General features: G+C 46.4%; 1 protein-coding gene and 1 long non-coding RNA gene across 2 annotated transcripts; one reads left to right on the forward strand and one right to left on the reverse strand.

The window, feature by feature from the left end:
• Window positions 1-28297: 28297 nt before the first annotated feature.
• LOC122900271 lies at window positions 28298-32275 on the reverse strand. Its single transcript, XR_006383207.1, has 3 exons — window positions 32110-32275; window positions 29506-29907; window positions 28298-28587 (listed from the first exon to the last, which is right to left on the reverse strand). It is a non-coding gene; the product is annotated as an uncharacterized LOC122900271 (long non-coding RNA).
• Window positions 32276-40818: 8543 nt separating this feature from the next.
• Window positions 40819-50929, forward strand: LOC122899174 (neuroblastoma breakpoint family member 6-like). The gene is made up of 10 exons (XM_044236782.1): window positions 40819-40996; window positions 42941-43037; window positions 43959-44173; window positions 45210-45296; window positions 45789-45840; window positions 46627-46793; window positions 47834-47885; window positions 48660-48895; window positions 49873-49924; window positions 50719-50929. The coding sequence occupies exons 1-10, from the start codon at window positions 40819-40821 to the stop codon at window positions 50927-50929; spliced, it is 1347 nt and encodes a 448-aa protein (XP_044092717.1).
• The last annotated feature ends 21160 nt before the right edge of the window (window positions 50930-72089 follow it).

Raw genomic sequence — 72089 nt, forward strand, 5'->3', positions numbered from 1 at the left:
GGGAGCTGCTTTTCCCTCTGCCTGATGCTCCCCCCACCCAGCTTGTGCATGTTCTCTCTCTCTCTCTCTGAAAAATAAATAAAATATTTTAAAAACTTTTTAAATAATAAATTCTACCCATCAGGAACTATATGGTTACTGATCTTTGGTATTTGGTGTATGGTATTGATCTTTCTCCAATTTCTTTCACTTAGCATTATATTCTCTAGCTCCATCCATGCTGTGCACATGGCAAGGTTTCATTCTTTTTATGGATGAATAATAATCCATTGTGTGTAGTATGTACACACACACACACACACACACACACAGCTTTTTTTTTTTTAATCTATTCATCTATCTGTGGACACTGGATGCTTCCATAACTTGGCTATTGTAAATAATGCTACAATAAACATAGGAGTGCATGTATCCTTTTGATTTAGTGTTTTTGTATTCTGGAGGTAAATACCCAATAGTGTGATTACTAGATCATAAGGTAGTTTTGTCTTTAACTTTGTAAGGAAATTTCATCCTCTTTTCCACAGTGGCTGCAGTACTTCACGTTCCTGCCAATAGTGCACCAAGTTTCCTATTCTTCCATATTGTGAGCAGCGCATGTTGTTCCTTGGTTTTTGTTTTTAGTCCTTTTAACAGGGGTGAGGTGACATCTCATTGTGGTTTTGATATGAATTTTCCTGTTCATGAGTGACGTTGAGCATATTTTCATAGGTCTGTTGGCCATCTAGCTGTCTTCTTTGGAAAAATGTTCATGTGTTCTGCCCATTTTTTAGCTGGATTGTTTGCTTTTGGATGTTGAGTTGTAGAACTTTTCTTTAAGCATATGTATGTTGTATATTAACCTTTTATCAGATATGTCACTTGCAAATATCTTCTCCCATTCAATAGGTTATCATAATTTGTTGATTATTTCCTGTGCAGAAGCTTTTTGTTTGATGTATTCCCAACAGTTTATTTTTGCTTTAATTTCCCTTGCTGCAGGAGGCATATCTAGAAAAACTTTGCTACAGCCAATGTCAGAGATCACTGTCTGTACTCCCTTCCAGGATTTTTATATTCTCAGGTCTTACACCTAGTTCTTAATTCATTTTGAGTTTATTTTTGTGTGCACTGAAACAAAGTGGTCCAGTTTCACTATTGGGCATGTTGCTGGCCAGTTTTCCCAACACATTTGTTGAGGAGACTGTTTTGCTGCCAGTTAGATATTCATTCCTCCTTTAGAAGATTAATTGACCATATAATTGTGGGTTTATTTCTGGGCTTTCTGTTCTGTTCTCTTTGATCTATGTGCCTGTTTTTGGGCTACTATCATATTCTTGATTATTATAGTTTTGTAACATAATGTAAAGTCTGAAATTGTGAGACCTCCAATTTTTATCTTTTTCAAAATTACTTTGGCTATTTAGGGTCTTTGTTTTTTGGTTACATATAAATTTTAGGATCGTGAGTTCTATTTCTGTGAGAAAATTTGCTGTTGCTATTTTGATAGGGATTACATTAAGTCTGAAGATTGCTTTTGGTGGTATAGACCTTTTAACCATATTTGTTCTTCTGGAACCCCTGTGTGGCTCAGTCTGTGAAGCATCTGCCTTCAGCTCAGGTCAGGATGCTGGGGTCCTGGGATCCAGCCAGGCATCCAGCTCCCTGCCCAGGAGCCTGCTTCTCCCTCTCCCTCTGCCACTCCCCCTGCTTGTGCACACTCTCTTTCTCTCTCTGTCAAATAAATAAATAAAATATTTAGGAAAATAAAAAAACAATACTTGTTCTTCCAATTGAAGAGCATGGAGTGTTTTCCCATTTCTTAGTGTTATCTTCAATATTTTTCATTAGTGTTGTATAATTTTCAGAGTACAGTTCTTTTACCTCTATGGTTAAGTTTATTCCTATATATGTTATTGGTTTCAGTGTACATTTTCCTATTAAGTTTCTGGGTTCTGTTTCTCCTTTATGGGCTGTCTTTTTTTTTCCATATCATTTTTTAAAAAATTCTTTTATAATCATTTTCTTAAATTTATTTTCAGCATAACAGTATTCATTGTTTTTGTACCACACCCAGTGCTCCATGCAATCCATGGCCTCTATAATATCCACCACCTGGATCCCCCAACCTCCCACCCTGCCACCACTTCATACCCCTCAGATTTTTTTCAGAGTCCATAGTCTCTCATGGTTTACCTCCCCTTCCAATTTCCCCCAACTCCCTTCTCCTAACTCCCCATGTCCTCCATGCTATTTGTTATGCTCCACAAATAAGTGAAACCATATGATAATTGACTCTCTCTGCTTGCCTTATTTCACTCAGCATAATCTCTTCCAGTCCCATCCATGTTGCTACAAAAGTTGGGTATTCATCCTTTCTGATGGAGGCATAATACTACATACTGTATATGGACCACATCTTCCTTATCCATTCATCGGTTGAAGGGCATCTTGGTTCTCTCCACAGTTTGGCGACCGTGGCCATTGCTGCTATAAACATTGGGGGTACAGATGGCCCTTCTTTTCATGACATCTGTATCTTTGGGGTAAAGACCCAGGAGTGCAATTGCAGGGTCATAGGGAAGTTCTATTTCTAATTTCTTGAGGAATCTCCACACTGTTCTCCAAAGAGGCTGCACCAACTTGCATTCCCACCAACAGTGGAAGAGGGTTCCCTTTTCTCCACATCCTCTCCAACACATGTTGTTTCCTGTTTTGTTAATTTTGGCCATTCTAACTGGTGTAAGATGATATCTCAATGTGGTTTTAATTTGAATCTCCCTGATGGCTAGTGATGATGAGCATTTTTTCATGTGTCTGATAGCCATTTGTATGTCTTGATTGGAGAAGTGTCTGTTCATATCTACTGCCCATTTTTTGATATGATTGTCTGTTTTGTGTTTGTTGAGTTTAAGGAGTTCTTTATAGATCCTGGATATCAACCTTTTGTCTGTACTGTCATTTGCAGATATCTTCTCCCATTCCAAAGAGGGTTGCCTCTTTGTTTTGTTGACTTTTTCCTTTGCTGTGCAGAAGCTTTTGATCCTGATGAAGTCCCAAAAGTTTATTTTTGCTTTTGTTTCCTTTGCCTTTGGAGACATATCTTGAAAGAAGTTGCTGTGGCTGATATCGAAGAGATTACTGCCTATGTTCTCCTCTAGGATTCTGATGGATTCCTGTCTCACGTTGAGGTCTTTTATCCATTTTGAGTTTATCTTTGTGTATGGTGTAAGAGAATGTTTGAGTTTCATTCTTCTACATACAGCTGTCCAGTTTTCCCAGTACCATTTATTGAAGAGACTGTCTTTTTCCCATTGTTTATTTTTTCCTGTTTTGTCAGGTAGGATTCATCCCTGGGCTACAAGGATGGTTCAGCATTCACAAATCAATCAATGTGATAGAACAAATTAATATGAGAAGAGAGAAGAACCACATAGTCCTCTCAATTGATGCAGAAAAAGCATTTGACAAAATCCAGCATCCGTTCCTGATTAAAACGCTTCAATGTATAGGGATAGAGGGAATATTCCTGAACTTCATCATATCTATCTATGAAAGACCCACAGCAAATATCATCCTCAATGGGAAAAAGCTTGCGGCCTTCCTGTTGAGATCAGGAACACGGCAAGGATGCCCACTCTCACCATTCTTGTTCAACATAGTATTAGAAGTCCTAGCAACACCAATCAGACAACAAAGAGAAATAAAAGATATCTAAATTGGCAATGAAGAAGTCAAACTCTCTCTCTTCGCAGATGACATGATTCCTTATATGGAAAACCCAAAAGACTCCACCCCCAAACTACTAGAACTCATACAGCAATTCAGCAACGTGGCAGGATACAAAGTCAATGTACAGAAATCAGTGATTTTCTTATACATTAACAATGAAAATAGAGAACAGGAAATTAGAGAATCGATTTCATTTACTATAGCACCAAGAACCATAAGATACCTGGGAATAAACCTAACCAAGGAAGTAAAGGATCTGTACTCATGGAACTACAGAACACTCATGAAAGAAATTGAAGAAGACACAAAAAGATGGAAGACCATTCCATCCTCTTGGATCGGAAGAATAAACATTGTTAAAATGTCTATTCTGCCTAGAGCAATCTATACTTTTAATGCCATTCCGAACAAAATTCCACCAGTATTCTTCAAAGAGCTGGAGCAAGTAATCCAAAAATTTGTATGGAATCAGAAGAGACCCCGAATCGCTAAGGAAATGTTGAAAAACAAAAATAAAACTGGGGGCATCACGTTTCCTGATTTCAAGCTTTATTACAAGGCTGTGATCACCAAGAAAGCATGGTACAGGCATAAAAACAGACACATAGACCAGTGGAACAGAGTAGAGAGCCCAGATATAGACCCTCAACTCGGTGGTCAATAAATAAAAATTTTTTTAAAAAACCAACAACAATGAACTTTTGGGACTTCAACAAGATCAAAAGATTCTGCACAGCAAAGGAAACAGTCAACAAAACAAAGAGGCAACCCACAAAATGGGAGACGATATTTGCAAATGACAGTCAGACAAAAGGTTGATATCCAGGATTTATAAAGAACTCCTGAAACTCAACACACACAAAACAGACAATCATATCAACAAATGGGCAGAAGATCTGAACAGACACTTCTCCAATGAAGACATACAAATGGATATCAGACACATGAAAAAATGAGGAACATTTTTTCATGTGTCTAATAGCCACCAGGGAGATTCAAATTAAAACCACATTGAGATATCACCTTACACCAGTTAGAATGGCCAAAATTAGCAAGACAGGAAACAACATGTGTTGTAGGGGATGTGGAGAAAGGGGAACCCTCTTCCACTATTGGTGGGAATGCAAGTTGGTGCAGCCTCTTTGGAGAACAGTGTGGAGATTCCTCAAGAAATTAGAAATAGAACTTCCCTATGACCCTGCAATTGCACTCCTGGGTCTTTACCCCAAAGATACAGATGTCATGAAAAGAAGGGCCATCTGTACCCCAATGTTTATAGCAGCAATGGTCATAGTCGCCAAACTGTGGAAAGAACCAAGATGCTCTTCAACGGATGAATGGATAAGGAAGACATGGTCCATATACAGTATGGAGTATTATGCCTCCATCAGAAAGGACGAATACCCAACTTTTGTAGCAACATGGATGGGACTGGAAGAGATTATGCTGAGTGAAATAAGGCAAGCAGAGAGAGTCAATTATCATATGGTTTCACTTACTTGTGGAGCATAACAAATAGAATGGAGGACATGGGGAGTTAGAGAGGAGAAGGGAGTTGGGGGAAATTGGATGGGGAAGTGAACCATGAGAGACTATGGACTCTGAAAAACAATCTGAGGGTTTTGAAGGGGTGGGGGGTGGGAGGTTGGCATACCACGTGGTGGGTACTATAGAGGGCACAGATTGCATGGAACACTGGGTATGGTGCAAAAATAATGAATACTGTTAAGCTGAAAATAAATTAAAAATTAAAAAAAAAAAAGCTAGTCTTGAAAACAGAGAAGGGGTGCCCTCTCTGTAAGAGGCCTGGCCCTGGCTGGTTACTTTGATTCTTGATGCTTGGCATGAAATAAAGCTTTGTTTGACCTTCAAAAAAAAAAAAAAAAAACCAACAACAATGCAATTGTCCTCTCTGGAATCAACCAACTTAAGGGCCTACTTTCCTGTTCCTGTTGCCTAGTCCACCCTCCATTTCTCTTCACTACCTACATGACCTACATTCTTCCCCAGGAATGGAGACAGCTCAGAGGCACTGCTGACCCTGGAGGTGGGGCCAGAGAGAAGACTACACATGGTACAATGGGCTGCATTTGGAGTCAGCCATAACGTAGCTACAGGCACTTAGAAATGGGCCCAGTGTACCATTAGGAATGAGCACTGTGACATTCGGGGGTATAGAATTTATGTATGGTATTGACATCATCTTCCTTGCACAAATATGTGTACACTCAAGCAGGAGACCATGGGATCACATTGAAAGAAAATTGTTGCAATGGAAAGATACTAAGTTACCAAAGTTATTCTGACCTGTAGAGCTGTTTTGTGTGTTAGCCCTTATCTCCACTACAGAAGCCAGAAAATGTTAAACAGGGTCTCCACTTGCCTTCAGATTCAATCTCAGAATACAGTAATTTAAACTGTGAACCCAAACCTTCCATTTTTTTTCCTAACCTGTGTTGACTACCAGGGATTTCAATTGCCCTTTCCCATTTCCAGTGAGACTGCAGTGAGGGCAGACAATAATGTGGTGCATCCAGGGAACATTCTGTTTCTTGGTCTCCTTCTCTTCGTAGAGTGCCAACTTAAGTCGGCCAGTGCACTTCTGAGTGCACATGGGAAACCCAAAAAATACTAAAAGGGTAGGGTCTCTGGGTTTCTCTTGGGAACTGTAGAGCAACAGTTAGGATTCTCCAAGGGCTCAGAATGGCTCTTGATCTGCAAGGACCAAGTTGCCCCATCCTTTCTTTTCTTTCCTTTCTTTCTTTCTTTCTTTCTTTCTTTCTTTCTTTCTTTCTTTCTTTCTGTATGTCTTCCTTCCTTCCTTTCTTTCTTTTATTTTTTAAAAGGTTTTATTTACCTTTTTGGCAGAGAGACAGACAGCATAAGTAAGCAGAGTGGCATGCAGAGGGAGAGGGGAAGCAGGCTCTGTGCAAAGCAAGGTCTCCATGTGAGGCTTGATCCCAGGACTCTACAATCATGACCTGATCTAAAGGCAGCCACTTCAGTAATTGAGCCGCCCATCACCCTGACCACATCCTTTACTTGGTGGGGGTGCGGGGGTATTTCCAGATTCCTGGCGAACACACCTATTTATTTATTTTGTTTGTTTTGTTTTTTCTGTGTGTGTCTTTGTTTTTGTTTTTTAGCTAGTCTCCATCACCAACGTGAGGCCCCTGAGGTGAGAGTTGAGCCCGCCATGTGTTCTTTCATGCACATTTGATATCCAGGCACATATCATGATTTTCATGTTGGCAAAAATAGATCAAACTCTGGGAATTGCCTTCCATCTTCCCTACTCCCTCTGGGCATGTTTCCCGAGTTGCTGGTATGTGGGAGTCCTATTTCCCACCCCACTGATGGAAATCCTGTAGAAAACCATACCACATCCCCTGGGATCTCTTTTATACTTTCCATGTAATCCTCTCTGGCTCTCAATGTGTCTGTGCTCCTAAAGACACCTCTGACTAGGACTGCACTGGGCTCCTTGAGCTACTTTGTACCCAGTTACCCAGTCTGAGAGAATGAGGAGTAAGTGCTGTATATGACCACTAGTCCCATTAAACTTCCTCCTCAAAGGCATTCAGACGCCTGTAAGAGGTACAGGAGAGTGAAATCCCCTTTCCGGCCTGGGAGAGACTAACTCAGAAACACAAGTTACCTCTCGGTTCTCTTGCCCCTGTCAGGACAACCCCTCCCCACAGTGGTTGCTGAAAACCACCCGTTTTGCAGCCATGAACTCAAAATGGTCACAGACTTAAGGAGAAGAGCCATAGCAATCATTCAAGATGATTACCCAATAGAAAATGGTCAAGAGTTTGCATTGAGGAGTTCTGTCACTGTAGCAAGAGTAAAATATGTAACAAGAAAACTTAAGATGAACAACCTTGTTGCATCCGACGTTAACACTGAGAAAAGGAACAGAGAAGACACTGATAAAGAGACAATATTTGCAGATTAAATATCCAATGAGGACTCCCATATGCAAGACATAAGGGTACTTTGAACTCACTGAATGGGCAGAAGGAACACACTGTTAATAAAAAGCCAGCAAAAGACTCAGATACACATGTTACCAAAGAAGACACATGCATGGTTTCGTAAGCTTATAAAACGGTCTTCAATGTGAGTCCTCTGCAGGGCAGTGTATGCCAAATGAGAGACCATTTTCCACAAATGAGTGTGATTCTGTACAAAAGACAATGCCAGATGTTGCTGAGAAGCATTTCTATTCTTTTGTTCTTTTTTTTTTTTTAGATCTTATTTATTTATGCAGCAGAGTGAGAGAGCACAAACAGTGTAGAAGCACTTGGAAAGGGAGGAACAGCCTCCCTGCTGAACAAGGAGCCCAACACAGGGCTGGATCCCAGACCCCAGAATCATGTCCTGAGCCAAAGGCAGACACTTCACCAACTGAAACACCCAAGAGGCCCTGGCCATTGATTTCTTAGATATGATACCAAAATTCTCACTAATGAAAGAACATGTTGATAAACTGGACTGCATAACAATTTAAAACGTTGGTGTTTCAGAAGACATTGGTGAGAGAACGCAAAGTCATGTCACACATAGAAACTAGGTGTAATTTTCATACCTGCTGAAGGTCTCCTAAGAGATAATTGAAAGAACGCTCAAAAGTCAATAGGAAGAAGACAATCCAATTTTCAGTGGGTCAAATAAAAGTGCCTGGGTGGCTCAGTTGGTTGCCTCTGGTTCACATCACCATCTCAGGGTCGTGGGGTCTAACACCCGCCCCCTCCATCACTCTTCCTGCTGAGCAGGGAGTGTGCTTTTCCTCTCCCTCTGGCCTCCTCACCCCACCCCACAGCCCCGCTCTTGCTCTCCTTCCCTCTCTTGAAAATAAATAAAACGTTTCAAAAAGGAAATAAAATAAAATGGATTCAAAGATTTGTAAAAACACTTTAGCAAAGAATACACATGGAAGGCATGGAAGAACAGCGCATGACCTACATCACTAGTTATTAGGAAAATGGAAATTTAAACCACTATCTGCCAATGAAAATGGGAAAAATGAATGGAACCTCCATTCTGAGTAGTAGCAAGGAGGTGAGGGAGCTGGATTTCTCATATACTGTGTATGGGAATATTAAATTCTACAACCACTGCAGAAAATAGTTTGGAAATTCTTTTTTTATAATGTATGATTGACTAGACAGAGTAAAAGTGAGTGGAGGGAGGGGCAGAGGGAGAGGGAGAGGCACAGAAGCTCCAGCTCCCCGCTGAACACTGAGCCCTACCTGGGGCTCTGTCTCACCACCAATGAGGTCATGACTTGAGCCAGAATCAAGGTCAGACGCTTAACTGACTCAGTCACCCAGGTACCCTAACAGTCCAGAAATTCTTCAAAACATTAAACCTATACCTACCATAGACAATCCCATTCCGCGCAAATGAAAAAAGAAAATGTACCTTCCAAAAAAGCTACTGTCTATTTCTAATTGTCATTCAACTCCATCCACAGAGGAATGACCACCACAAATTGTGACATATCCAGCTCATGGATATGTCCATGCAGTTTCGCAGAGTAATCTCTCCGCTTACATAACACTATGGGAAGACATTTTCTTTTGCTCTGATAATACCTCAGAGGCAGAAAACATCAAAACAAAATAATTTACATAGCATCCGATGGTGTTAAGAGAAAACCTTAGAAATTGCAAATAATTCTACTGTAACAGAAAGCCAATCAATGCTTTCCTGAAGTGCAAATGGGAGGGAGGAATTGCTAGAAGGACAAGGAAACTTGTGGGGGCGATAGATACCTCCACTACTGGGGTGATGCATACATATGTTCAAACATAATAGATGTAAGACTTTAATTACATACACTTTACTGCATGGAAATTATATCTCAACGTCCCTGTAGAAAGGCTTTAAAATAAAAAAAGACCTTTCATACCCTGAAAGTCAATAAATGGTTTTGATATTTTCCCAAAAAATCAACGATACGATTTCCAAGCTCAAAGGGGGCAATGCATCATTTCTTAGGATACGAAAATGAATTTATCTATCTTCATCTCAACCTCAAGAGAACATAAATGGAAGGCACAGTATAGAAGCATGTTTCTCTCTGACAAAGGACTTTTCTCCAGAATTGGATATCATCTAGTCTAAGATCATCAAAAGAATAAAAGAAATGGCCGAAAGACTCAAAATGAAACTTCACAAAGAAAGACATATCATTGGTTCTAATACTAGCACACAAAGAGACACAACTCTTTAGTCATGAGGGAAAGAAATCAGTATACCATGAGATACCAAAGCATATGGTAATTGCTTCATAAGCATAAGAAAACACAATGGGATACCTGCTACATTGGTTTCTTTTTTCTTTCTTTTTTTTTTTTTCTTTTTCTTTTTTTTTTTTTTAAGCCAGGAACCAACATGGGGTTCCAGTTCAGGACCCTGAGATCTAGATCTGAACTTGGATTAAGACTTGCATGCTGGGGCGCCTGGGTGGCTCAGTGGTTTAAGCCTCTGCCTTCGGTTCAGGTCATGATCTCAGGGTCCTGGGATCAAGCCCCATGTCGGGCTCTCTGCTCAGCAGGGAGCCTCCTTCCCCCTTCTCTCTGACTGCCTCTCTGCCTACTTGTGATCTCTCTCTATCAAATAAATAATCTATAAAAAAAATCAGACGGCCTCCTAACCCCCGGAGCAGCTGCCGCTTGGCCACTACCTGCCGAACTGAAACCCATTTGAATGAACGGTTGGGAAAGCCGCCATGCTGGGACTCTGTACGTAGTGAGTCATGGCTGGACGGCACAGAGATCATTGAGTCTCTTCACAAGTTTGGTGGCTTGTATAACAAGCACTTATTGTCCTTCCTATCTGCTACCCCTGTGACAAACACACCTTGTCACACAAACACAAGATTTCTTTCTCTCTCTCATAGCTCAACCTCTCTGCTTCCCGGACCACTCCCTTCTGCTTTCTGTCAAAGCCAGCCAGGACATTGCATTCAGATCCCTCTGAGGTTAATGTTCAGTTTTCCCCACCCTGCAGGCTCACCACACAGCTGCTAGAGCAGGACACCTCTCGGGACACTCCGGATGAACGCTACCTGACATACTCAGTGCTTCCCGACCTGTCTGACTCCTACTGGCCTTACAGGAGCTCCGCCATCTTCTCACCGGAGGACCCACAAGTCTCTTCCTCTCTGCAAGTGGCCAGTGAGTACTCCATTGTCAAGGTGATAAAGCTCCAACTGGACACGACACCCACACAGATCACCTATTCTTTATACCCCGGACCTCTGCTGTGCCCAGAGAGGTCATCCCTGTGGGCAGGCCCAGGACAGACATACTGACCTCAGGTGGGCTCTAAAACTGAGTTTTAAGCCCAGACATCAGGTGTGTCAGGGGGCATTGCTCTCTTCCTACTCCCAGGGCATGCCCATGTCTCCCTGGCTTCTCCATCGGGTCCCAGGGCCCACGACACACTCAACTCACCTCAGCAAGAGGACAAGAGAAGGTATCTGTCAGACCTCATTTGGATTTAATTTCTTTTCTCACCTTTAATAACCTGTCCATTTCATCTCTGAGCCAGGTCCTTGAGGAACCCAAGCCTGAAGCAGTCAATTGCCATTCTGGTCCAAGGTTACCTAGTTTTGCTCTTCTCAGCCCCATTCTCTAGCTCCTTTAGGATGGCTTGCCTTCCAAAATGGTTCTCTGAAAACCCACCACAAGCACTTCCACTGACCTTGTTCGTGTGTTACCAGAAGCACAGCTGAGCCTTAGCATTCCCCCCAACCCCACATGAACTAGGGCAACATTCTGTGCAGCACCAAAGACTCACATGAAGTTGAGGGTTTGTAGTTGCCTTCCATCTCTTCAGGTTCAGTGTATAAGTGCCACGTAGGCTTCCACAACTCGGCATCTGATGAGAGAGGCCGAATGCTGCAGTAATCCTTGTAGGACAGAGGGAGGCTTACTTCCCAGAATCTGGGAGGACAGAGAAGTTAAAGTGTGTAAACCGACTTCCGACAGGGGAAACTGTGATGATGATCTCATACACAATGGCTCAGTTGCCAAACTCCAGGCAGTAACCACAAGGGAATATGGGAGGCACCTTCCAATATTATTTTCACTAAATCTGTCCCCACATTATGCATATCTGAGTACCTGGATTGCATCAGACACGGGATTACTAATCGACAGAGAGGGATCTTCTTACTCACTGGTGCTGACTGGATTTCTTTACAGAATATCAATTGAATGATGAGGAGGAAGAAGGCCAAGACCCGCTATGCCCCAGGTAACTCTCAATAACCTTGGCTTCTTTCAGCGGTGAATTGGAAAACTGTATTTCAAGGAACCAACAGAAACAGAAAAACCTATCTCTTTCATTCCTTCTCCAAACACAAACCCTCTCCTTGAACCATGATGTGTGTCTTCCCTGTGTTACCCGTCTCCGTTCCTTTAAAGGACTCCTCCATTTCAGTCATCTGCAGTCACTTGACCTGCGTGAATTGACTAGTCAGTGGGATTCTCAGCATTGCCCTCTTCTCTTCTTTTACTAAATCCACAGAGAGAGGCAGAGCTGTGTCGCCCTCCTTGGTCTTACCACATTGAGGATACACTCTAGAAAAGGAATACCTAGGAAACATGTCACATCACATCACGTCACCTCACGTCACGGTAGTTAGAGGGGGCACTGAGGACATGAGATCGCTCCAGGCTGAGGATGCCTTTGACAAAGCATCCTGTGTTCACTGAGTCCCTGAAGGTAACAGCCACAGAATTTATGCAAAAGTGTCGAAGCCACCTTTCAAACACTCGATGCATACTCTGAGCCACGACTTCTATTCTACCATCCTTCAGTTTTTTACTCAGAAGTGTAGATCTGTAGCCTCTACCCCGAGACTCTTCTGTTGTCTGGCTATCTGTACATCCCCCTAGCAGACATCCCCTGCCCCTGAAACAGGAGGGTAGTTTCTGCGGTGAGTAATGGCTGTGTTCCTTTATTACGACTCTACTACTCGGCCTCCCATTAACAGCGGTAGGATGCTGGGGTGTCTCCTTTCCTTGTTTCATGGTCATATCTCCCCACACTCCCAGGCCCAGCACAAAGCTTCCGGAGGTGGAAGAGCAGGACGCACAAGGAGACTCACTGGATGAATGCTATCTGACTTACTTGGCCCTTCCTGACCTGGCTGACCTGCAAGGGACCTCTACGAGGGCTGGCATAAACTCATTCGACGACATGGACAACTCTTCTGCTCTGGCAGTAGCTAGTGAGTCCTCCATGGTCCAGCTGACAAAGCTCCAACTCGACCCCCAGGCCAACACACTAGGTTTGCTATCCCAGCCTCTGCTTATGCTGAGGTGTCACCGCTGTGTAGGAGCCCCATAGACATGGGGATCAGAATCAGGTTCTGGGATACCCTTTTCAGCACAGACCTCAGCTGAGACGTGCACCTGCCCTTTGTTCCTCATCCCAGCCCTGCTTAGGGCTTCTGACAGAAGTTAGGACATTGCAATCAATTCTACTGCATAGGCTGAGGTGTCTGTCTGTGTTCCTCATTTCCACTAAATGTCTCTCCTCATCTGTCGCACTCTCCTTTTCATTCCCATACAATGTCCCTTGAATTGTCGTGCCCGTCCAATGATGCCGTCAGCCTTGCCTAGATCTTGGGATTTGTCCTTTCCCTGGTTTGACTGCTCTCATCCCCACTGTCTGTGTGCTCTGTGTTGGCTGTCTTCACGGAGTCATCGTCGCTGTATGAGGCCATGAACACCTCTGCCATCAGCTGGCTTAGATGCTTCCCGGAAGTAAAGCGGAGCCTGGGCTTTGCCTCTCCCCATGCTCGGCTCCTATGTCTGTGGAGCGCAAAGGATTGTACACAAAAGATTCCATATGGCTGTTGGGTTTACAGATTTGATCCGTCAGTCTGGTCTCTGTCTAAATGACCTGAAACCATCAGACCTAGAGTATCTCATGGGCTGAGGTAATGAGAGAAGTTTGCAGTAAGCTTTCAGAATCGAGGGAAGCGGTTCCCCAATACCTGTCGTAAAACACTAGTGGCACTCTGTACGGAGACCCTTTGTCTGTGGCCTGACCACAACGGGGAGCTCGGGCCAGAAGGCTGCGGAAAGCACACTGTGGCAAATTCCCAAGACACTCCCTGAGGCCTCCTGGAGGAATTCTTCCACACTTTCCTCTGCCCCACTAAGGATTATTCTCCCCACATGGTAGTTGTAGTAGACCGTTGGTTTTAATGTAGAAGTGGTGATCTGTGCAAAGTGACTGGCCCTGTCTCTCTGCATTTCTAGGAAGTCCTAATCTTTTTGAAGAAGAGGACCAAGAACCCCTAGACCCCAGGTAATTCTGAAGAACCTTGGCTTCTTTCAGGGGTGAATTGAAGGACTGTATTTTAAGGAACCAATAGACATTGACAAACCTATCACTTTCATCCCTTCTCCAAACACAAACCCTCTCCTTGAACCACGATGCGTGTCTTCCCTGTGTTACACATCTCGGTTCCTTTAATGGACTCCTCCATTTCAGTCACCTGCAGTCACTTGACCTGCGTGAATTGACTAGTCAGTGGGATTCTCAGCATTACCCTCTTCTCTTCTTTTACTAAGTCCACAGAGAAAGGCAGAGCTGTGTCTCCCTCCTCGGTCTTACCACACTGAGGATACACTGTAGCAAAAGAAAACCTAGGAAAAAGGTCAAACCTCATTCGTCACGGTAGTTAGAGAAAGAGGCACTGAGGACACGAGATCTCTTCAGGCTGAGGATGCCTTGTGCATCCTGTGTTCACTAGGTCCCTGAAGGTTACAGCCACAGAATTTATGCAAAAGTGTCGAAACCACCTTTCAAACGCTCGATGCATTCTCTGAGATTCGACTTCTATTCCACCATGGTTCAGAGTTTGATGCCCAGAAGCTTAGATCGGTCGCCTCTACTCCGAGACCCTTCTGTTGTCTGGCTATCTCTACATCCCTCTAGCAGCCATACACTGCGCCTGAAACAGGAGTGTAGTTTCTGCGGTGAGTAATGGCTGTGCTCCTTTCTTATGACTCTACTTCTCGACGTCCCATCTGAAAGAGCACTTTTATGGGGTATCTCCTTTTCTTGTTTTTTGTTCTGATCTCACCACTTTCCCAGGCCCAGTCCGTGTCTGCCAGAGATGGAAGAGCAGGATCCCCCATGGGACTCCCTGGATCAATGCTATTTGACTCACTCAGCCTTTCCTGACCTGGCTGACCTGCATGAGACCTCTACGAGGGCTGACAGAAACTCCTTCGATGATATGGACAATTCTTCTGCGCTGAAAGTAGCTAGTGAGTCCTATGTTGTCAAGTTGAGAAGGCTCCAACTCGACTCCCTCGCTGACCCCTTATGTTTGCAATTCAAAACCCTGCTTATGCTGAAATGTGTCATTGCTGTGTAGGAGTTGTGTAGATATAGGGATCGCAGTCAGGCTCTAGGCCAGTCTTTTTTTTTTTTTTAAGATTTTATTTATTTATTTGACAGAGAGAGATTACCAGTAGGCAGAGAGGCAGGCAGAGAGAGAGAGAGGAGGAAGCAGGCACCCTGCTGAATAGAGAGCCTGATGCAGGACTCGATCCCAGGACCCTGAGATAATTACCCGAGTCGAAGGCAGCGGCTTAACACACTGAGCCACCCAGGCGCCCCTCTAGGCCAGTCTTTACAGCACAGATGTCACGTGAGGCATGGACCCACCCTTTATTCCTCATCCCAGGCTCTGCTTATGTCTTCTGATATATGTTAGGACATTGGAGTCAAGGTAGATGTGACAACCCACCCTCTTTTGTGATGCAACGCTGGAGGTGTCTCTGCTCCTGATTTCCATTACATGTCTCTCCTCATCTCCAGGGCTCTCATTTTTATACCCATACAATGCACCTTGATTTTTTTGTCCCTTTTCAAAGATGCTGTCAGCTTTACCTGCATCTTTGGCTTTGTCGTTTCCCTGGTTTGACTGCTCTGATTCAGTGAGTTATCACAGCCATATCAGGACATCCACACCTCTGCCATCAGCTTGCTTGAATGGTTCCCTGAGCAAGGCTGAGCCCGGCCATTCCCCCACCCCGCCCCATGCATGGCTGCCACGTCTGTGTACTTGAAAGAATTGTACACAAAGGATTCCTCTTGATTTGAGGCTTTGCAGATTCAATCCATCAGTCTGGTCTCTGTGTCTAAATGCCTTTCAAACGTCACACTAGAGCATCTCATGAGATAAGGTAAGGTGAGAAGGCTGCAGTACGTTTTTAAAACTCAGACAAGCTCTCCCCCAGAATCCATGGTAAAACACACGCTTCACTCTACACAGACTCTCTCTACATGGCCCCAGCACATCAGGGAGCTCGTGCCCGAAGCCTAAGGAAAGATAACCGTGACACATTCCCAAGACACTCCCGGAGGCCTCCTGGAGGGTTTCTCTCACTCTACCCTCTGCCCCATTAAGGAAAATTATGCCCGAGTGTTAGCTGCAGCGGATATTGCATTTTAACGTACCGATGCCATTCCGTTTAATGTGACTGGCCCTGTCTCTCTTTAGTTGTAGAAAATCACAATGATCTTTTGGAGGTAGAAGACCAAGACCCGATATACCCCAGGTAACTCTGAAGATTCATGGGCTTTAATTCAATGGTGACATCTGGTGATCTAGGGAAATCTAGAAATTGCTAAATATGCCTCTCTCACCCATTCTGACATGCACAAAAAGGGACATTAGCAATGCTTTCTGCTTATCTGGGGCACTACAATAAGCCCCTTTCTCAATCCTTCCCAAACCTGGAGTCTGCAGTCCCCTGATGCAAGTATACTAAGCACACAGGACTTCTTGCCTTCTCACGGTCACGCTTTGATCCAAATCCAGCCAAAGATGCCATCTATCTCTGCTGCTTTTGCATTATGACTCGGGTAGGAATTCATGGCAAGACAACTGTTTAGGAAAAAAAAAAATTCGTGGGACACACAAGCATTCTAGGAATCTCCCATGCTGCCATAGCCTGGGGTGGCCTTGCTCCTTTCTGCAAATTTCAACAAGATGTAGGCCAAAGTGCTGGTGCTGCTTTTCTTGTTTTCTGAGTATGCTGTTTGTTGGGACGGTGGTGCACTGGGGAGGTTCAGACTCTCTTCCTTTAAACTCCCATTTTGGCCATGCTCTGACCACCTTTTGCTCTAGTTCCCTCTCTCCTTCCCTGATCTATCTCTGCTTCATCCACACCCTTCCCTGGAGGGAGGCAGAATGGCTCGTCTCCCTTGATGGGGACTTCCCATTTGTTCGCTGTGACCACACCCTCCTCCCCCGCTGCCCTAACCCACTGGGACTCCATGTTGACTCAGTCTTCCTGTTGCATCTCCAGTCCTCCCTGTAACTCGAGGCTCTGCACGGAGCTCCCGGTGGTAGAAGAGAATGATGTCCCACAGGACTCCCTGGATGAATGTCATTTGACTTCTTCAATTGGCCATCACCTGCCAGACACCTGGAGGCCTTGTACAAGTGCCTCATCCACACGGGACAAGGAAGAAACCTTTGAGGGGCTGGATGTAGTTGGTAAGTAACCCCATTGGGGGGGGCACAAACTTCATGGTAAGGGAGGGTACCAGGAAGACTGCCTCCTCTGTATCCAACAACATAAATAGGCTGCGAGATGCAGCCCTGCCAACAGGCCCTGTAGACCCATACTGGTTTGAATATGCTCTTGGATTTTATTTTCAAAACACTGGGACACCCGGGGGTTAAGCCTCCAGCTCATGATCTGTGCTCAGGTCCACATCCCAGGGTTCTGAGTTCAAGCCCCACGTTCTGATCCACACTGGATATGGAACCTACTTCAAAAGAAAAGGCATCATGTGGGTCAGACAAGTTTCCTTTCCTTCTGTCCCACACTATCCTGTGTCACCTGTCCCCTCATAAGCAGCAGGCTGTTGGGACCAAGTAAGGTCAGAGAGGAGAAAGGGACAAAACCTCAGCCACCGCTATCTCACCTGGAGGCATCTTGGTAACAGGCCTCTTTGTTTCCAAGAAGAGACTTTTTCGACCCAAGAAATTCTATGCCCACTTGTACGTCTTGTGCATCTTTTTGCAAGCTCTCTGGTCTCCACACTGCTGTGCGGCTGCTCCCTATGGGCAGCGTCTTTGCTCTTTCTTCTGAGCTCAAAGTTCATCCTCCGCGGGTTTCGGCTTTCCTCTGGAGCATTTACATGGAAGATCCTGAGCACCCAGTACTGTCTGTCCCCTGTCCCATGGATTCAGTGAAGCCAAGGCTCTAGTCCCGCTTTTCCTCCCCCATGGATGGTGGGCTTTTCACCCTCTGTGCAGCATCAGTGATGTTTTCCCAGCATGGATACGGTTTCAGTCACGTGTCCACTCTCGGTAGCATAATGCCCTCTAAATGAGCAGAAGCCTGTGCACTTTACATGGCTATTGGCATCATTCAGGAGCAAAGCAGAGTTGTTTCCCTCTCCAGGATCTTCAGAAACTTGGAGCCTGCTGAGTGTGACCCCCTTCTGGCCACGCTCACACAGGTGCGCAGGCCAAAATCCACTTCCCGTCTCTTCCTGCTCAGGCTATTTTCTGGACTTCCCTTCTGGGAGAAAAACTGGCCCAGTTAGGAGACTTTCTTTGCTGAACAAAACACGTGCTAGGGCCAGCAAGGAGTCCATGATGTTCCTTATTGTATCAATCTGGTACAGTGAAACTGCCTAAGAAATGTTTTGTCCCTCAACCTTACCTGGACAGTAACAACCTTTCCGCCCTAGGACTACCTTCTCCCGAGTTTCCCCATCCTCCCCGAGGGCCAAAGAAACCAGGCATCCTCAGCATTACAGCAATTTGGGAGGCACAAATGAAACACATGGTTATTTAGCATTCTCCAAGGGGCAATAGAATCCAGATGAGTGGACGGACGAAAGGGCAGACAGAAATTGCAGATGAGAAGCTTCTAAAGGCTTCAGAGCTGGGAAAAGGCCCCATAAGTTGGCCCATGCTACCTTTCCGCAAGTCCATCTTCTAGGGGTACCTGAAGCCTCGAGGCTGAACTTCTTCCCCCGTTCTGTGTTTCCACTACACTCGGACAACTCCTTCTCCCAAGCCCTGAGAACTCTCCAGGACCTTCTCTCTAGGCTCTCAGACCAAGGTTACTATGAACAGAATGATGGGCATGAGCTACTGGGCCCATCCGAAGGCCCTGCGGAGTCAGGGGGGTGATTTTCAACTCAGGGACTCTGCAGCCTGGTCACCTGCCAACCCAGCATCCACAGGCTCAGAGACAATGGGGGACATCTCCTTCATAGCCATGATGCCTGCCTTTGTACCTGCTCCCAGGGTGGTCTCAGATAGGGGTGGGAGCCTCAGACATGGGTGTTCTGAGAGCACTCAGCTAAGGAGCCCTGGGATGGATCCCATTGAAATCTCTTCTTCAGCTCCGATGCAGTCTCCCTGTCACCAAGGGCCATCCAGTGGAAACTTGACTTTCCCAAGAGCACAGGTGCAAAGTTCCGGGGCACAGACACAGCCAAGCACCCCGGGGGCTGATTCCCTGCAACTGCAGCTGCACCAGCATTTGGACTGTGGTGACAACAGAGCCAGGATCAGCCTCTCCTCTGCCATCGGGAGCTTGGGCACCAACATGGGTTCTGGGGACCCACCGCCACTGCTCCGAGGTGAGAGGGAAGGTGACTAGGAAGCTCTAGGCCCTGGGTTGGTCATCACAGACTTGTGGCTACAGGTAGCCACATGGGATGAGGTTGAGCCCCCACGATGCTGCAATACAGCAAGGTGAGCAAGAGCCTGGTGTTCAGTATCAGCTCTGAACCAGGTGCTGGCCTTGTCACTTCCTGGCCGTGTAACTAGCCAACTTCAGCCTCTTCTCATGCATTTTCCCTTTAGTCTGCTTACTGAAAACCACAAAAAATGGGGTCTCTGTCTCATTTTTCTTGGGAACGTGAAATACAATTCATAGGGGCCCTGATGCAACAAAATTGCCTGACAATATGTATGAATTTGTCACATCTAATCCTCAGATGCCTGTGGTGTTTCAACTCTTGGAAATGGTGTCAGGGCATTGTTTCATGTGGGGAAGAGCAGTTTTAGGCAGATGTACTATCGCCGGATCCCATCCTGCCTGCCTTTCTCAGAAAGGCTCATGCGCCCAGTTTTTTCTCCTTCAGCATTGTCAAGCCAATGTGCCCTGTTCGGTGCTCACAGACACTGTAGACATACTGGCCTCACAACACCGCGTACTACTGATTTTTGGTTTTTCCTTTTCTAAGCTGATAAGGGTCCAATTTACCCCATGAAGTATACATGTCACACTCTCTTCTGGTCCTCCATCTAGTCCATCTGCTCCCTTCATCTCCGGGGCCTCATGCCCAGCCTCTTGCTCATCAGGATCCACCTCTGCTCAGATGTCCTGAAGACTGAGCGTTTCCACCCTCCTCTGCATCCTGTCTTCCTTCCCCACCAGCACTCAGAGTCCCTTTTCGGAGCCTGGGGTGCCTTGGGGCTCCTCGGGCAGAAGCTGACCTCCCTGAGATTTGAGGAGATGCAGTTCCCAGGGGGAGGCCACATCAGTAGCAGCACTGTGGCACCAGGGAGGGCCCTGGAGAATGAGCTCAGTGAGTGCTCGGGGAAGCCCAGCCCGGACCAGGGCCTTAGAACTCACCCTCCTTACTGTCTTCTCCCTGAGGCCTGTCACGTCTCCTTGGCACCCACCGTCCTGCCCCGACCCGCTGGCCCCCTCCCTCTCTCTGTGACTTGCCTCCCACAAAGCCCGAGCAAGAAACAAAGCTCCATGCCAGCTCCTTGGTCAGCTCTGCTTATTATAACAAAAATGCCTCAGACAGGCTGACTTCTTAACAACAGAAAACGGTATCCCACCGTTCCGGAGGCGCGCCAGAACCACAATCAAACAGGGACACATTCGGGGCCTGCTGACACTGCCTTCCTGGCTCAGAGTTGGCTGGCCTCTGGCTCTGTCCTCACAGTGCAGAGAGGCAACGGAACTCTGTGAGGTCTCTTTTATAGGGCGCGAATCCCTTCCAGGGGAGGAGCTGCCTCCCAAAGGCTCACCCCGTCATACCATCACACTGGGGGATTAGGTTTCATCCTATCAACTGGGGGTGAATACAAAATTACATGCTGGGGCAGATGCTTTTACTCTGACTTGTTCCCACCGTCTCCCCCATGGAACATGTCCATGGTCACCTGTTTCTCACCACTGCTTTCCTCGTTCTTTTGGAATCCACGTCTTTTCATTTACTCGATGCAGCTGAGCAGAGCGGGGGTAGAATGCTATGGTCCCTGCCCACAAATCCCTCATTAATCACTGACTCCCTTATACATACATATATACATACAGACACAGACATTTCTATCTTAGGTCACACACATGTTGTCTATTCGCTGTGTATATTATACGTAGTGCACAGGTATGAAATGTTGGCCATGTTGATGCATGTTGTATACATTCCCCAGTGTGCTCTTCCCTGGTTGACCCCGAAAGGCTTCCCTGCAACCTAGACTTTGCTGCCCTCTACAGTCTCTTCTCGACAAGAGTACAGCCTCTTTCCAGCACGATTTCCTTATGTGTGGAAACGTCTCTTTCCCAGAACTGTTTCTTTTTACCGATCGTTTCTCGTGCTTTCACTTTTGTCCATTGGGAACCTGTTGGCCTCCTGGCACAGTGAGCCTTACTTGAGTATGTGAGAGAGAGAGCCAAAACCGGATGTAATCAAACTGTGTCCACGGGCCTGTGATCTGTCAGATGGCCTTTCTCATTCTGGCCACTGTCCTTCTCTGACATCAATGTAGGTGGAGGCTCAGAAAGATCATGAATCACAGCGGATCCTGTCGATGTGTTTTTCCTTGCAGAACTGGCTTTGGATGCTTCCATGGGCATGAAGAACCCTCCCAAGCCGGAGCGTGATGCTGGTGAGGACTCGAGGGACAGACAGCATGGCTGTCAAATCCATGGCCACATGAAAGCCCTCGGTGTCATGAAACAGAAGATTCCCAAGAGAATACTGCAGTTTGGCCAGTGGAGACTGGCATGCAGATTCCCTGGTCTTCAAGCTTAGGGCCCAGAGGTAATCATGTCTTGGGCCCTTGGGGCATGGACATCTACTGTTCTCCTTCTGATTACAGCTCCACCCCCCCAACACCCCCGACCAAACAGAACACACTGTCTGTTCTCTTGCTCTCCCTCCTTGGGCCATTCCCACAGCCGGTGCTTCCCCTGTTTCGCATGGGGGCTGCCACCCTGCCGGCCCTTGGTCTCCATCACCGGGATGCAGCTCAACTCTGCTGTGTTCCTGCCAGGGGCCATCCTGGGATTCCCTCTCCCCTCTTTCCACGCCCATGAGGAAGCAGGCCCCATGGCCCTCCTCAGCAGAGCAGCATTATTACACCCATCAAACACTTAGAGCTCTGCCAGAAAGCACACGCTTTCTGGGCTTCCTTGCCCTCCTTCCTTGCTTCTCCAATTCCAAGCCTCGTTCTCCCAGGACCGTTGTCTGAATGAGTCACTTGAACAAGCACTCTCCTCTTGGGACGTTCAAAAAATCTGAGCTAGGAGGACACAGAACCCTCAACTTCTCCATGTGAATAAGAAGTGTTAAAACTGACAAGAAAGAGCCCCCATGACAAAATGGAATGACAACCTGAGTCTGCGTCTCAGGTGGGAGGGCCACCCGGGACCCGGCTGGTGTCAGGCTTCCCCTCAGCCCCTATAATACCCGATACAATGAGAAAGGAATAGTGCCTGGAAACCCAGTGTCTGAAACATGATCCCTTCCCTGATCGAGGTCGAGGAATTTCAGGTTTCTTGCTTCCTGTGGCAATCAAAACCACGGTTCACAAAGTCAGTACTAGGACTTCCCAGCTCCCTGACAGGTCCACGACAGATTGAAAGAGAATAATCATATGGTCTCATTTTACTACATCTCAGGAAACAATCTCAGGTCTCCTTCTCCTAGCTATCCATTTGCAGGCCCATCAGAACATCCCTGGAATCCATGAGAGGCTCTACCCTTATGGAAAGTTGGGGAAAGAAGGGATGAGAATCTAGAAAGCAAACATGAATCCTTCTCCATGTGAGCTTTACACTTTGGTGAAGCTTATACTTACTCAGACTATTCCTACAAATGCCCCAAGGTCTATCCTGTGTGAGATAACATTCAGAGAACCTTGTTGTCCCTGAGGGAAAATGACATGTCCCTGATAACACCCAGGCTGTCCTTCGTGGACACCCAAGGTGGTGGTGACATTTCCTTGTTTGTAGGTTACAGGCCACATGTCTAGCTTAATGGCTTACATTCTGAAGTTGTCTGATCAGTTCCTCCTGATTAAATTCAGCCTGTGTCTTGGGCCAGGACACTCCACAGTTAATGCTGCATGTGTCCCAGCTAGCCTACCTGGAGACCAGGAGGGTCCAGTTTGCCCATCACCACTCTTGTGAGAGCAGCTTTGGTTTTTTTGCTATAGAGTACCTATCAGATAGATCTGTTCACAGTAAGACACATGCTTTGCTTTCTGAAATTAGGAATCTGGTACGTGGTGGACTCTGAGGATGGGTGACGAGCCTCTCCTTTTAACCTCTTTCTCTAACATGTTATCTTTTACTTCTCCCTGTGGAATCTCCTAATCCTATCTGTGTTTGTACATTGGAAGAATTCTGACGTTTGGATATCTATACAATGTGTATTGGATAGCAGTGCACTGTGGAAAAGAACATTCTGTCCCACTTCTATTTCATTAAAGTTTTGGTTCGGACAACCACTATGAACTTGTGGGTTATTGACACTGGATGCTCTAATCTCTCACTATCATGGTGATTTGGAGGATCAGGACAACGCTCATGGAAATGTGCTTGGTTCTCATCGTCAGAGTTATACTGAGTCTCCTTCACCTTTAGGCTCTACGTACCCTACCGGGAGGACATGTTTCTGTGTTTGTCTCTCTGTGGTATTTGTTTTCTTTTCTGCTTGTGCACCTGTGCACCTATATGCCAGTCTGATGTTTAGGAAGGTTGTATACATAGGGCTGAGCATTACACCGAAAGTCCGTGGACATGTTTGGTTTCCTATTTGTTTGCCAAACTTCTCCCCTTCTGTTTCTAAGTGTGAAGGGATCTCTCGACCTCAAACTTTTGACATTATTGTATTTTCCCTTTCCTTCTATATCAACCTGACCTGGTATACTATTGATTCCACCCAGTGAAACAGATGTTATTTACATCCTATTTTACCCACCTACTTCACTCCCAGAGTTTTGTCGTACAACTGCCATTAAGTCTATTCAACAGTGACCAGCTGTTTGAAAGTCAAAGTTTCCTCTGACAACTCTCATCCGGGGAAGTTCACCTTCAAAGGACTCCCTAGTGAGGGAATGAGGACTCCGTGAGGGTGTCATAGTCAATACTCTTTTTCTACTGCATGCATACGAGGACATCATCGCTGAATAGAAAGTACTTGCACCACCAGTTTTAAGGAGTGTTGAAAATAGAGTGCCACATCAGGGAAATACAAACCAAACCACAGTGAGATACCACCTCACATCAGTCAGAATGCCTATAGTTAACAACTAAGGAAACAACAGATTGTGGCAAGAGTACAACAAAAGGGGAACCCTCTGACACTCTCGGTGCCCATGCAAACTGGTGAGGCACTCTGGAGAACAGTATGGAGGTTCTTCAAGAACGTAACATCCCTGACTCCTAGATGACCTCTCTATGTGTCAGTTGCTTTCCTTGCTGTTCTGATTATGTCATAGGGACCACGTTTCACTGGCATCGAGTCCCGCATCAGACTCCCTGCTCAGTGGGGAGTTTGCTTCCCCTACTTCGACTCCTCCCCACTTATACTCTCTATCTCAAAGAAGCAGGTAAAATCTTAAACAAACAAACAAAAAACAAGCAACAAAAAGAACCAACAAGATATCCACTCACACCCATCAGAATGCCTAAAACCCAAAACATAAGAAACAACAAGTGTGGGCAAGGCTGCAGAGAAAAGGGAACCCTCTTGCCCTAGGGCTGGGCACACAAACCGGGGGAGCCATTGTGGACGACGGTATGGAGGTTCCTCAGGAACGTAAAAACAGAACCCCCCTATGATCCAACAGTCCTACTACGGGATATTTACTCTCAGAAATACATAAGCACTAGTAAGCACGAATACACGCATAACCAAATTCCAGAAAGAGCCTAAATGTCCGTCCACAGATGACCGGTGAAGACAATGCGGTATATTTATACCACGGAATATTACTCAGCCATAGAAAAGAATAAAATCTTGCCATTTGAAATGAGACAGCGGCACCTAGAGTATATGGTACTAAGTCAAGTAAGTCTGTCGGAGATAGCTCAGTACAGTAGGATTCCACTCGTATGTGGAACGTAAGAAACAAAATATATAAGCAGAGCAAAGGAAAAGGGCGCCAGACAAACCAAGAAACAGACTCTTAACTAGAGAGAACAAACTGGTGGTATCCAGGGGGACGGGACCAGGGAATCAGGGAACATGGTGGGGCTCAAGAAGTGCACTTGTGCGAATGAGCACAAGCACTGTATGGAAATGTTCAATCACCACATTCTACTCTTGAAATTTATGTTAACACTGTAAGATAACTATACTGAAATTCAAGTTTCAGAAAGGTAAAAACAAGTTTCAGAAGATGGAGCACTGCTTGATAGATTCCTTTGACTTGACCTCATGCCATTCACCTGGCATTGTATTCCTCTAACCAAACATGGAAACTACACGAAGATTAAGTGGGGTCAGATGGGCCAGGTCTCCTTCCATTGGAGAGTCCTCTACCTTTTCTCCTCTGTCCGAGAGACTCGATTGAAAAGATCCTCATTCTGCTATTCCCACTTTGCTGTTTTAGAGGAACGTTATACGACTTAGTGTTTCCTACTCATAAACTCATCATGATATCAGAACAGCCTCGGAGAGTTAGTACAAATGCAACCTCGTCCTTTTGGTTTCTAGCAATTCTGATTCAGTGGGCTGACGTGGGGTCTGGAATCTTCTTATTAAAGTCCCGTGTTTAGTCAGTTTAGAAACTCCCTGAGATCATAGATGTCCCTTAGAGTTCTTGAGACTCATGATTTCCTACATATTAGTACTTCTAGTCTTCACAGTCCACTTGTTCATGGGAGCTTTCCTTTTGCCTGGTTCGCAGATGAAGAAACGAAGGCACACGGAGGACCCAGTTCCCCTGTGACTGGCCCCAGAACCCCTTCCTACGGGGGCTGGAGACAAGTTTCAGGGAGAGTCCTCTTCTATGCCAAACCCCACTGCCCATTTTCCAATTCGCGCCTATTCCTTTCTGCAAAGGTGCTTCCTTTACCTAGACCTCGTTCCTGCTCGAAACCTGCGGGAAAAATTCCATCACAACTTGCTAAGTGCATCATGTTGTCAACACTGGCTACTGACGTGAGACACTGTGCTTTAAAATTATACTTTGGGGCACCTGGGTGGCTCAGGCAGTTGGGTATCTGCCGTTGCCTCGGGTCACGAGCCCAGGGTTCTGGGATCGTGTCACATATCGGGCTCCCCACTCAGGGGGAAGCCTGCTTCTCCCTCTGTCTGCATCTCTCCCTGCCTGTGATTGCTTGCTCTCTCTTTATTTCCAACAAATAAATAATAAATCTTTAAAAAAAAAGCAAAAATAACTTTTACTTCTCCAACTAACTTCGATATATAGTGCTAAGTAGGATTTAATGTTAACATATTATTAAGTAGATGTTCATTCATTCCAGTTACTTTTAGTGAAAGTCTTTGGTTATCCTGGTCAAGTGTACCAGTGAATTTATTTTAAAAAATCAAAAGCTTCTGCACAGCAAAGGAAACAAACAACAAAGAGGCAACCCACAGAATGGGAGAAGATTTTTGCAAAATGACAGTACAGACTAAAGGTTGATATCCAGGATCTATAATGAACTCCTCAAACTCAACACACATGAAACAGGCAAACATATCAAAAAATGGGCAGAAGATATGAACAGACACTTCTCCAATCAAGACATACAAATGCCTATCAGACACATGAAAAAATGTTCATCATCACTAGCCCTCAGGGAGATTCAAATTAAAACCACATTGAGATATCATCTTACACCAGTTAGAATGGCCAAAATTAACTAAACAGGAAACAACATGTGTTGGAGAGGATGTGGAGAAAGGGGAACCCTCTTCCACTGTTGGTGGGAATGCAAGTTGGTGCAGCCTCTTTGGAGAAGAGTGTGGAGATTCCTCAAGAAATTAAAAATAGAACTTCCGTATGACCCTGCCATTGAACTCCTGGGTATTTACCCCAAGGATACAGATGTCATGAAAAGAAGGGCCATCTGTACCCCAATGTTTATAGCAGCAATGGCCACGGTCGTCAAACTATGGAGAGAACCAAGATGCCCTTCAATGGACGAATGGATAAGGAAGATGTGGTCCATATACACTATGGAGTATTATGCCTCCATCAGAAAGGATGAATACCCGACTTTTGTAGCAACATGGACGGGACTGGAAGAGATTATGCTGAGTGAAATAAGTCAAGCAGAGAGAGTCAATTATCATATGGTTTCACTTATTTGTGGAGCATAACAAATAGCATGGAGGACAAGGGGTGTTAGAGAGGAGAAGGGAGTTGGGGTAAATTGGAAGGGGAGGTGAATCATGAGAGACTATGGACTCTGAAAACAATCTGAGGGGTTTGAAGGGGCTGGGGGTGGGAGGTTGGGGTACCAGGTGGTGGGTATTATAGAGGGCACGGCTTGCATGGAGCACGGGGTATGGTGAAAAAATAATGAATACTGTTTTTCTGAAAATAAGTAAATTAATTTAAAAAAATCAAGCAAACACCCAGGGTTCCTGGGTGGCTCAATAGGTGGAGCAAGCGACGTTTGTCTGCAGAGTTGTGGGTTTGAGCCCCATGTTGGATGTAGAGATGACTTAAAAATAATCCAAAAAAAAAGTTTAAACATTGTATATGTGTATGGGGAAATTTTTTACACAATACTGTCTCTTGTTCATATATATATATACATTGTGATCACTTACACCATAACGTAGTGCTTTAATGACCATAGCTTCATGATGAGCTTTGACATGGAGTGAATTTCTCCAGTTTAAGGCTTCATGGCCATCTTGCTAGTCTCAGTACCTCGATGTGCATAACATTTTTAGAATTAGCTTGCACATTTGCCCCCAATGTATCTTCTCCCATGTGAGTTCGAATGAAACTGATTTGGTATTCCAATCACCTGGACTCTCCTAATCTATGCATGGGATAGATGTCTTTCTATTCATTTAGATTGCATTTAATTTACCCCAGCAATCGTTTCCAGGCCTCTTTTTTGTTTTTAGTTACTTGATCTACAATCTGGCCACTATGCACATTTCTGGAAGACTTCCATTACATTATTTGTCAGAGAGAGACACAGTGACCGACGGAAGACAAGCAGGGCCAATGGGTGAGGGGGAAGCAGGCTCCCCACTGAGGAGGGAGCCCGAGGTGGGGTTCCATCCCAGGAACCTGGGAGCAAGACCTGAACTGAAGGCAGAGGCTCAACGACTGAGCCACCCAGGCACCCCTATTTACAGGATTTTATATGGAGAGAGGATAGTGAAGTCTGGAAAGCACTGAAGTTCTCAGAGACAAAGGCACAGCATCACTGATCGTTAAGGCAAGGACGCCCCTATTAGACTTTGTGAACTTGCCTCGATTTCTCCAGCTGGCCAAGTCAGAGGCGGGAGCTACCGATACCAGAAGTTTCCTCCGGAGACCTGGGAAGTATCAGCTGCTTTGGGCTACCTTGGAACCCAGGTGTTGGCAGGCATTGTCCCGAGGAGCGGAAATCTGGTCGCAGTCTAGGGTCCCTGGGCCAAGATAGGTCAAAAACACTGTGAGAGACCGGAACAACCACTGACGTCATGCCCCAGACAGCACTGGCCACTTCCTCCCAGGAACTCACCACACCCCCACTTCTCATCATTTCTGCTTACTAGACTGAACGCCCTGTGACAGTTGCGATGATGTTGTATTGACCTCTGTATTCACGGCTCCAAGGACCAAGCCAAGCACTGAGGAAGCTCTCAGAGACATTCCTTCCCTGATGCAATAGAAGTGGTCAAAAAATCTCGAATCTCAACTGCAGTCCTGGACCGAATGTCCTGCAGGAATGCTCCCTGCTTTCTCCCAGGAGGCAACAAATCCCCTTCCTTAAAGAGGAGCCTCACCACACTCTCGATGTCCCGTGACATGCCCTTGCGGTGTGCTCTGATGAAGAAGGGACTGTCCTCTTGGTGTCTTCTCAAAGGCCACCCTGTCATTAGGATTCAAGGTACTTGGCCTAGCCCCCATGCCCTTTTGCTGAGCAGGGAGACCCCTGCACCACCCCCTCACTATGGGACTTGATCCCAGGGACCTGGGATTAGGACATGAGAGGAAGGCAGACTCTCAAGGGACTGAGATGCCCACATGCTACAAGATTTTGTTTGTATTCTCCCACTCACTGCTTGACCTCTCCAGTGAAATCCTCTTGATGTCAGAATTCCACACTCTTAACACTAAGGACTAAGACTAAGGAAAATGAGACCCTGAACATATAGACAAAATATATTGTGCATAAAGCCCTTTACCACTGTACATTCCAAAGAATATTATTGGCATCACTGTCTCAGAGGCAAGAGCCCCCTACTGTGGTTGTTTCTGATCTTACAACAATAGTCTGCAGTAAGGGTGGACCTCTGCAACTCCAATAAAAATGCCACTGATTCCCCTAAGCCCACACTTACTTGGAAGACATCCACCGTAAGGCAGCTCCAAGGTTGAAGCTCAGGATCTGGGGCACAGCCTCGTGGGCACCTTCTCCTCCTCTGGGAACTGGTACAGCGCTCCAGCAGTACAAACGAATCCTGATCCATCTTCTGGGGCTCCGTGGCAGGGGCACAGGCTCACTGTGGACTAAGTGACTCTCCAAGGCTTCCCCGCTCAGCTAACGCTGCTGCTGCTTGCATTCCTTGGTTTCCCTTAAGTTTTCTGGACTCTGCTTGTGCTTATTCTCCCCTCCTCGGGCAACCACATGCTCCACCATGGCCTTGTTCTTTGCGAAATTCTCATATTCCAAACTTGCTGATATCCTGTCTTCCAGCTCCTCTCTCCATTCTCTGTCTTCAGTGTGGACTCAGCCCAGGCTCCTGTGGGAGACACAGAGAAGGGACCAAGGCAGGTCTCGACTCCAGTCCCCAGGGCTCCATAACAGGCACCTCAGTCCCTCGTGCATGCGCAGACACTGAGCAGGAAGGGACTTGGGAGAATTTGAATATCAACTGTACCTTACACTGGGGAAACTGAGGCCCACAAAAATTAGGAGAATTTCCCCCACCAGCTGAGAGCAGCAGAGCCCCCACTCAGACCTTGGCTGCAAACTTCCCTGTCCAAGCTCCTTACTCCCCCTCCAGAAACCCACCTGAGAATATCATGGGACAGTGGTCAATCAAGATTCCACCCTAAAACAAAAATGGCCAGAAGGACTTTCCCCTAGAATATGCTTTTGTCACAATTCTACACTCCTACAGGTTATACTCAGTTGGCTTACAATCCGGGTGAACTACAGTAAGTACATCCTCAAGATGGGAGAACAGGAAGGCTTCGAGATGGCAAACGCATCGGGCAGAGAAGTGTCTTTTCTTTTCCTGTCTCACAGATTATGGGTCATAGCTAAGGAGGTCTCAGCTGAGGCTGTCTCCAGTCATCTAAGGAACTCAACCTACTGGTCAGTGGGGGCAGGCCGGGCCCTAACCAAGTTCTTCCTGGACCTGTCATTGCCATCTGACCCTACTGGGGGACTGAAACCACCATGTAAATATAACGAAGCTATAAGTGATTGGAGGACCCAGGCTGGACAGAAGAGCACATTCTCTGTCCCTGCCATTCTTGACCCAAAAGTCCAGGATGGGTGGGAAACCACAAAGCACTGTGTACCACCATCTGGGCCTCTGGCTCTCATCAACCTTCCTCCTCTATCGATTTCACACCTGGGACAACCCATGCAGGAACAAGTCCTTTTGAGCCATGGTAAATCGAGAAACTGAGACACGGGAAACTCAAGACTCTTAGTCAAAGTCACACTTTCCCATCAGGTTTTCAGCTACAGCTACAACTGTTAAGATCTGAGCTCTCCCTTTTTTCTTCTGTTTTAGGGATTTCTAGGGACAATGAACAAGGCCAACCTCTGATGCCCGCAATGGACACTCCCAGCCTATGTTTTCTCATGTTTGGAAATAAATAGTCATGCTTGCTGAATATCAACCTCCAACAAAGCTGCTTGGAGACCTTGATAAAACGAAACAAAACAAGGCCATCAGGACAGACTAAAACAAGGTCACAGTGCAACCTACATCCCAAACACTGTCTCTCTTCATTGGAAAATGACTATGACTTCTTGACTACAATCATAGAACTGCCAGTGCTAATAGTGTTCAGTAGAGATCAAACCCCGCCTCTTTTCCAGGCTCCCCCCACATCACCTCCCCAAAGTCCAAATCCTAGGAAAGGATCTCTAACTGAGACCTTGGGGTGTGTTACTTTCTGTCCACAAGGAGTTAAAAAAAAAGCTAGCGAGGTCAATGAGAAATGTGTTCCTGGATATTCGACAGGAAGGAATGAACACCCACGTCCCAGGAATGAACAGCTCTCAAAATCCAGCATCAGCAATAAAGGTGATACTGTCTATGAGTGGCCAGGCTCCAGAAACACAGAACATGGTTTAATCCTTAAACAGGAAAAATTGAAAATAAATTTAAAAAATTAATAAAATTAAGATAAAATAAAATAAATAATATAATATACATTTAAATAAAATGAAATAATAATAAGATCCTCTCTACCAATGCCATAAGTAACGAGCATGAACCTCGGTGTTCAGGCAGATTTTCCCAGCCCTGGCTGACACAGAGACTGCTCTTGATCTCAGGGTTGAGAGCTGGACCCACACGTTGGGTACAGAGATCACTTCAATGTAAAATCTTGACAAAATGTTTAAAAATATGCAGCACCTTGCAGGCTGCGCCAGTTAAGCCTCCTACTTTTGGTTCTGATCAGGTCATGATCTCAGGGTCTCCACAGGGCCCAGTGAAAGGACCTCTTCAGATTCTCTCCCTTGCCCTTGCCCTTGGCCTATGCCCACCACTTGCAGGCTTACTCTGGGCTCCGTCTCGCTCTCTGTCTCAAGTAAATGAAGAAAATCTTTTAAACATGACAGAAGAATAAAAACAAAATAGCCACTGAGGATAAGTTAAGAAAGAAGCTAGCTAAGACAGAACGTGGAGCACAGTATAGCTTAAGAAGGCCTGGGATCTTGTGCCCCTGCAAACCCTCTTCCTCACACCTGGACTTACCACACACACCTTCTGGGGCTCTCTGCCTTCTCCATTTGTTCTCTTACAATTTGGGCTCTGATTCCCAGCTTCTACCCTTCACGTTATTCCACCAGTCTTTCAGTCGTTGTTCTTCTTCCTACTATTACAGGTTTCATTTTCTAGAGCTACTTTTCCATGCTCCGCTCCCAGTGAGGCCTCAGAAGCCACAGGAGGCCGAACCCGGAGGCTGTCCACATCACTTCCGGCCTGGCCGCCAGCTGGCCATTGGCCAGGAGGGTGCGATGGGCGGGGCAAGCTGTGGGCCTGGAGGGCTTGGAGAAGGGAAAAGGTAACAAGGGAGGGCCCCGCCTAATGCACCTGTCTGGGTGGTTGCTTCCTTGCTTTACCAACTAGAAGCATTACTTTTATTAGTTAGAGTGAAGGGTGGCAAAATTCTCATAACCTCGTATTTACCATTGCAAATATTTTTCCCAGATTTTTTCAGGTATAATAAGCACATACAACTACATATATTGAAAGTGTACAATCTGATGACTTATTGTACATATTCCTTATAAAATGATTACTGCAATCAAATTAATGAGCACGTCACCTCACAATCACCTGAAAAAAAACTTTTTTTTGTAAGCAAGCTTAAGATCTATTTCCTTAGCAAGTTTCAAGAGCACAATACAGTATTATAACTACAGTCATGATGCTGTACTTTACACCCTCATAACTTATTCATCTTATAACTGAATATTCTTCTCCTTAGACCAATATCTCCCCATATGCCCCATGTCCCAGCCACTGGTAACCATCATCCTGCTATTTGTTTCTGTGAGTTGACTTCTTTATTTTTATTAAGTCCATGTATAGATGATAGCACTCAGTATTTGTCTTTCTCTTTCTGGTTTTATTCACTGAATATAATGTCCTGCAGTTACATCCATGTTGACACAAATAGCAGAATTTCCTTCTTTTCCATGACCAAATAACATTCACATTTTCTTTAACATAAAAGTATAATGCACATACAATCTTATGTTAGTTTCAGGTGTACGGCACAGTTATTTGACAATTATATACACTACTCAGTATTACACAATAAGTGTAATCATCATCTCTCACTATACCGTGGTATTACAATATCATTGACTATATTCTTTTTGCTAGACTTTTCATGTCCATGACCCACATATTCTTCACCCATGCAACACTTAGGTTATTTCAGTGTCTTGGCAACAGTGTGCAATGCTGAAGTGAACATGGGGTGCAGATGGATCTTTGAGATCCTGTTTTATTTCCTTTGGATATACACCCCAAACTGGGATTGCTGCATCACAGGGTAATTTTAGTTTCATTCTTTTTTGAAAAAATAAATGGCTGTATCAGTTTACCTTTCTACCAGTGCACAAGGGCTCCATGGTCCCCACAACCTTGCCAACACTGGTTTTCTTTTTTCTCTCCTATAGTAGCAATCTTAACTGTGACATAATAATATTTCACGGTGGTTTTGACATGCATTTCCATGATCCTGTGGAAAGATATCCATTCAGGTCCTTTATCCATTTTTTGATATTTATTTTTTATTTTTTATTTTGTTATTAACATACAATGTATTATTAGCCCCAGGGATACAGGTCTCTGAATCATCAGGTTTACACAGTTCACAGCACTCACCATAGCACATGCCCTCCCCTATGTCCATCACCCAACCACCCTCTCCCTGAAACCCTGTTTCTTTTGTGATATTAAGAGTCTCTTATGATTGGACTACCTCCTGATCCCATCTTGTTTCATTGTTTCCTTCCCTACTCCCGAAACCCACCCACACTGCCTCTCAAATGCCTTCTACCAGGGAGATCTTATGATAACTGTATTCTCTGACTGACTTATTTTGCTCAGCATAATACCCTCTAGTTCCACCATGTCCTGGAAATCAAAATGGCAAGATTTCATTTCCTTTGATGGCTGCTTAGTATTCCATGGTGTGTGTGTGTGTGTGTGTGTGTGTGTACACAAATAAACAATGTTATAAAATTACACTGTTGGTGGGAATGCAAGTTGGTGCAGTTTCTTTGGAGAACAGTGTGGAGATTCCTCAAGAAATTAAAAATAGAACTTTCCTATGACCTTGCCATTGCACACCTGGGTATTTACCCCAAAGATGCAGATGTCGTGAAAAGAAGGGCCATCTGTACCCCAACGTTTATAGCAGCAATGGCCACTGTCGCCAAACTATGCAAAGAACCAAGATGCCCTTCAACGGATGAATGGATAAGGAAGATGTGGTCCATATACACTATGGAGTATTATGCCTCCATCAGAAAGGATGAATACCCAACTTTTGTAGCAACATGGATGGGACTGGAAGAGATTATGCTGAGTGAAATAAGTCAAGCAGAGAGAGTCAATTATCATATGGTTTCATTTATTTGTGGAGCATAACAAATATCATGGAGGACAAAGAGTGTTAGAGAGAAGAAGGGAGTTGGGGTAAATTGGAAGGGGAGGTGAATCATGAGAGACTATGGACTCTGAAAAACAATCTGAGGGATTTGAAGTGGCGGGGGGGTGGGAGGTTGGGGTACCAGGTGGTGGGTTTATAGAGGGCACGGATTGCATGGAGCACTGGGTGTGGTGAAAAAATAATGAATACTGTATTTCTGAAAATAAATGAATTGAAAAAAAAAAGGAAAAAAAAAAAAAGAAAACCACCCCTTTCGCAGCCATGAACTTAAAATGGTCACAGACGTAAGGAGAAGAGCCAGAGCAATCATTCAAGATGATTATGCAACAGAAAATGGTCAGGACGTTGCATTTAGTGAAGAGTTCTGTCACTGTAGCAAGAGTAAAATATGTAACAAGAAAACTTAAGATGAACAACCTTGCTGCATCCAACATTACCACTGAGAAAAGGAACAGAGATTCACTGAAAAAGAGATAATATTTGCAGATAAATACCCAATGAGAACTCCCATATGCAAGACATAAGGGTACTTTGAACTCACTGAATGGGCAGAAGGAACACACTGTTAATAAAAAGTGCAAATAGGACTCAGATACACATGTTACCAAAGAAGACGCATGAATGGTTCATAAGCCTATAAAACGGTCATCAATGTGACTAGTCTGCAGGGCAATGTATGCCAAACCAGGGACCATTTTCCACGAATGAATGTGATTCTATACAAAAGACAATGCCAGATGTTGCTGAGAAGCATTTCTATTCTTCTGTTCTTCTTCTTTTTTTTTTTTAAGATTTTATTTATTTATGCAGCAGAGTGAGAGAGCACAAACAGGATAGAAGCACTGGGAAAGGGAGGAGCAGACTCCCTGCTGAACAAGGAGCCCAATGCAGGGCTGGATCCCAGACCCCAGAATCATGTCCTGAGCCAAAGGCAAACACTTCAATAACTGAGTGACCCAGGAGGCCCTGGCTATTGATTTCTTAGATATGATACCAAAATTCTCACTAATGAAAGAACAAATTAATAAACTGGACTCTATCACAATGTAAAACGTTGGTGTTTCAGAAGACACTGGTGAGAGAACGCAAAGTCATATCACACATAAAGAGTAACTAGGTGTAATTTCCATACCGGCTGAAGGTCTCCTAAGAGAACACTGAATGAATGCTCAAAAGTCTGAGTGAAATAAGTCAAGCAGAGAGAGTCAATTATCATATGGTTTTTCACTTATTTGTGGAGCATAACAAAAAGCATGGAGGACATGGGGAGTTAGAGAGGAGAAGGGAGTTGGGGTAAATTGGAAGGGAAGGTGAATTATGAGAGACTATGGACTCTGAAAAACAATCTGAGGGGTTTGAAGGGGCAGGGGGGTGGGAGGTCGGGGTACCAGGAGGTGGGTATTATAGAGGGCACAGATAGCATGGAGCACTGGGTGTGGTCAAAAAAGAGTGAATACTGTTATTCTGAAAATAAATAAATTAATTTTTTAAAAAAGTCAATAGGAAGAAGATGAACAATCCAATTTTAAACGGGTCCAGGAAAAGTGCCTGGGTGGCTCAGTTGGTGAAGTGGCTGCCTCTGGCTCAGGTCACCATCTCAGTGTCGTGGGGTCTAACACCCGCCCCCTCCATCACTCTTCCCGCTGAGCAGGGAGTGTTCTTCTCCTCTCCCTCTGGCCTCCTCACCTCACCCCACAGCCCCGCTCTTGCTCCCCTTCCCTCTCTTGCAAATAAATAAATACAACGTTTCAAAAAGGAAATAAAATAAAATGGATTCAAAGATTTGTAAAAACACTTTAGCAAAGAATACACATGGAATGCATGGAAGAATAGCGCACGACATACATCATTAGTTATTAGAAAAATGGAAATTTAAACCACTATCTGTCAATGAAAATGGCAAAAATGAATGGAATCTCCATTCTGAGTCATAGCAAGGAGGTGAGGGAGCTAGATTTCTCATACACTGCATATGGGAATTTTAAATTCTACAAGCACTGCAGAAAATAGTTTGGAAATTCTTTTTTTTTTATCTTTGATTGACTAAAGACAGAGCGACTAAAAGTGAGTGGAGGGAGGGGCAGAGGGACAGGGAGAGGCACAGAAGCTCAAGTAGACTCCCACTGAACATTGAGCCCTTCTTGGGGCTCTGTCTCGCTCACCACCAATGAGGTCATGACTTGAGCCAGAATCAATGTCAGACGCTTTACTGACTCGGTCACCCAGGCACCATAACAGTCCAGAAATTCTTCAAAATATTAAACCTATACCTACCATAGACCACCCCCTTTCACTCAAATGAAAAAAGAAAAGGTACATTCCAAAAAACTACTGACTATTTCTAATTGTCATTCATCTCCGTCCACAGAGGAATGACCACCACAAATTGTGACATATCCAGCTCATGGAATACTATGCGGTTTCGCAGCGTAATCTCTTCGCTTACATAACACTATGGGAAGACATTTTCTTTTGCTCTGATAATACCTCAGAGCCAGAAAACATCAAAACAAAATAATTTACATAGCATCCGATGGTGTTAAGAGAAAACCTTAAAAACTGCAAATAATTCTACTGTAACAGAAAGCCAATCAATGCTTTCCTGATGTGCAAATGGGAGGGAGGAATTGCTAGAAGGACAAGGAAACCTGTGGGGGCGACATGTACTACCAATACCGGGGTGATGCATATATATGCTCAAACTAATAGACGTAGGACTTTAATTACATACACTTTACTGCATGGAAATTATATCCCAACGTCCCTGTAAAAACACTTTAAAATACAAAAAACACCTTTCATACCCTGAAACTCAATAAGTGGTTTTGATATTTTCCCCAAAAATCAACCATATGATTTGAAAGCTCAAAGGAGGCAAAGCATCATTTCTTGGGATACGAAAATGAATTTATCTATCTTCATCTCAACCTCAGGAGAATATAAATGGAAGGCACAGTATAGAAGCATGTGTCTCTCTCACAAAGGACTTTTCCCCAGAATTGGATGTCATCTAGTCTGAGAAGATCATCAAAAGAATAAAAGAAATGGCCGAAAGACTCGAAATGAAACTTCACAAAACAAGACGTATAAATGGTTCTAATACTAGCACACAAAGAGACACAACTCTTTAGTCAGGAGGGAAAGAAATCAGTATACAATGAGATACCTAAGCATATGGTAATTGCTTCATAAGCATAGTAAAACACAATGGGATACCTGGTACATTGGTTTCTTTTTTCTTATCTTTTCTTTTTATTTTTTTATTTTTTTTTAAGCAGGACCCAACATGAAGTTCCAGTCCTGAAATCAAGACCTGAACTGGGATTAAGACTTGCATGCTGATCTGTCTGAGCCAAACAGGTGCCTCCAGAAAAGGTTTCTAATGCTCGCTCCTCTCTTCACTACAGCTGTGACCTGTGACCTGTGACAAAGATCTTGGGAAGCTTAGTCATCTTTGTATTTTTTTTTCTCATCAGGAAACGATAGGATCTGAGTGACAAGATAGTTCCTAATATTAAGTATGATCACCTGATACTGTACAGGAACTATACTTTTTGCACAGAAGATAGTTGACCTGGAATTCTCCTTTACGCGTTTTTAAAACCACAGACAGACCACTGGTAAAGAACAGACAGGTTGTTTTGAAATAAATATCCTTTCCCCCTTTTCCAGAAAGAAATCATGTACACATTAAAAAAAAAAAATGGAGAGGAACAAACTTGCATGGATCAACGTTCTCAAACCCTGAAGCAGGTCTACTTTCCATTCGAGTAGACCCGAGATGAAAGTCTTGACGAGGTCCAATCCTGGCAGTCTTCTCTGTGTGGAGGGCACTGAGAAAGTCCACTCTGGCCCTAGATGACCTGGACTAGCACACAAGTGTTCCTCAGAAAGATCAACAATGACTCAGCTCGAAACGGCCTGAGCAATTTGTGCAAATGTGCTTGAGTTTAAGACCAGCTCCACTGTAGAACCAGGATTCAGCCCTGAATCTAAGCCAGGATGTTGACAGATACCATTTCCAAAATCTCTGTTACAGGCCATGGCACGCTCCACAGGTGGGAAAACAGGCGCATGACTATCAATTGAGAGAAATATCAATCAACTCTCAAGAGGCATTACTAAATAATGTCCACCAACTACTAAAATGCAGGCAAGTTCTCATTCAAAAGCCATGTTTTGAGGAACACAGAGTTTTACATCTTCATGATTTGGGGTTGGAAGCTGGTTGCAAAACCGCACCAGCGATCCAAGAATAAACAGATAAACTAGAATTCATCGTCTTAAAAGCTTTTTGTTTCAAGGGTCACTATCGAGGAAGTGAAGTGAAAAGACCATCCATAGAATGGGAGAAATATTTTTAATCGTATATATCTGATGAGGTCTGCTATCAACAATGCATGTAAAGAACCCTCCTATAACTAAGCAGTCGGTAAAAAGACAGCCAATATAGGAATGGGGAACCGAGCTTGAGTAGACTTTCTCGAAAGGACAATACCATTGCAACAATGAAAACATGAAAAGATGCTCAATTTCATTAGTCCTTAGGAAAATACAAATCTAAAGCACGGTGAGATCCCACGTCACCCCCACTACCATGTCTTCAAGCTAAGAGATAATACATGTGTCGGGAAGCTTGTAGAGAATGGAATTCTTACACATTCCTGGTGGGAATGTAAAAGGGTATCCTTGTTCTGCTTTGGAAAAGAGGCTGGCAGTTCCTCAAAAAGTTAAACACAGGGTTCCATATGACGCAGCAATCCCACTCTTAGGTAAATAGCTAAGGAAACAGAAATGAAATGTCCACCTAATGGGAAAACAAGTCTACCTAACACAGACATGCAGTAAGAAGAATACTGGCAGAGTTGGGACAGGAAACCATTTTCTTTCCTTTCTTTACCTCCTTTTGTAAGACTTTATCTATTTATGTATTGGAGGGGGGCGGAGCATCCCAGAGAGAGTGAGAGAGAGCAGAGAGAGAGGGAGAGAAGGCCAGAGGGAGAAGCGAACTCCCCATGCAGCTGGGAGCCTGATGCCACACTTGGTCCCGGGCCTCTGGGATCACCACCAGAGCCAAAGGCAGTCGCTTAACCAGATGAGCCCCCAGGGGCCCCAGAAACGGATGGCAATATTCATTGCATACACTAAGTCTGCGTTCTCTTTTCTGTTTTCCTGGGGGCTTTTTATTTTCGTCTGTCTGGGGTTCTTTTGTCATTGTTTTCTGCATTCTTTTGTTGAGTTTTTGCTGTAAAGAAAGCTTTATTTACTACATGCATGCTAAGAAAGTACTGTAAATGGAGGAAGGTCCGAATACTTTGAAAACCTTTTCAAATACAAAGCAACTAAAGATGGCTAAACTGCTAGCATGTTTCTCTTGTGTTTTAACGGCTAGAGAAAAAACCTAGAGAAGACCTGGAGAAGAACATCCAGATAGGCTTGGACTTTAGACATTTCCCTCACTAGAAAAGCCTTAAGATCTATTGAACCGCTGTTGAGAAAGAGGAGTTCATGAGAGCCCTTAAGAACACCTTTGGAAAGGGCAACTGAGTGGTTCCTTGGGTTGAGCATCTGACTCTTGGTTTAGGATCGGGTCATGGTCTCATGGGTTGTGACACCAAGCCCCTTATCACACATTCTCCCTCCACCCATGTTGCCATTCTCTCTCTCCAAGAAATAAAGAGAAAGAAAAAAAGAAGAAGAACAAAGGAAACTTCACGGGACGCTATTTCTGCCTGACGTTATTCTACACACATAAGAGAACGAACAATGAGCACTATGCTGAGACACTGTTTTAGAAAGAGAGGGGAACTGTGGTATCAGCACAAGGGTAGACAATGACTGACAGTGGACACTGAGGGGTGGGCTCCATCAGCGGTCACCTTCACGGGAGACCAGGCAGCCTTGTGTATCAGCATGGCCCCTCGGCAACTGGAAGGCAGGGGCTCCCCAGGTTCCGCTGACACCCTGGACATTCTATTCAGTTAGTGCTGATGCAGACCAGTAGTTGGCATTCTGGGTGCTCCCTCGGTCATTCCGGTTGGAGTCAGAGATACGAGCAGTGCCTTTGGCTCCCACCTGTGGCATCTTGAACCTCGGTTGTCTCTCAAGTGCTGTGGGCTGTTGCTCCAATTGTTCCCAACAGTAAGTAAAGGATTCCTGTAACCTCACCCCTCAGTCCTGATTAAACCAACTTGATGTCACTAGTTTTTAACCCAACATGGGTATGGGTTTCTTCTTCTCGGTCCCCAGTTCTACCTCTTCTGCCACGGGTCGCCATGGCAGCCCATCCTGGCCCTCAGTCTGAGGCAGGGGCAGAAAGCAGCCTCCAGGAAGTCAACTGGCAGCTTCGGTCACAGCTTGAAAAAACCAGCCAGGACTTCCTAGACCTCAAGGAAAAATTCCTTGTATCCGAAGTGACGGCCTTCTCCCTGGCCAACCAACTGCGGAAATACAGTAAGTCCTGCCAAGACTTGGTTCCCAAAGCCATAGCTCTGTGTTCTCCTTCTGAGAAATGCAAAGCCTCTCCAGATGCTATCTCCCCCATTTCCAGTGATAACACAAATTTCATCCTGACCACAGTCCGTGAAAGGTAGAAGTGGGAATTTGACCCTCCATTTGCTGAGGATGGGAAAACCAAAGACAAGTATGTCAGTATCCTCCCCAGGTTGGCAGTGACCTATAGGGTGGCTTAGAGCTTGAATCCCAGTTCTTGACTCCTGGTGCCGGCCCAGAGATGTCTGGTCTTGTGGGGACCCTGTCTGCCCTGTAGCTGTCCTTCATCTCAGTTGCTGTAGGACTAAGGAACTCCACTAGGTCTCGGTTCTTGGATGTCCCACCAGGAAAGCACCGAACAGGCTGCACTGCAGAACTATGCTGATGGTCAAGGCGGCACCGGGGTCGTGGGGAGGAGGGAGGACTACAGCGGGTGACACTACGTGCTTTCAAGGAGAAGGAAGTGGGGTCTGCCTTCCCCAAAACTGCGGTATCCATGAGGGGTGCCATCCACACAGAGACTCCCCAGGTGAGAGGGAACCCGTGCTTATGCTTTTCCCTTCCAAGCCCATGGAGGCCATCTGAAGCCCGGTGGTAAGGCTGGCAGCATTCTGGGGAACATAAGAAAATCTGTGCGACCCCCTCTCTCTACCCCTGAGCTGGAGAACCTTCAGTGACGCGGCAAAGTGCAGGCCCAGACCGAGGCCACCAGACGCTTGGCCAAGTGAGAATGAGGGTGAGAGGGGGACAACAGCCCCAGACACCGCTCATCCACTGGGTGTGCTAGGCCCTCTCCCACAGGCAGGCTGAATTGGGGAGCTCAGCTGCCTGTTCATGAGGAGGGGGCTTCAGAGACAGAAGGAACCCCGAGATGGGGGCACGCGCACAACCCAATGACAGGAAGGAATCCTGACAATGCTGAGGCTGAATTTTTGCCATTTGCTCACACTTTACCTTCCATACAGAAGGGAATTAAAAACAACTGAGGTGCCAAAAAGAATGAATTGAAACCTGCTCTTTAGGAAAGTGAAGAGATGATGACTTTTCATGGAAGGACAAGCCAAGTTTTGTCTACAACTTTCCTGATAATCATCACCTAACTGAGGGAAGCCAGTTGTGAAGATGATGAAAACAGTTACCACCCGAGGGCTTGGGGTGGAGGTAACACAGCAGAGGGATGAAGAGCATGGGCTCTGGGTCAGTCCGCCTGGACTCAAATCCCTGCTGCCTAATCTTCCTGTGTCTCAGTTTCCCTGTTAGACTACTACCGTCCCGCGGTCTACTTCTCTCAGTCACAATGAATACTGAGGAAATTCTCATACAGCTCTCATAGCAAACCCTGGAAGCACGTAAATGCTGCTCATAATTCTACTGCTTCTACTTCCATAAACTTGATTAGGAATTGGCCATGTTCCTTTCAGGTCTCTCTGGGTTCCTGCCTTCTCGTGTACACTGGTGTATCTGACTGACATTTTACCGTTGAGACACTTGTGCAGTATAGAAATCCAGGCTCAGGGGACCCCCCCACCCCCGTTGGTCCTGGCATCCTGGGCGCTTTACTTAAGGTCCCTCCTTAGTGTTCATTGAAGAGGCAGCGAGGCTTGCTAGCGTGGCCAAGATTGCGGCTGGTGTCGGGGGATAGGAATTCTGACTCTGCCAAATACCAGTTAATCGTGGAGTGGAGCTCCTCTCTGTATCTCGGGACTGCTCTTTCCTGGCCTCAAAACGGGGAGTGATCCAGTGTCTAGTAGTTGGGACACTCCCCAATGAGGCGTGGAGCACCCAGCACACGGCCTGGTTGCCAGGTTCTATTTGTCGTAGGGTGCAGCCTGCCTCCTCCCTTGAAAGCAGCGGGCATAGCAGCATGTCCAGCTTTCCACTGAGGCAGGCATCTCTGTTTCTCAGAGTGTGAAAAGTCCAGCGACCTCATCAAATCCGTGCTGGGGGAGAAGGTGCTGTGTGAGAAAGGCAAGCGGGCAGACACGTTGCCTGAGAAGCTCAGGTAAGGAGGTCCCTGTGTGGGAGGCTGGAGGGATGCTGTGGGCCCCTCTGACTGGTGGCAGCAACAAGTCTGGGCCCAGAGAAGAGCAGAAACCGTCATGGCGGGCACGATACACAAACATATCTAAGACAATTTAGACCACAGTGATTGGTAAACGATGGACTCCAGTGACTCAGAGCCTCATTCTCTCTTTTTTTAAAAAGGAATTCAATCTGAGGGGTTTGAAGTGGCGAAGGGGTGGGAGGCTGGGGTACCAGGTGGTGGGTATTAAAGAGGGCACGGGTTGCATGGAGCACTGGGTGTGGTGAAAAAATAATGAATACTGTTAGGCTAAAAAATAAATTAAAAATTAAAAAATTTTTAAAAAAGGATATCAACATCACCAAATTCAAGGGGCAAGGGACCATTTGGGACCTTTGGCACAGTGAACACAGGAACAATCTTATGAGACCAACACTTGCTTTACCTTTCACACGGTCAGCCCTGGCTGACGACAGCCTGCCATCCTCTCTTCCCACAAATGCTGTCTTTTGGACCCTGCCATTCTCCTGGCACACCAGTTAACACCAGCCAAACTGTCCACGCTTCTGGGTCTGGCACTGAGTCCACTCACGGCACGCTGCCCCCTATGGAGTTTCCCAGGGAAATGCGTGTGCCCCGAGTGAACAGCTGAAGGGGCATCTCTCTGAAGCATGCTCTGGAGGTCAGGAGAAAAGGTACACGGGATGAGCAGCAGCACACTCTGATCCAGAGGAAGGCTTGATTAACCTTCTACTTTCTCTGCCACAGACACGTCACCACACAGGCCAGAATCCGGCTTTGGGGGCTCATTGGGAAATTCTGCCAGAAATCTCTAAGAAAGCTCTTATCTATTCTTCACACCTTTGATTTTAGAACATTCTCTGTGTTCTCCCAACTTAGGCTATGTCATCTGCTGATTCAAGACCAGGCGAAAGAACTGACCCGCTTATATAAGAAGCTTCGGGAAGGGGAAGAGGTTTCCCAGCTGCTCCTTCAGCACCTGGAAGCCCTCCTCATCCATGATGGCGCTGAGCATTCCCAAGGGCAGGGCTTGCGAGGGCAACTGGCTGAGGGACGCAGGCTGGCCAAGTGCCTTGCCCGAAAGCTCAGCCCAGGTGAGACAGCCACAGACGCCTGACTGCACTGTGCTGCTCTGAGTCCCTGGGCTGCCATGAGACTCCCCGCCTGCCCTCACACTCTTGGCAGCCGCTGTCCTGGGTTTCCCATCGCACGTGGGGCCATAAGAGGACCAGGACTGGGAGGTGGTAGCAGAGAGGAGCAATGCTCGGGGGGCACGTCGCCCTGGTCCACCTGTCTGCTGCCTCCCTGAGGGGACACAGCCTTTCAGGTAGGAGGAAGCATCGGCCAGTGTTAGAGCCCAGAAAGGGGAATGTGACAGGAGGGATCCTTGTTAGCGTGCAAGGATCCCTGCAGAAGTGGGTGCTTCCCAGACTCAGCCCGGTCTGTATTAAGCCTAGGGGAGAGAGTGAGTTTTCCTTTCTCCATAACTGTCCCCTCATCTGGCATGTATTTCAAACAAACTTGTTGCCACTGTAGTCACCAGATGGGAAAAATTACTGAATGCACTTCAGACCTAAAAGAAAGGCCCTGACAGGGTGGAGTTGGATGAGGTACTGGATGCAGTACGACTTGGAGTTGGGAACCCAGTTGAGACTGGAACACTTTTCATAGACAGAGTCCCCTTGAAGACATCAAAGCCCACATGGGTATCCATGAAATCCCGGGTGGAGGGATGGGGGACAGGGGGTGGTCCCGTCATGAGGACGAGGAAGAGGCTCCGTGTGAGAGCCGTGAACGCACAGAGTCTGTGCGTGCAGTGGGAATGGGGGCATGCTGCACGACACGGTTTGCTGAAGTCAAGATTGACCCTGGACGAGCATCCCCTGATATGGACAACGAGAGACAGTAGAAATAGTTGCCCAGGGTCAGTGGGGCTGATCCTCCAAATCAGAGACACCTTTCTGATGGATCAGAAACCCAGGTCACAGCAATTCCTAATGACACTGCCCTCAACTCAGAAGACTCTCTAGTTGTGCCAAGTCACTGCTGTCTCTCGGGCCATTGGAGCCGCGGGGCCTAGAGCAGTGATGTGGGAAATAGCTGAAGGGACAATTCTGGATTTCTTTATAGAAAATTACGACCACGAGGGGGACGACGACGACAACGATGACGAAGAAGAAGAAGAAGGAGAAGAAACAACACTGACTATCGTACAGTGTATGTTTCTCTGAAGCAAGGCAGGATCCTGAAACTTCCCTACCCCATACACAGCCCATTTCTTTGCAGCTTGGAAGATTATTCTGGTTTGATGCTGGGTAGATTTCACTCGTTGCTTTAATCTCAATGGCTGATTCTGCTAAACCATTGACCTACAGCATTTCAGGTGGAAGTAGCCTAAATACCACAACAACCCTCTAGGAAGTAGCCAGGGACTTCCCCACCATCTCAGGAAAGAAGAATCAGTTTGTTGTTTGCACAGATTCAAGACAGGATGCTGTGAGGATGGCCTGGCAAGTCAGGGACATTTGTCGAATGACTCAAGAGAGCAATTCCAGTGACAGGGCCCTACCTAAGCTCTGTGGGATGATTTGTCTCACACTTGCCTGTAATTACGCTGCTTGTAGTTCTGCCCTGGGCTACATGGGACATAGGAGTGGGCATCTGTGAAGGGGAATCTTCTAACTGTAACTCCTCTTTGTTTATTTGCAGACAACCAAATGGATCAGGAGGGGCTGAAAGGCCAGGACTCCGTTGCCCCTAGGTAATTCTGAATACTTAGGGGCTATGAATTCCAAAGTGGCAACCAGGGAAAAGCAGAAAGTGCTCGAGAGAGAGAACTCTCTTACCCATTGGGTCAATGAGAAATGATCCGTTTTCACCACGTTTTTGGTCTTCATTGTAGTACTTGGATTGCTTCCCATTTCTGAAGTACTTCTCTAGTGGAGGAACCCATAGTCAGCTGACCCAGCTGAACTAATACGTCAGAGGGTCCACTGTCCTCGCTCATTCTCCACTTTGTGCTCTAGACAGACCTGCATGTCTACTTTCTGCCTGTTGGATTTAGCATGCTGACATGTGTGCATAGCATGAAAATACCATAGCCACGAGACAATATCCTCTATCACGCCACAATATTGAGAGAAAGAGGCCTTTGTGGCCCGAGGTTCCGGGGACGGCCTCCTAACCCCCGGAGCAGCCGCCGCTTGGCCACTACGTGCCGAACTCACACCCATTTGAATGAACGGTTGGGAAAGCCGCCATGCTGGGACTCTGTACGTAGTGAGTCATGGCTGGACGGCACAGAGATCATTCAGTCTCTTTCTTCACAAGTTTGGTGGCTTGTATAACAAGCACTGACTGTCCTTCCTATCTGCTACACCTGTGACAAACACACCTTGTCGCAAAAACACAAGAAGATTTCTTTCTCTCTTTCATGGCTCAACCTCTCTGCTTCCCGGACCACTCCCTTCTGCTTTCTGTCAAAGCCGGACAGGACATAGCATTCAGATCCCTCTGAGGTTAATGTTCAGTTTTCCCCACCCTGCAGGCTCACCACACAGCTGCTAGAGCAGGACACCTCACGGGACACTCTGGATGAACGCTACCTGACATACTCAGTGCTTCCCGACCTGTCTGACTCCTACTGGCCTTACAGGAGCTCCGCCATCTTCTCACCGGAGGACCCACAAGTCTCTTCCTCTCTGCAAGTGGCCAGTGAGTACTCCATTGTCAAGGTGATAAAGCTCCAACTGGACACGACACCCACACAGATCACCTATTCTTTATACCCCGGACCTCTGCTGTGCCCAGAGAGGTCATCCCTGTGGGCAGGCCCTGGAGAAACATACTGACCTTAGCTGGGCTCTAGAACTGAGTTTTAAGCCCAGACATCAGGTGGGTAAGGGGACATTGCTCTCTTCCTACTCCCAGGGCATGCCCATGTCTCCCTGGCTTCTCCATCGGGTCCCGGGGCCCACGTCAGGCACCACACACTCAACTCACCTCAGCAAGAGGATAAGAGAAGGTATCTGTCAGGCCTCATTTGGATGAAATTTCTTTTCTCGCCTTTAATACCCTGTCCATTTCATCTCTGAGCCAGGTCCTTGAGGAACCCAAGCCTGAAGCAGTCAATTGCCATTCTGGTCCAAGGTTACCTAGTTTTGCTCTTCTCAGCCCCATTCTCCAGCTCCTTTAGGATGGCTTGCCTTCCAGAATGGTTCTGAAAACCCACCACAAGCACTTCCAGTGATACCTTGATCGTGTGTTTCCAGAAGCACAGCTGAGCCTTAGCATTCCCCCCAACCCCACATGAACTGGGGCAACATTCTGTGCAGTGCCAAAGACTCACATGAAGTTGAGGGTTTGTAGTTGCCTTCCATCTCTTCAGGCTCAGTGTATAAGTGCCACTAAGGCTTCCGCAACTCGGCATCTGATGAGAGAGGCTGAATACTGCAGTAATCCTTGTAGGACAGAGGGAGGCTTACTTCCCAGAATCTGGGAGGACAGAGAAGTTAGAGTGTGTACACCGACTTCCGACAGGGGAAACTGTGATGATGATCTCGTACACAATGGCTCAGTCTCCAAACTCCAGGCAGTAACCACAAGGGAATATGGGAGGCACCTTCCAATATTATTTTCACAAAATCTGTCCCCACATTATGCATATCTGAGTACCTGGATTGCATCAGACACGGGATTACTAATCGACAGAGAGGGATCTTCTTACTCACTGTGCTGACTGGATTTCATTACAGAATATCAATTGAATGATGAGCAGGAAGAAGGCCAAGACCCGCTATGCCCCAGGTAACTCTCAAGAACCTTGGCTTCGTTCAGTGGTGAACTGAAGGACTGTATTTCAAGGAACCAATAGAAACTGACAAACCTATCACTTTCATCCCTTCTCCAAACACAAACCCTCTCCTTGAACCATGATGTGTGTCTTCCCTGTGTTACCCGTCTTCGTTCCTTTAATGGACTCCTCCATTTCAGTCACCTGCAGTCACTTGACCTGCGTGAATTGACTAGTCAGTGGGATTCTCTGCATTGCCCTCTTCTCTTCTTTTACTAAATCCACAGAGAGAGGCAGAGCTGTGTCTCCCTCCTCGGTCTTACCACATTGAGGATACACTGTAGAAAAAAAATACCTAGGAAACATGTCACGTCACGGTAGTTAGAGAAAGGGGCACTGAGGACACGAGATCTCTCCAGGCTGAGGATGCCTTTGAAAAGGCATCCTGTGTTCACTAGGTCCCTGAAGGTAACAGTCACAGAATTTATGGAAACCTTTCAAATGCTCGATGCATACTCTGAGCCACGACTTCTATTCTACCATCCTTCAGTTTTTTACTCAGAAGCTTAGATCTGTAGCCTCTACCCTGAAACCCTTCTGTTGTCTGGCTATCTGTACATCCCCCTAGCAGCCATACCCTGCCACTGAAACAGGAGGGTATTTTCTGCAGTGAGTAACGGCTGTGTTCCTTTCTTACGACTCTACTACTCTGTCTCCCATTAACAGCGGTAGGATGCTGGGGTGTCTCCTTTCCTAGTTTTAATGGTCAGATCTCCCCACACTCCCAGGCCCAGCACAAAGCTTCCGGAGGTGGAAGAGCAGGACGCCCAAGGGGACTCACTGGATGAATGCTATCTGACTTACTCGGCCCTTCCTGACCTGGCTGACCTGGAAGGGACCTCTACGAGGGCTGGCATAAACTCATTCGACGACATGGGCAACTCTTCTGCTCTGGCAGTAGCTAGTGAGTCCTCCATGGTCCAGCTGACAAAGCTCCAACTCGACCCCCAGGCCGACCCACTAGGTCTGCTATCCCAGCCTCTGCTTATGCTGAGAGGTGTCACCGCTGTGTAGGAGCCCCCATAGACATGGGGATCAGAATCAGGTTCTGGGATATCCTTTTCAGCACAGACCTCAGCTGAGAAGTGCACCTGCCCTTTGTTCCTCATCCCAGGCCCTGCTTAGGGCTTCTGACAGACGTTAGGACATTGCAATCAATTCTGCTGCATAGGCTGTGGTGTCTGTCTTCGTTCCTCAGTTTCATTAAATGTCTCTCCTCATCTACCGCACTCTCCTTTTCATTCCCATACAATGTCCCTTGAATTGTCGTGCCCGTCCAGAGATGCTGTCAGCCTTGCCTAGATCTTGGGATTTGTCCTTTCCCTGGTTTGACTGCTCTCATCCCCACTGTCTGTGTGCTCTGTGTTGGCTGTCTCCACGGAGTCATCGTCGCTGTATGAGGCCATGAACACCTCTGCCATGAGATGGCTTAGATGCTTCCCGGAAGTAAAGCGGAGCCTGGGCTTTGCCTCTCCCCATGCATGGCTCCTATATCTGTGGAGCTCAAAGGATTGTACACAAAAGATTCCATTCAGCTTGTGGGTTTGCAGATTTGATCCGTCAGTCTGGTCTCTGTCTAAATGACCTGAAACCATCAGACCTAGAGTATCTCATGGGCTGAGGTAATGAGAGAAGTTTGCAGTAAGGTTTCAGAATTGAGAGAAGCGGTTCCCCAGTACCTGTGGTAAAACACATGTGTCACTCCGTACGGAGACCCTTTGTCTGTGGCCTGACCACAACGGGGAGCTCGGGCCCGAAGGCTGCCACACTGTGGCAAATTCCCAAGGCACTCCCTGAGGACTCCTGGAGGAATTCTTCCACACTTTCCTCTGCCCCACTAAGGATTATTCTCCCCACATGGTAGTTGTAGTAGACCCTTGGTTTTAATGTACAAGTGGTGATCTGTGCAAAGTGACTGGCCCTGTCTCTCTGTATTTCTAGGAAGTCCTAATGATCTTTTTGAAGAAGAGGACCAAGACCCCCTAGGCCCCAGGTAATTCTGAAGAACCTTGGCTTCTTTCAGTGGTGAATTGAAGGACTCTATTTTAAGGAACCAATAGAAACCGACAAACCTATCTCTTTCATGCCTTCTCCAAACACAAACCCTCTCCTTGAACCACGATGTGTGTCTTCCCTGTGTTACCCATCTTCGTTCCTTTAATGGACTCCTCAATTTCAGTCACCTGCAGTCACTTGACCTGCGTGAATTGACTAGTCAGTGGGATTCTCTGCATTGCCCTCTTCTCTTCTTTTACTAAATCCACAGAGAGAGGCAGAGCTGTGTCTCCCTCCTCGGTCTTACCACACTGAGGATACACTGTAGCAAAAGAAAACCTAGGAAAAATGTGAAACCTCATTCGTCAAGGTAGTTAGAGAAAGAGGCACTGAAGACAGGAGATCGCTCCAGGCTGAGGATGCCTTTGTAAAGTCTGTGTTCACTTGGTCCCTGAACGTAATCACCATAGAATTTATGCAAAAGTGTCGAAGCCACCTTTAAAATGGTCGATGCATACTCTGAGCCTTGACTTCTATTCCACCATGGTTCAGAGTTTGATGCTCAGAAGCTTAGATCTGTAGCCTCTACCCTGAATTCCTTCTGTTCTCTGGCTATCTGTACTTCCCCCTAGCAGCCATACTCTGTCCCTGAAACAGCAGGTTAGTTTCTGCGGTGAATAGTGGCCGGGCTCCTTTCTTATGACTCTGCTTCTCGACCTCCCATCTGAAAGAGCACTTTTATGGGGTGTCTCCTTTTCTTGTTTTCATGTTCTGATCTCACCACCCTCCCAGGCCCAGTCCGTGTCTGCCAGAGGTGGAAGAGCAGGATCCCCCATGGGACTCCCTGGATCAATGCTATTTGACTCACTCAGCCTTTCCTGACCTGGCTGACCTGCATGGGACCTCTACGAGGGCTGACAGAAACTCCTTCGATGATATGGACAATTCTTCTGCTCTGGAAGTAGCTAGTGAGTCCTCCGTTGTCAAGCTGAGAAGGCTCTAACTCGACTCCCTCGCTGACCCCTTACGTTTGCTATTCCAACCTCTGCTTACGCTGACATGTGTCATTGCTGTGCAGGATTTGGGTAGATATAGGGATTGCAGTCAGGCTCTAGGCCAGTCTTTACAGCACAGATAGCACATGAGGCATGGACCCACCCTTTATTCCTCATCCCAGGCTCTGCTTATGTCTTCTGATATACGTTAGGACATTGGAGTCAAGGTAGATGTGACAACCCACCCTCATTTGTGATGCAACGCTGGAGGTGTCTCTGCTCCTGATTTCCATTACATGTCTCTCCTCATCTCCAGGGCTCTCATTTTTATACCCATACAATGCACCTTGATTTTTTTGTCCCTTTTCAAAGATGCTGTCAGCTTTACCTGCATCTTTGGCTTTGTCGTTTCCCTGGTTTGACTGCTCTGATTCAGTGAGTTATCACAGCCGTATCAGGACATCCACACCTCTGCCATCAGCTTGCTTGAATGGTTCCCTGAGCAAGGCTGAGCCCAGCCATTCCCCCACCCCACCCCATGCATGGCTGCCACGTCTGTGTACTTGAAAGAATTGTACACAAAGGATTCCTCTTGATTTGAGGCTTTGCAGATTCAATCCATCAGTCTGGTCTCTGTGTCTAAATGCCTTTCAAACGTCACACTAGAGCATCTCATGAGATAAGGTAAGGTGAGAAGGCTGCAGTACGTTTTTAAAACTCAGACAAGCTCTCCCCCAGAATCCATGGTAAAACACACGCTTCACTCTACACAGACTCTCTCTACATGGCCCCAGCACATCAGGGAGCTCGTGCCCGAAGCCTAAGGAAAGATAACCGTGACACATTCCCAAGACACTCCCGGAGGCCTCCTGGAGGGTTTCTCTCACTCTACCCTCTGCCCCATTAAGGAAAATTATGCCTGAGTGTTAGCTGCAGCGGATATTGCATTTTAACGTACCGATGCCATTCCGTTTAATGTGACTGGCCCTGTCTCTCTTTAGTTGTAGAAAATCACAATGATCTTTTGGAGGTAGAAGACCAAGACCCGATATACCCCAGGTAACTCTGAAGATTCATGGGCTTTAATTCAATGGTGACATCTGGTGATCTAGGGAAATCTAGAAATTGCTAAATATGCCTCTCTCACCCATTCTGACATGCACAAAAAGGGACATTAGCAATGCTTTCTGCTTATCTGGGGCACTACAATAAGCCCCTTTCTCAATCCTTCCCAAACCTGGAGTCTGCAGTCCCCTGATGCAAGTATACTAAGCACACAGGACTTCTTGCCTTCTCACGGTCACGCTTTGATCCAAATCCAGCCAAAGATGCCATCTATCTCTGCTGCTTTTGCATTATGACTCGGGTAGGAATTCATGGCAAGACAACTGTTTAGGAAAAAAAAAAATTCGTGGGACACACAAGCATTCTAGGAATCTCCCATGCTGCCATAGCCTGGGGTGGCCTTGCTCCTTTCTGCAAATTTCAACAAGATGTAGGCCAAAGTGCTGGTGCTGCTTTTCTTGTTTTCTGAGTATGCTGTTTGTTGGGACGGTGGTGCACTGGGGAGGTTCAGACTCTCTTCCTTTAAACTCCCATTTTGGCCATGCTCTGACCACCTCTTGCTCTGGTTCCCTCTCTCCTTCCCTGATCTATCTCTGCTTCATCCACACCCTTCCCCGGAGGGAGGCAGAATGGCTCATCTCCCTTGATGGGGACTTCCTGTTTGTTCTCTGTGACCACACCCTCCTCCCCGCTGCCCCTAACCCACCGGGACTCCATGTTGACTCAGTCTTCCTGTTGCATCTCCAGTCCTCCCTGTAACTCGAGGCTCTGCACGGAGCTCCCGGTGGTAGAAGAGAATGATGTCCCACAGGACTCCCTGGATGAATGTCATTTGACTTCTTCAATTGGCCATCACCTGCCAGACACCTGGAGGCCTTGTACAAGTGCCTCATCCACACGTGACAAGGAAGAAACCTTTGAGGGTCTGGATGTAGTTGGTAAGTAACCCCATTGGGGGGGGGGCACAAACTTCCTGGGAAGGGAGGGTCCCAGGAAGCCTGCCTTCTCTGTATCCAACAACATAAATAGGCTGCGAGATGCAGCCCTGCCAACAGGCCCTGTAGACCCATACTGGTTTGAATATGCTCTTGGATTTTATTTTCAAAACACTGGGACACCCGGGGGTTAAGCCTCCAGCTCCTGATCTGCGCTCAGGTCCACATCTCAGGGTTCTGAGTTCAAGCCCCACGTTCTGATCCACACTGGATATGGAGCCTACTTCAAAAGAAAAGGCATCATGTGGGTCAGACAAGTTTCCTTTCCTTCTGACCCACACTATCCACTGTCACCTGTCCCCTCATAAGCAGCAGGCTGTTGGGACCAAGTAAGGTCAGAGAGGAGAAATGGAGAGAAAGGGACAAAACCTCAGCCACCGCTATCTCACCTGGAGGCATCTTGGTAACAGGCCTCTTTGTTTCCAAGAAGAGACTTTTTCGACCCAAGAAATTCTATGGCCACTTGTACGTCTTGTGTATCTTCTTGCAAGCTCTCTGGTCTCCACACTGCTGTGCGGCTGCTCCCTATGGGCAGCGTCTTTGCTCTTTCTTCTGAGCCCAAAGTTCATCCTCCGCGGATGTCGGACTTCCTCTGGAGCATTTACATGGAAGATCCGAGCACACAGTCCTGTCTGTCCCCTGTCCCATGGATTCAGTGACGCCAAGGCTCTAGTCCCGCTTTTCTTCCCCCATGGATGGTGGGCTTTTCACTCTAGGTGCAGCATCAGTGATGTTTTCCCAGCATGGATATGGTTTCAGTCATGTATCCACTCTCGGTGGCATAATGCCCTCTAAATGAGCAGCAGCCTGTGCACTTTACATGGCTATTGGCATCATTCAGGAGCAAAGCAGAGTTGTTTCCCTCTCCAGGATCTTCAGAAACGTGGAGCCTGCTGAGTGTGACCCCCTTCCAGCCACGCTCACACAGGTGCGCAGGCCAAAATCCACTTCCTGTCTCTTCCTGCTCAGGCTATTTTCTGGACTTCCCTTCTGGGAGAAAAACTGGCCCAGTTAGGAGACTTTCTTTGTTCAACAAAACACGTGCTAGGGCCAGCAAGGAGTCCATGATGTTCCTTATTGTATCAATCTGGTACAGTGAAACTGCCTAAGAAATGTTTTGTCCCTCAACCTTACCTGGACAGTAACAACCTTTCCGCCCTAGGACTACCTTCTCCCGAGTTTCCCCATCCTCCCCGAGGGCCAAAGAAACCAGGCATCCTCAGCATTACAGCAATTTGGGAGGCACAAATGAAACACATGGTTATTTAGCATTCTCCAAGGGGCAATAGAATCCAGATGAGTGGACGGACGAAAGGGCAGACAGAAATTGCAGATGAGAAGCTTCTAAAGGCTTCAGAGCTGGGAAAAGGCCCCATAAGTTGGCCCATGCTACCTTTCCGCAAGTCCATCTTCTAGGGGTACCTGAAGCCTCGAGGCTGAACTTCTTCCCCCGTTCTGTGTTTCCACTACACTCGGACAACTCCTTCTCCCAAGCCCTGAGAACTCTCCAGGACCTTCTCTCTAGGCTCTCAGACCAAGGTTACTATGAACAGAATGATGGGCATGAGCTACTGGGCCCATCCGAAGGCCCTGCGGAGTCAGGGGGGTGATTTTCAACTCAGGGACTCTGCAGCCTGGTCTCCTGCCAACCCAGCATCCACAGACTCAGAGACAATGGGGACATTTCCTTCATAGCCATGATGCCTGCCTTTGTACCTGCTCCCAGGGTGGTCTCAGAGAGGGGCGGGGGCATCAGACATGGGTGTTCTGAGAGCACTCAGCTAAGGAGCCCTGGGATGGATCCCATTGAAATCTCTTCTCCCTTCAGCTCCGATGCAGTCTCCCTGTCACCAAGGGCCATCCAGTGGAAACTTGACTTTCCCAAGAGCACAGGTGCAAAGTTCCGGGGCACAGACACAGCCAAGCACCCCGGGGGCTGATTCCCTGCAACTGCAGCTGCACCAGCATTTGGACTGTGGTGACAACAGAGCCAGGATCAGCCTCTCCTCTGCCATCGGGAGCCTGGGCACCAACATGGGTTCTGGGGACCCACCTCCACTGCTCCGAGGTGAGAGGGAAGGTGACTAGGAAGCTCTAGGCCCTGGGTTGGTCATCACAGACTTGTGGCTACAGGTAGCCACATGGGATGAGGTTGAGCCCCCACGATGCTGCAATACAGCAAGGTGAGCAAGAGCCTGGTGTTCAGTATCAGCTCTGAACCAGGTGCTGGCCTTGCCACTTCCTGGCCGTGTAACTGGCCAACTTCTGCCTCTTCTCATGCATTTTCCCTTCAGTCTGCTTACTGAAAACCACAAAAAATGGGGTCTCTGTCTCATTGTTCTTGGGAACGTGAAATACAATTCATAGAGGCACTGATGCAACAAAATTGCCTGACAATATGTATGAATTTGTCACATCTAATCCTCAGATGCCTGTGGTGTTTCAACTCTTGGAAATGGTGTCAGGGCATTGTTTCATGTGGGGAAGAGCAGTTTTAGGCAGATGTACTATCGCCGGATCCCATCCTGCCTGCCTTTCTCAGAAAGGCTCATGCGCCCAGTTTTTTCTCCTTCAGCATTGTCAAGCCAATCTGCCCTGTTCAGTGCTCACAGACACTGTAGACATACTGGCCTCGCAACACCGCGTACTACTGATTTTTGGTTTTTCCTTTTCTAAGCTGATAAGGGTCCACTTTACTCCATGAAGTATACATGTCACACTCTCTTCTGGTCCTCCATCTAGTCCATCTGCTCCCTTCATCTCCGGGGCCTCATGCCCAGCCTCTTGCTCATCAGGATCCACCTCTGCTCAGATGTCCTGAAGACTGAGCGTTTCCACCCTCCTCTGCATCCTGTCTTCCTTCCCCACCAGCACTCAGAGTCCCTTTTCGGAGCCTGGGGTGCCTTGGGGCTCCTCGGGCAGAAGCTGACCTCCCTGAGATTTGAGGAGATGCAGTTCCCAGGGGGAGGCCACATCAGTAGCAGCACTGTGGCACCAGGGAGGGCCCTGGAGAATGAGCTCAGTGAGTGCTCGGGGAAGCCCAGCCCGGACCAGGGCCTTAGAACTCACCCTCCTTACTGTCTTCTCCCTGAGGCCTGTCACGTCTCCTTGGCACCCACCGTCCTGCCCCGACCCGCTGGCCCCCTCCCTCTCTCTGTGACTTGCCTCCCACAAAGCCCGAGCAAGAAACAAAGCTCCATGCCAGCTCCTTGGTCAGCTCTGCTTATTATAACAAAAATGCCTCAGACAGGCTGACTTCTTAACAACAGAAAACGGTATCCCACCGTTCCGGAGGCGCGCCAGAACCACAATCAAACAGGGACACATTCGGGGCCTGCTGACACTGCCTTCCTGGCTCAGAGTTGGCTGGCCTCTGGCTCTGTCCTCACAGTGCAGAGAGGCAACGGAACTCTGTGAGGTCTCTTTTATAGGGCGCGAATCCCTTCCAGGGGAGGAGCTGCCTCCCAAAGGCTCACCCCGTCATACCATCACACTGGGGGATTAGGTTTCATCCTATCAGCTGGGGGTGAATACAAAATTACATGCTGGGGCAGATGCTTTTACTCTGACTTGTTCCCACCGTCTCCCCCATGGAACATGTCCATGGTCACCTGTTTCTCACCACTGCTTTCCTCGTTCTTTTGGAATCCACGTCTTTTCATTTACTCGATGCAGCTGAGCAGAGCGGGGGTAGAATGCTATGGTCCCTGCCCACAAATCCCTCATTAATCACTGACTCCCTTATACATACATATATACATACAGACACAGACATTTCTATCTTAGGTCACACACATGTTGTCTATTCGCTGTGTATATTATACGTAGTGCACAGGTATGAAATGTTGGCCATGTTGATGCATGTTCTATACATTCCCCAGTGTGCTCTTCCCTGGTTGACCCCGAAAGGCTTCCCTGCAACCTAGACTTTGCTGCCCTCTACAGTCTCTTCTCGACAAGAGTACAGCCTCTTTCCAGCACGATTTCCTTATGTGTGGAAACGTCTCTTTCCCAGAACTGTTTCTTTTTACCGATCGTTTCTCGTGCTTTCACTTTTGTCCATTGGGAACCTGTTGGCCTCCTGGCACAGTGAGCCTTACTTGAGTATGAGAGAGAGAGCCAAAACCGGAAGTAATCAAACTGTGTCCACGGGCCTGTGATCTGTCAGATGGCCTTTCTCATTCTGGCCACTGTCCTTCTCTGACATCAATGTAGGTGGAGGCTCAGAAACATCATGAATCACAGCGGATCCTGTCGATGTGTTTTTCCTTGCAGAACTGGCTTTGGATGCTTCCATGGGCATGAAGAACCCTCCCAAGCCGGAGCGTGATGCTGGTGAGGACTCGAGGGACAGACAGCATGGCTGTCAAATCCATGGCCACATGAAAGCCCTCGGTGTCATGAAACAGAAGATTCCCAAGAGAATACTGCAGTTTGGCCAGTGGAGACTGGCATGCAGATTCCCTGGACTTCAAGCTTAGGGCCCAGAGGTAATCATGTCTTGGGCCCTTGGGGCATGGACATCTACTGTTCTCCTTCTGATTACAGCTCCACCCCCCCAACACCCCCGACCAAACAGAACACACTGTCTGTTCTCTTGCTCTCCCTCCTTGGGCCATTCCCACAGCCGGTGCTTCCCCTGTTTCGCATGGGGGCTGCCACCCTGCCGGCCCTTGGTCTCCATCACCGGGATGCAGCTCAACTCTGCTGTGTTCCTGCCAGGGGCCATCCTGGGATTCCCTCTCCCCTCTTTCCACGCCCATGGGGAAGCAGGCCCCACGGCCCTCCTCAGCAGAGCAGCATTATTACACCCATCAAACACTTAGAGCTCTGCCAGAAAGCACACGCTTTCTGGGCTTCCTTGCCCTCCTTCCTTGCTTCTCCAATTCCAAGCCTCGTTCTCCCAGGACCGTTGTCTGAATGAGTCACTTGAACAAGCACTCTCCTCTTGGGACGTTCAAAAAATCTGAGCTAGGAGGACACAGAACCCTCAACTTCTCCATGTGAATAAGAAGTGTTAAAACTGACAAGAAAGAGCCCCCATGACAAAATGGAATGACAACCTGAGTCTGCGTCTCAGGTGGGAGGGCCACCCGGGACCCGGCTGGTGTCAGGCTTCCCCTCAGCCCCTATAATACCCGATACAATGAGAAAGGAATAGTGCCTGGAAACCCAGTGTCTGAAACATGATCCCTTCCCTGATCGAGGTCGAGGAATTTCAGGTTTCTTGCTTCCTGTGGCAATCAAAACCACGGTTCACAAAGTCAGTACTAGGACTTCCCAGCTCCCTGACAGGTCCACGACAGATTGAAAGAGAATAATCATATGGTCTCATTTTACTACATCTCAGGAAACAATCTCAGGTCTCCTTCTCCTAGCTATCCATTTGCAGGCCCATCAGAACATCCCTGGAATCCATGAGAGGCTCTACCCTTATGGAAAGTTGGGGAAAGAAGGGATGAGAATCTAGAAAGCAAACATGAATCCTTCTCCATGTGAGCTTTACACTTTGGTGAAGCTTATACTTACTCAGACTATTCCTACAAATGCCCCAAGGTCTATCCTGTGTGAGATAACATTCAGAGAACCTTGTCCCTGAGGGAAAATGACATGTCCCTGATAACACCCAGGCTGTCCTTCGTGGACACCCAAGGTGGTGGTGACATTTCCTTGTTTGTAGGTTACAGGCCACATGTCTAGCTTAATGGCTTACATTCTGAAGTTGTCTGATCAGTTCCTCCTGATTAAATTCAGCCTGTGTCTTGGGCCAGGACACTCCACAGTTAATACTGCATGTGTCCCAGCTAGCCTACCTGGAGACCAGGAGGGTCCAGTTTGCCCATCACCACTCTTGTGAGAGCAGCTTTGGTTTTTTTGCTATAGAGTACCTATCAGATGGATCTGTTCACAGTAAGACACATGCTTTGCTTTCTGAAATTAGGAATCTGGTATGTGGTGGACCCTGAGGATGGGTGACGAGCCTCTCCTCTTAACCTCTTTCTCTAACACGTTGCCATCTTTTACTGCTCCCTGTGGTATCTCCTAACCCTATCTGTGTTTGTACATTGGAAGAATTCTGACGTTTGCATATCTATACAATGTGTATTGGATGGCACTGCACTGTGGAAAAGAACATTCTGTCCCCCTTCTATTTCATTAAAGTTTTGGTTCGGACAACCACTATGAACTTGTGGGTTATTGACACTGGATGCTCTAATCTCTCACTATCATGGTGATTTGGAGGATCGGGACATACACTCATGGAAATGTGCTTGGTTCTCATCATCAGAGTTATACTGAGTCTCTGTCACCTTTAGGCTCTACGTACCCCACCGGGAGGACATGTTTCTGTGTTTGTCCCTCTGTGGTATTTGTTTTCTTTCCTGCATGTGCACCTGTGTGCCTATATGCCAGTCTGCTGTTTAGGAAGATCGTATACGTAGGGCTGAGCATTACACCGAAAGTCCGTGGACATGTTTGGTTTCTTATGAGCTTGCCAAACTTCTCCCCTTCAGTTTCTAAGTGTGAAGGGATCTCTCGACCTCAAACTTTTGACATTATTGTATTTTCCCTTTCCTTCTGTATCAACCTGACCTGGTATACTATTGTTTCCACCCAGTGAAACAGATGTTATATACATCCTATTTTACCCACCTACTTCACTCCCAGAGTTTTGTCGTACAACTGCCATTAAGTCTATTCAACAGTGACCAGCTGTTTGAAAGTCAAAGTTTCCTCTGACAACTCTCATCCGGGGAAGTTCACCTTCAAAGGACTCCTAGTGAGGGAATGAGGACTCCGTGAGGGTGTCATAGTCAATACTCTTTTTCACTGCCTGCATACGAGGACATCCTCACTGAATAGAAAGTACTTGCACCACCAGTTTTACGGAGTGTTGAAAATAGAGTGCCACATCGGGAAATACAAACCAAACCACAGTGAGATACCACCTCACATCAGTCAGAATGCCTACAGTTAACAACTCAGGAAACAACAGATTGTGGCAAGAGTACAGCAAAAGGGGAACCCTCTGACACTCTCGGTGCCCATGCAAACTGGTGTAGCCTCTCTGGAAAACAGTACGGAGGTTCCTCAAGAACTTAACATCCCTGACTCCTAGATGACCTCTCTATGTGTCAGTTGCTTTCCTTGCTGTTCTGATTATGTCATAGGGACCACATTTCACTGGCATCGAGTACTGCATCAGACTCCCTGCTCAGTGGGGAGCTTGCTTCCCCTTCTTTGACTCCTCCCCACTTATACTATCTATCTCAAAGAAGCAGGTAAAATCTTAAACAAACAAACAAAAAACAAGCAACAAAAAGAACCAACAAGATATCCACTCACACCCGTCAGAATGCCTAAAATCCAAAACATAAGAAACAACAAATGTGGGCAAGGCTGCGGAGAAAAGGGAACCCTCTTGCCCTAGGGCTGGGCACACAAACCGGGGGAGCCATTGTGGACGACGGTATGGAGGTTCCTCAAGAACGTAAAAACAGAACCCCCCTATGATCCAACAGTCCAATTACGGGATATTTACTCTCAGAAATACATAAGCACTAGTAAGCACGAATACATCCATAACCAAATTCCAGAAAGAGCCTAAATGTCCGTCCACAGATGACCAGTGAAGACAATGCGGTATATTTATACCACGGAATATTACTCAGCCATAGAAAAGAATAAAATCTTGCCATTTGAAATGAGACAGCGGCACCTAGAGTATATGGTACTAAGTCAAGTAAGTCTGTCCGAGATAGCTCAATACGGTAGGATTCCACTCGTATGTGGAACGTAAGAAACAAAATATATAAGCAGAGCAAAAGAAAAGGGCACCAGACAAACCAAGAAACAGACTCTTAACTAGAGAGAACAAACTGGTGGTATCCAGAGGGGAGGGGACCAGGGAATCGGGGAACACGGTGGGGGTCAAGAAGTGCACTTGTGCGAATGAGCACTGAGCACTGTATACAAATGTTCAATCACCACATTCTACTCTTGAAATTTATGTTAACACTGTAAGATAACTATACTGAAATTTAAGTTTCAGAAAGGTAAAAACAAGTTTCAGAAGATGGAGCATTGCTTGATAGATTCCTTTGACTTGACCTCATGCCATTCACCTGGCATTGTATTCCTCTAATCAAACATGGAAACTACACGAAGATTAAGTGGGGTCAGATGGGCCAGGTCTCCTTCCATTGGAGAGTCCTCCACCTTTTCTCCTCTGTCCCAGAGACTCGATTGAAAAGATCCTCGTTCTGCTATTCCCACTTTGCTGTTTTAGAGGAACGTTATACGACTCAGTGTTCCCTACTCATAAACTCATCACGATATCAGAACAGCCTCAGAGTTAGTACAAATGCAACCTCGTCCTTTTGGTTTCTAGCAATTCTGATTCAGTGGGCTGACGTGGGGTCTGGAATCTTCTTATTAAAGTCCCGTGTTTAGTCAGTTTAGAAACTCCCTGAGATCATGGATGTCCCTTAGAGTCTTGAGACTCATGATTTCCTACATATTAGTACTTCTAGTCTTCACAGTCCACTTGTTCATGGGAGCTTTCCTTTTGCCTGGTTCGCAGATGAAGAAACGAAGGCACACGGAGGACCCAGTTCCCCTGTGACTGGCCCCAGAACCCCTTCCTACGGGGGCTGGAGACAAGTTTCAGGGAGAGTCCTCTTCTACGCCAAACCCCACTGCCCATTTTCCAATTCGCGCCTATTCCTTTCTGCAAAGGTGCTTCCTTTACCTAGACCTCGTTCCTGCTAGAAACCTGCAGGAAAATATTCCATCACAACTTGCTAAGTGCAACATGTTGTCAACACTGGCTACTGACATGAGACACTGTGCTTTAAAATTATACTTTGGGGCACCTGGGTGGCTCAGGCAGTTGGGTATCTGCCGTTGCCTCGATCACGAGCCAAGGGTTCTGGGATCGTGTCACATATCGGGCTCCCCGATCAGGGGGAAGCCTGCTTCTCCCTCTGCCTGCATCTCTCCCTGCCTGTGATTGCTTGCTCTCTCTCTTTATCTCCAACAAATAAATAATAAATCTTTAAAAAAAAAAGCAAAAAAAAACTTTTACTTTTACTTCTCCAACTAACTTCGATATATAGTGCTAAGTAGGTTTTAATGTTAACATATTATTAAGTAGATGTTCATTCATTCCAGTTACTTTTAGTGAAAGTCTTTGGTTATCCTGGTCAAGTGTACCAGTGACTTTATTTTAAAAAATCAAAAGCTTCTGCACAGCAAAGGAAACAGTCAAACAACAAAGAGGCAACCCACAGAATGGGAGAAGATTTTTGCAAAATGACAGTACAGACTAAAAGTTGATATCCAGGATCTATAATGAACTCCTCAAACTCAACACACATGAAACAGGCAAACATATCAAAAAATGGGCAGAAGATATGAACAGACACTTCTCCAATCAAGACATACAAATGCCTATCAGACACATGAAAAACTGTTCATCATCACTAGCCCTCAGGGAGATTCAAATTAAAACCACATTGAGATATCACCTTACACCAGTTAGAATGGCCAAAATTAACTAAACAGGAAACAACATGTGTTGGAGAGGATGTGGAGAAAGGGGAACCCTCTTCCACTGTTGGTGGGAATGCAAGTTGGTTCAGCCTCTTTGGAGAACAGTGTGGAGATTCCTCAAGAAATTAAAAATAGAACTTCCGTATGACCCTGCCATTGAACTCCTGGGTATTTACCCCAAGGATACAGATGTCATGAAAAGAAGGGCCATCTGTACCCCAATGTTTATAGCAGCAATGGCCACGGTCGTCAAACTATGGAGAGAACCAAGATGCCCTTCAATGGACGAATGGATAAGGAAGATGTGGTCCATATACACTATGGAGTATTATGCCTCCATCAGAAAGGATGAATACCCGACTTTTGTAGCAACATGGACAGGACTGGAAGAGATTATCCTGAGTGAAATAAGTCAAGCAGAGAGAGTCAATTATCATATGGTTTCACTTATTTGTGGAGCATAACAAATAGCATGGAGGACAAGGGGTGTTAGAGAGGAGAAGGGAGTTGGGGTAAATTGGAAGGGGAGGTGAATCATGAGAGACTATGGACTCTGAAAACAATCTGAGGGGTTTGAAGGGGCTGGGGGGTGGGAGGTTGGGGTACCAGGTGGTGGGTATTATAGAGGGCACGGCTTGCATGGAGCACGGGGTATGGTGAAAAAATAATGAATACTGTTTTTCTGAAAATAAGTAAATTAATTTAAAAAAATCAAGCAAACACCCAGGGTTCCTGGGTGGCTCAATAGGTGGAGCAAGCGACGTTTGTCTGCAGAGTTGTGGGTTTGAGCCCCATGTTGGATGTAGAGATGACTTAAAAATAATCCAAAAAAAAAGTTTAAACATTGTATATGTGTATGGGGAAATTTTTTACACAATACTGTCTCTTGTTCATATATATATATATACATTGTGATCACTTACACCATAACGTAGTGCTTTAATGACCATAGCTTCATGATGAGCTTTGACATGGAGTGCATTTCTCCAGTTTAAGGCTTCATGGCCATCTTGCTAGTCTCAGTACCTCGATGTGCATATACATTTTTAGAATTAGCTTGCACATTTGCCCCCAATGTATCTTCTCCCATGTGAGTTCGAATGAAACTGATTTGGTATTCCAATCACCTGGACTCTCCTAATCTATGCATGGAATAGATGTCTTTCTATTCATTTAGATTGCGTTTAATTTACCCCAGCAATCGTTTCTAGGCCTCTTTTTTGTTTTTAGTTACTTGATCTACAATCTGGCCACTATGAACATTTCTGAAAGACTTCCATTACATTATTTGTCAGAGAGAGATACAGTGACCGACAGAAGACAAGCAGGGCCAATGGGTGAGGGGGAAGCAGGCTCCCCACTGAGGAGGGAGCCCGAGGTGGGGTTCCATCCCAGGAACCTGGGAGCAAGACCTGAACTGAAGGCAGAGGCTCAACGACTGAGCCACCCAGGCACCCCTATTTACAGGATTTTATATGGAGAGAGGATAGTGAAGTCTGGAAAGCACTGAAGTTCTCAGAGACAAAGGCACAGCATCACTGATCGTTAAGGCAAGGACGCCCCTATTAGACTTTGTGAACTTGCCTCGATTTCTCCAGCTGGCCAAGTCAGAGGCGGGAGCTACCGATACCAGAAGTTTCCTCCGGAGACCTGGGAAGTATCAGCTGCTTTGGGCTACCTTGGAACCCAGGTGTTGGCAGGCATTGTCCCGAGGAGCGGAAATCTGGTCGCAGTCTAGGGTCCCTGGGCCAAGATAGGTCAAAAACACTGTGAGAGACCGGAACAACCACTGACGTCATGCCCCAGACAGCACTGGCCACTTCCTCCCAGGAACTCACCACACCCCCACTTCTCATCACTTCTGCTTACTAGACTGAACGCCCTGTGACAGTTGTGATGATGTTGTATTGACCTCTGTATTCACGGCTCCAAGGACCAAGCCAAGCACTGAGGAAGCTCTCAGAGACATTCCTTCCCTGATGCAATAGAAGTGGTCAAAAATCTCGAATCTCAACTGCAGTCCTGGACCGAATGTCCTGCAGGAATGCTCCCTGCTTTCTCCCAGGAGGCAACAAATCCCCTTCCTTAAAGAGGAGCCTCACCACACTCTCGATGTCCCGTGACATGCCCTTGCGGTGTGCTCTGATGAAGAAGGGACTGTCCTCTTGGTGTCCTCTCAAAGGCCACCCTGTCATTAGGATTCAAGGTACTTGGCCTAGCCCCCACGCCCTTTTGCTGAGCAGGGAGACCCCTGCACCACCCCCTCACTATGGCACTTGATCCCGGGGACCTGGGATTAGGACATGAGAGGAAGGCAGACTCTCAAGGGACTGAGATACCCACATGCTACAAGATTTTGTTTGCATTCTCCCACTCACTGCTTGACCTCTCCAGTGAAATCCTCTTGATGTCAGAATTCCACACTCTTAACACTAAGGACTAAGACTAAGGAAAATGAGACCCTGAACATATAGACAAAATATATTGTGCATAAAGCCCTTTACCACTGTACATTCCAAAGAATATTATTGGCATCACTGTCTCAGAGGCAAGAGCCCCCTACTGTGGTTGTTTCTGATCTTACAACAATAGTCTGCAGTAAGGGTGGACCTCTGCAACTCCAATAAAAATGCCACTGATTCCCCTAAGCCCACACTTACTTGGAAGACATCCACCGTAAGGCAGCTCCAAGGTTGAAGCTCAGGATCTGGGGCACAGCCTCGTGGGCACCTTCTCCTCCTCTGGGAACTGGTACAGTTCTCCAGCAGTACAAACGAATCCTGATCCATCTTCTGGGGCTCCGTGGCAGGGGCACAGGCTCACTGTGGACTAAGTGACTGTCAGAGGCCTCCCGGCTCAGCTAACACTGCTGCTGCTTGCATTCCTTGGTTTCCCTTCAGTTTTCTGGACTCTGCTTGTGCTTATTCTCCCCTCCTCGGGCAACCACATGCTCCACCATGGCCTTGTTCTTCTTTGCGATATTCTCATCTTCCAAACTTGCTGATATCCTTTTTTCCAGCTCCTCTCTCCATTCTCTGTCTTCAGTGTGGACTCAGCCCAGGCTCCTGTGGGAGATACAGAGAAGGGACCAAGGCAGGTCTTGACTCCAGTCCCCAGGGCTCCATAACAGGCACCTCAGTCCCTCGTGCACGCAGTCCCTCAGACACTGAGCAGGAAGGGACTTGGGAGAATTTGAATATCAACTGTACCTTACACTGGGGAAACTGAGGCCCACAAAAATTAGGAGAATTTCCCTCACCAGCTGAGAGCAGCAGAGCCCCGACCCAGACCTTGGCTGCAAACTTCCCTGTCCAAGCTCCTTACTCCCCCTCCAGAAACCCACCTGAGAATATCATGGGACAGTGGTCAATCAAGATTCCACCCTAAAACAAAAATGGCCAGAAGGACTTTCCCCTAGAATATGCTTTTGTCACAATTCTACACTCCTACAGGTTATATTCAGTTGGCTTACAATCCGGGTGAACTACAGTAAGTACATCCTCAAGATGGGAGAGCAGGAAGGCTTCGAGATGGCAAACGCATCGGGCTGAGCAGTGTCTTTTCTTTTCCGTCTCACAGATTATGGGTCATAGCTAAGGAGGTCTCAGCTGAGGCTGTCTCCAGTCATCTAAGGAACTCAACCTACTGGTCAGTAGGGGCAGGCCGGGCCCTAACCAAGTTCTTCCTGGACCTGTCATTGCCATCTGACCCCACTGGGGGACTGAAACCACCATGTAAATATAACGAAGCTATAAGTGATTGGAGGACCCAGGCTGGACAGAAGAGCACATTCTCTGTCCCTGCCATTCTTGACCCAAAAGTCCAGGATGGGTGGGAAACCACAAAGCACTGTGTACCACCATCTGGGCCTCTGGCTCTCATCAACCTTCCTCCTCTATCGATTTCACACCTGGGACAACCCATGCAGGAACAAGTCCTTTTGAGCCATGGTAAATCGAGAAACTGAGACACGGGAAACCCAAGACTCTTAGACAAAGTCACACTTTCCCATCAGGTTTTCAGCTACAGCTACAACTGTTAAGATCTGAGCTCTCCCTTTTTTTCTTCTGTTTTAGGGATTTCTAGGGACAATGAACAAGGCCAACCTCTGATGCCCGCAATGGACACTCCCAGGCTATATTTTCTGTATTTTCTCATGTTTGGAAATAAATAGTCATGCTTGCTGAATATCAACCTCCAACAAAGCTGCTTGGAGACCTTGATAAAACGAAACAAAACAAGGCCATCAGGACAGACTAAAACAAGGTCACAGTGCAACCTACATCCCAAACACTGTCTCTCTTCATTGGAAAATGACTATGACTTCTTGACTACAATCATAGAACTGCCAGTGCTAATAGTGTTCAGTAGAGATCAAACCCCGCCTCTTTTCCAGGCTCCCCCCACATCACCTCCCCAAAGTCCAAATCCTAGGAAATGGTCTCTAACTGAGACCTTGAGGTGTGTTACTTTCTGTCCACAAGGAGTAAAAAAAAGCTAGCGAGGTCAATGAGAAATGTGTTCCTGGATATTCGACAGGAAGGAATGAACACCCACGTCCCAGGAATGAACAGCTCTCAAAATCCAGCATCAGCAATAAAGATGATACTGTCTATGAGATGGCCAGGCTCCAGAAACACAGAACATGGTTTAATCCTTAAACAGGAAAAATTGAAAATAAATTTAAAAAATTAATAAAATTAAGATAAAATAATATAATATACATTTAAATAAAATGAAATAATAATAAGAACCTCTCTACCAATGCCATTAGTAACAAACATGAACCTCGGTGTTCAGGCAGATTTTCCCAGCCCTGGCTGACACAGAGACTGCTCTTAATCTCAGGGTTGAGAGCTGGACCTACACGTTGGGTACAGCGATCACTTCAACGTAAAATCTTGACAAAATGTTTAAAAATATGCAGCACCTTGCAGGCTGAGCCAGTTAAGCCTCCTACTCTTGGTTCTGATCAGGTCATGATCTCAGGGTCCCCATAGGGCCCAGTGAAAGGACCTCTTCAGATTCTCTCCTTTGCCCTTGCCCTTGGCCTATGCCCACCACTTGCAGGCTTACTCTGGGCTCCGTCTCGCTCTCTGTCTCAAGTAAATGAAGAAAATCTTTTAAACATGACAGAAGAATAAAAACAAAATAGCCACTGAGGATAAGTTAGGAAAGAAGCTAGCTAAGAGAGAATGTGCAGCACAGTATAGCTTAAGAAGGCCTGGGATCAGCTCCAAGCTGGTATTCCCAGCTGGGCTGGAAGCTCCAACCCTCCCCGTAAAAGAAGAGTGAGCTCTCTGATGACCCAACCAGAGGCAGGCACTGGTGCTCTCTGCCGTCTCTAGCCCCAAGCTGCCACTCTGCACTCCTCCTCCTTGTCTAAGTGCATCAGCTCAGCAGACACTGAGCTCAAAAATCAAGTCAGGGAAACGACAGCCACGTGCTATCATAGAACCAGGAGCTTGAGTGGGCGGCAAGAGGACAGGCTGCAGAAGGAAATGCTACATTTGCTTCAGGGATCAGTCAGTCTCAAGAGCTCACCACCCCACCCTATTGAACTGCATGCTGCCCCCACTGCATTCCTCTGGAATCAGGGCCAACGGCCCAGCTCCCAGGGTTCATGGCGCCTGGGGCCGCCAAGGCATCCAGGACTTGGCGGGCTCTTTGGGGTTTCCTTTCAGGCCCTCCCTTCGCTCCCTCCCTCTTCCCACAACCCTGTGGGATGCTGGTCCCCACACCTTCCCCCTGCTGAGTGGGACACTTGCATCCCAGCTCTTGTGCCGCTGCAAACCCTCTTCCTCACACCTGGACTTACCACACACACCTTCTGGGGCTATCTGTCTTCTCCGTTTGTTCTCTTACAATTTGGACTCTGATTCCCAGCTTCTACCCTTCACGTTATTCCACCAGTCTTTCGGTCGTTGTTCGTCTTCCTACTATTACAGGTTTCATTTTCTAGAGCTAGTTTTCCATGCTCCGCTCCCAGTGAAGCCTCAGAAGCCACAGGAGGCCGAAACCCGGAGGCTGTCCACATCACTTCCGGCCTGGCCGCCGGCTGGCCATTGGCCAGGAGGGTGCGATGGGCGGGACAAGCTGTGGGCCTGGAGGGCTTGGAGGAGGGAAAAGGTAACAAGGGAGGGCCCCGCCTAATGCACCTGTCTGGGTGGTTGCTTACTTGCTTTACCAACTAGAAGCATTACTTTTATTAGTTAGAGTGAAGGGTGGCAAAATTCTCATAACCTCGTATTTACCATTGCAAATATTTTCCCCAGATTTTTTCAGGTATAATAAGCACATACAACTACATATATTGAAAGTGTACAATCTGATGACTTATTGTACATATTCCTTATAAAATGATTACTGCAATCAAATTAATGAGCACGTCACCTCACAATCACCTGAAAAAAAATTTTTTTTGTAAGCAAGCTTAAGATCTATTTCCTTAGCAAGTTTCAAGAGCACAATGCAGTATTATAACTACAGTCACGATGCTGGACCATAGACCCTCATAACTTATTCATCTTATAACTGAATGTACTTCTCCTTAGACCAATATCTCCCCATGTGCTTCACGTCCCAGCCACTGGTAACCATCATCCTGCTATTTGTTTCTGTGAGTTGACATCTTTATTTTTATTAAGTTCACGTGTAGATTATAGCACACAGTATTTGTCTTTCTATTTCTGGTTTTATTCACTGAATATAATGTCCTGCAGTTACATCCATGTTGACACAAATAGCAGAATTTCCTTCTTTTCCATGACCAAATAACATTCACATTTTCTCTAACATTAAAGTATAATGCACATACAATCTTATATTAGTTTCAGATGCACGGCACAGTTAATTGACAATTATATACACTACTCAGTATTACAGAGTAAGTGTAATCATCATCTCTTACTATACCATGGTATTACAATATCATTGACTATATTCTTTTTGCTAGACTTTTCATGTCCATGACCCACATATTCCTCACCCATACAACACTTAGGTTGTTTCAATATCTTGGCAACAGTGCGCAATGCTGAAGTGAACATGGGGTACAGATGGCTCTTTGAGATCCTGTTTCATTTCCTTTGGATATATACCCCAAACTGGGATTGCTGCATCACAGGGTAATTTTAGTTTCATTCTTTTTTGGAAAAAAAAAATGGCTGTATCAGTTTATCTTTCTACCAGTGCACAAGGGTTCCATGGTCCCCACAACCTTGCCAACACTGGTTTTCTTTTTTCTCTCCTATAGTAGCAATCTTAACTGTGACATAATAATATTTCACTGGGGTTTTGACTTGCATTTCCACGATCCTATGGAAAGATATCCATTCAGGTCCTTTATCCATTTTTTAATATTTATTTTTTATTTTGTTATTAACATACAATGTATTATTAGCCCCAAGGATACAGGTCTCTGAATCGCCAGGTTTACACACTTCACAGCACTCACCATAGCACATGCCCTCCCCTATGTCCATCACCCAACCACCCTCTCCCTGCAACCCTCATCCCTGCAACCCTCAATTTCTTTTGTGAGATTAAGAGTCTCTTATGGTTGGACTCCCTCCTGATCCCATCTTGTTTCATTGTTTCCTTCCCTACTCCCCAAACCCAGCTACACTGCCTCTCAAATGCCTTCTATCAGGGAGATCATATGATAACTGTCATTCTCTGACTGACTTATTTTGTTCAACATAATACCCTCTAGTTCCATCAATGTCCTGGCAAATGGCAAGATTTCATTTCTTTTGGTGGCTGCATAGTATTCCATGGTGTGTGTGTGTGTGTGTGTGTGTACACAAATATACATACAAATACCAACTCTTCCTCTTCCATTCATCTGTTGATGGGCATCAAGTTTCTTTCCATAGTTTCACTATTGCAAGCACTGCTGCTATAAACATTCGGGTGCACATGCCCCTTCAGATCACGACATTTTTATCTTTAGGGTAAATACCCAGGAGTGTGATTGCTGGGTCACAGGGTAGCTCTATTTTCAACTTTTTGAGGAACCCCCATGCTGTTTTAAAGAGTGGCTACACCAGATTGCATTCTCACCAAACCCGTGGGAGGGTTCCCCTTTCTCCACATCCTGGCCAGCATCCATCATTTCCTGACTTGTTTCTTTTAGCCATTCTGACTGACGTGAGGTGGATCACATTCTGGCTTGGATTTGAGTTTCCCTGATGCTGAGTGACGTGGAGCCCTTATGCATGTGCCTGCTGGCCATCTGGATGTCCTCTTTGAGAAAAGTCTGTTCACATCCTCTGCCCATTCCTTGATGGGATTATTTGTCCTTTGGCTGTTGAGTTTGATAAGTTCTTGCTAGATTTTGGATACTAGCCCTTCATCAGATATATCATTTGAAAGTATCTTCTCCCAGATTCTCATCCTGAATATATTTCTTTCCTTGGCCAGCCCCGCTGAAGGGAAATCATAACACCTAAAAGGAACACACTTTCTCCTCTCTTTCCCAAGTTGAATAGGGGGAGTTTTTAGGCACAGCGGATAGATCAGCAGGAATTCAAGTATTTCCTGACAAAGGGTATACCAGTTTCTCCCAGCATTGCTCTTTCATCAGGGCCAGATTTCTGACAGAGAGCTATGCATATAGTTAGAGGAAATAGTATGCTCCTCTCTGCAACCCACCCACTTATGAGCATGCTTTCTTGTTGCTGGATCCCCATCCCCCCATTTCCCCTTCTTACCTATTGGACCAACATGCTTCCCCCAGAGACACACCCAGCTCAGAGGGACTGCTTAACCTGTGGGCTGCCGTCGGGGGAGCCAACACCAAGAACACACATACTCAGAAAGGGACTGCATTCACAGTCAGCCATGATGTGGCTACGTGCATTCAGAAGACCGCCTAGAGCACCATGAGGAAATAGCACCACCCAATTAAGGCGTTTGGGTTTTGTACTCCTTTTCTGATATGAACTTCTTACACATATGTTTAGATTCGTGCCTGGCATCAGACAAAATGGAAAAAAAAAACATGTGAAGTGGAAAAAATATTATGGTATTCAATTATACTGAGTTGTGTAATCGCAGTCTCCATTAACCCATCCTACCCTTGGGCATAGCCCACAAAACTGTTCAGTAGCATTTCCACATGGCCTCAGATAGAGTCTAAGGATACAGTAACTTGTTACCCCAATGATACACATTTTTCTCCCATCCTCTACTGAATGCAAGGTCTTTTGAGTGCCCCTTCCCATTTTCAGAGAGACTGCCGTGATGGCAGAGAGTAATGTGGTCATCCAGGGAATATTCTCTTTCTTGGTCTACTTCTGGACTTCGTGTGCCATTTTTTGTTGGCCAGGGGACTTCTGAGCACACTCGTGAACCCCAACAAATGCCCAAAGTAAAGGGTGTCTGGGTTGATCTTGGGAAGTGTCAGCCAACATTTAGAATTCTCTCAGGGCTCAGAATAGCTCTTGATCTGGAAGGACCAAGATCATTCCTATATCCATTCCTGAGGGAGAAACTCCAGATTCCTGATCCAGCACCTTATAATTTCCAAGGCAACACACAGACACACGTA

The sequence above is a fragment of the Neovison vison genome, chromosome 2, assembly GCF_020171115.1.
Source record: "Neovison vison isolate M4711 chromosome 2, ASM_NN_V1, whole genome shotgun sequence".
Taxonomy (NCBI): domain Eukaryota; kingdom Metazoa; phylum Chordata; class Mammalia; order Carnivora; family Mustelidae; genus Neogale; species Neogale vison.

Coding starts and splice junctions, on each gene's coding strand:
- LOC122899174 (XM_044236782.1), top strand. CDS start 40,819: ATGGCAGCCCATCCTGGCCCTCAGTCTGAGGCAGGGGCAGAAAGCAGC. Junction 43,038..43,958: donor ACGTTGCCTGAGAAGCTCAG/GTAAGGAGGTCC, acceptor CTCCCAACTTAG/GCTATGTCATCTGCTGATTC. Junction 45,297..45,788: donor AACACTGACTATCGTACAGT/GTATGTTTCTCT, acceptor GTTTATTTGCAG/ACAACCAAATGGATCAGGAG.